At 35.0% G+C, this 71,206-nt stretch overlaps 8 protein-coding genes across 12 annotated transcripts; 4 read left to right on the top strand and 4 right to left on the bottom strand.

The window, feature by feature from the left end:
- Positions 1-12,636: 12,636 nt before the first annotated feature.
- LOC120778345 (pupal cuticle protein Edg-78E-like) lies at positions 12,637-13,220 on the bottom strand. The gene is made up of 2 exons (XM_040110135.1): positions 13,209-13,220; positions 12,637-12,993 (listed from the first exon to the last, which is right to left on the bottom strand). Exons 1-2 carry the CDS (start codon positions 13,218-13,220, stop codon positions 12,637-12,639), a joined length of 369 nt encoding a protein of 122 aa, XP_039966069.1.
- A 19,730-nt stretch (positions 13,221-32,950) lies between these two features.
- Positions 32,951-35,553, top strand: LOC120777865 (pupal cuticle protein Edg-78E-like). Its single transcript, XM_040109417.1, has 2 exons — positions 32,951-33,069; positions 35,012-35,553. The coding sequence occupies exons 1-2, from the start codon at positions 33,058-33,060 to the stop codon at positions 35,348-35,350; spliced, it is 351 nt and encodes a 116-aa protein (XP_039965351.1). The 5' UTR covers positions 32,951-33,057; the 3' UTR covers positions 35,351-35,553.
- A 9,719-nt stretch (positions 35,554-45,272) lies between these two features.
- On the bottom strand, positions 45,273-46,779 carry LOC120778344 (probable serine hydrolase). The gene is made up of 3 exons (XM_040110134.1): positions 46,750-46,779; positions 46,356-46,535; positions 45,273-46,294 (listed from the first exon to the last, which is right to left on the bottom strand). Exons 1-3 carry the CDS (start codon positions 46,777-46,779, stop codon positions 45,377-45,379), a joined length of 1,128 nt encoding a protein of 375 aa, XP_039966068.1. The 3' UTR covers positions 45,273-45,376.
- A 4,961-nt stretch (positions 46,780-51,740) lies between these two features.
- Positions 51,741-53,459, bottom strand: LOC120778692 (probable serine hydrolase). Of its 2 annotated transcripts, XM_040110646.1 has the most exons (4): positions 53,328-53,459; positions 53,024-53,086; positions 52,868-52,956; positions 51,741-52,806 (listed from the first exon to the last, which is right to left on the bottom strand). In XM_040110646.1, the coding sequence occupies exons 3-4, from the start codon at positions 52,940-52,942 to the stop codon at positions 51,889-51,891; spliced, it is 993 nt and encodes a 330-aa protein (XP_039966580.1). In that variant the 5' UTR covers positions 52,943-52,956; positions 53,024-53,086; positions 53,328-53,459; the 3' UTR covers positions 51,741-51,888. The 2 variants fall into 2 exon arrangements, with proteins under 2 accessions (XP_039966580.1, XP_039966581.1); XM_040110647.1 differs by lacking the exon at positions 53,024-53,086.
- A 385-nt stretch (positions 53,460-53,844) lies between these two features.
- Positions 53,845-58,501, top strand: LOC120777449 (1-acyl-sn-glycerol-3-phosphate acyltransferase gamma-like). Of its 3 annotated transcripts, none has more exons than XM_040108766.1 (5): positions 53,845-53,945; positions 56,337-56,564; positions 56,639-57,174; positions 57,255-57,612; positions 57,681-58,501. In XM_040108766.1, exons 2-5 carry the CDS (start codon positions 56,372-56,374, stop codon positions 57,764-57,766), a joined length of 1,173 nt encoding a protein of 390 aa, XP_039964700.1. In that variant the 5' UTR covers positions 53,845-53,945; positions 56,337-56,371; the 3' UTR covers positions 57,767-58,501. The 3 variants fall into 3 exon arrangements, with proteins under 3 accessions (XP_039964700.1, XP_039964702.1, XP_039964701.1); XM_040108768.1 differs by lacking the exon at positions 53,845-53,945 and adding an exon at positions 55,107-55,125; XM_040108767.1 differs by lacking the exon at positions 53,845-53,945 and adding an exon at positions 56,130-56,214.
- A 2,983-nt stretch (positions 58,502-61,484) lies between these two features.
- Positions 61,485-64,957, top strand: LOC120776692 (1-acyl-sn-glycerol-3-phosphate acyltransferase gamma-like). 2 transcript variants are annotated; one of them, XM_040107576.1, is made up of 5 exons: positions 61,485-61,589; positions 62,523-62,726; positions 62,792-63,327; positions 63,820-64,177; positions 64,238-64,957. In XM_040107576.1, the coding sequence occupies exons 2-5, from the start codon at positions 62,546-62,548 to the stop codon at positions 64,330-64,332; spliced, it is 1,170 nt and encodes a 389-aa protein (XP_039963510.1). In that variant the 5' UTR covers positions 61,485-61,589; positions 62,523-62,545; the 3' UTR covers positions 64,333-64,957. The 2 variants fall into 2 exon arrangements, with proteins under 2 accessions (XP_039963510.1, XP_039963509.1); XM_040107575.1 differs by lacking the exon at positions 61,485-61,589 and adding an exon at positions 62,052-62,276.
- Positions 64,958-66,831: 1,874 nt separating this feature from the next.
- On the top strand, positions 66,832-69,012 carry LOC120776691 (esterase-5B). Its single transcript, XM_040107574.1, has 3 exons — positions 66,832-68,610; positions 68,682-68,805; positions 68,863-69,012. The coding sequence occupies exons 1-3, from the start codon at positions 67,212-67,214 to the stop codon at positions 68,984-68,986; spliced, it is 1,647 nt and encodes a 548-aa protein (XP_039963508.1). The 5' UTR covers positions 66,832-67,211; the 3' UTR covers positions 68,987-69,012.
- LOC120776693 (THO complex subunit 6) lies at positions 68,902-70,159 on the bottom strand. Its single transcript, XM_040107578.1, has 2 exons — positions 69,964-70,159; positions 68,902-69,899 (listed from the first exon to the last, which is right to left on the bottom strand). Exons 1-2 carry the CDS (start codon positions 70,074-70,076, stop codon positions 69,026-69,028), a joined length of 987 nt encoding a protein of 328 aa, XP_039963512.1. The 5' UTR covers positions 70,077-70,159; the 3' UTR covers positions 68,902-69,025.
- Positions 70,160-71,206: the final 1,047 nt, after the last annotated feature.

The raw sequence follows: 71,206 nt of genomic DNA, 5'->3' as shown, positions 1-71,206 counted from the left end.
CACCACAATACGTGCGGGATGGGATAAATACCGAGAGTTGAAGGGGGAAGCGATACGCATTTGCAGACAAAAAGGAGAGAGATCGGAATTGGTGTGTTCGAAGAGCTTGACAACCTGGCCGACAGGGGTGATGCTTGAAAATTTTACGAAAAGATGCGGTTACTAACGGAAGATTTCAAGACCGGAGCATACTCTTGTAAACCCCTCAGAGGTGATCTAGTGACTGAAACAAACAAACTGTTGTCACTCTGGTGGCTCCCACGTCACTGTTGACTGTCATAACTTCGAAGTTGGAGATAATTTCGTTTATCTTAGAACCTGTATTAACACCAACAACAATGTTAGCCTCGAAATCTAACGCAGAATAACTCTTGCCAACAGGTGCTACTTCGGACAGAGTAGGCAGTTGAAGAGTAAAGTTCCCTCTTGACGAACAAAGACCAAACTCTATAAGTCACTGCTATATGGTGTAGAGGCATGGACGATGACAACAGCTGATAGTCAATGTTACGAGTTGTCGAGAAAAAGGTTCTGAGGAAGATTTATGGTCATTTGCGCATTGGCAACGGCGATGAGCTGTGCGAGTTATACTTAGTTATTGGTATCGCGAATTGGCGCCAAATTATGAAAAGAAGAAACGACAGCCGCAAAGTTGTTATTTTGGCTATACCCGTCTAGCGGTGTCTACGCCAGTAAAGAAGAAGAATATTAATGTTGCTTGTCAACCATTTACAAAAGATTTATACAAATATTAGCTAATAAGCAAACTTAAAATATATTTCTTTAGTTACTCAGTATTTAAACATTTGAGTTAAGACAGAACAATGTTGATTGTATTTGCTACTGGCCGATATTATGGGGTTCTTCACTAAGTAATTTTGTTTTTTTGTGCAATTTAAACAATATGTTTGACTGTGGAAAACATTTAATCAATATACATATATATTATCGATTTTGATACAATATATTCTACCACATTGAACGTGATTAAGCCATATGTACTATATGTCAAGTTTCGAAGTTAATCCTAAACGTTTCATGAACTTGAGAAAGATTCGCATTAAACAAATTCAATTTGTCAGCAATCTCTGCAGTTCACAATGGTTTTGAGAGTCTTTCGAGAACGAGAACGTTTCGAGAATCCTCAAGAAATTTTGCAAACCAATTTGGCATTGGCGTTGGGTCAACAAATCTTCTCCGTACACATTACATAACTTTCGACTTGCTTCAACTGCATTTTTACCCTTTTGCCAGTAAAATGTGCCGAAAATGTGGTTTATAACCTTCCATCTTCGATAGAGCATTAAGCCTTTTAGACAATTTAATCCCTACAAAATACTAAGGGGCACATCTAGTATGATAGCCTGAAAAACGTAGATTTTTGGAGCTAACATACAAAAAAAAGTACTGGATCGGTTGTTTTAAAATTTTTAGGGTATATTAAGACATTCTTAAAAATTCAATGGAGCATCTTTTGAAAAAAAAAAAATATTTTATAAGAGATCTCCGACGGCCCAAAAAAAAGGTCCTCAGCTGCTGTTGTGATTCCGGCTTTCTCCGCGGATGAAACTTAAAACTCCTCGTTAAACTAGAAGATATTATCATGACATTGGTAAATTTTACCTCAAATTTTGGTAATTTTTTGCCTGCAAAAAAAAAAAAATGATTTTCATAGTGATCGAACCACTTGTTTTCGAGTTATCACCAAAAAAGTTTGAGATATCAAAATTGTGAAATATTTTGAAAAATTTGAACAGTCTTGTGGAGAATAGGACAATTTTCATTGTTGTTAAGTTACTTTTTGCTACATTTAAGCATTTTTGACTAGAGAATTCAATTATATTGCATAATGCAAAGATAAAAGAGGCAGTCGGCTTAGTTTAATCAACCAATTATCTGAATAAATATAATATATTAAAACAATAATAAAAAGAAAATACACGTTTCTATTAGAATGCCCTCCAATTTGTGATGCTCTTGACAGTTACCTTCGATTTCAAATTAGAATCTTACAATATAGTAAAGAAAGAAGAAGAATAGCACTATAAAAAATTTGAAATAAGTATACTCATAATCTTTTGAAGCTAACAATATTCTTAATACAATGAACATAGAATTGTATAAGCATTCTAATTTGGTAATTTGGTGTGTGGAAACTCGATACACTTGTCAAAGTTATGAATATGAAAATACCACACTATAAATATAGATTATTTATTTGTATATGGATTTATAAGAATATGAAGTGGGTTCAAATCATTTGCTTAATTAAAGTTTATTTGGGCATTAAAATCTATGCTGAAGTGGAAGACAACCGAAAGTGTTAAGAAATATTTACGCAAGTGTGTACATGTCCGTGTGTGTCTCTGAAAATGCTAATCGCACGATTTGATTTCCATATTTTACACATTGAACTGAACATAAAAAACTAAATTACTATTTGCATTAAGAAAAATGTGATGAATGCAGTGAGTAAGCCGAAAGAAGCCAACGAATGCCGTTAAAAGTGATTTTGATTTCTTCAAAATTTGTCTGCAAATTTATACAAAAATATTCTAATTTGCGCGTGGTTCATTGTGTTAATGATCACTATGGGCGGTTTAGAGCGGAAGTGTTGTGTATTATCGGATATTGATAAACAAAATTCCAAAAATAAAATAATAATAAATATGATAACACTGCACGGTTGCGGCACAGTGGAATATTTTATAAATATGTTTATATGTGTATGTGTTTCTGTATATTTGTATATGAATGATGGCTTGAAATTGCGTTAACTAATAGTTCAATCACTGCAGTTCAAGCGTATGATTCGTGTATTTCACTAATTCATCATAATTCACATAAAATACATATGCCCTTTAAAAAAGAAATAATAATAAAACAACAAAAATTTTTAACTTCGGCTTGTAATAATACCCTACCCGGGCGCAATTAATATCGCATAAAAGGGTGAAAAATATGTTTAACTTGTTTTTGATCGTTCAAATTGTATGACAACTATATGCTATAGTGGTCTAATCTGAAGAATATGTTCGGATATTGTAGTGTTGGCTTGAATAATAATCTGTATGAAATTTTGTGAAGAAATCTTTTAAAATAAAAAAGTTTTTCATACAAGAACTTGATTTGGATCGGTCAGTTTGTAGGGAAGCCATATGCTATAGTGATCCCGAACTCAACGATTGCAACAAATGAGCAGTTTCTTGGGTTGAAAAAGATGTGTGCAAAATTTTAGATCGATCAAATCAAAAAACTGAGACACTAGAATACAGACAGACATACGGACAAGGCTAAATCGACTCAGCTCGCCATGCTGATCATTTAGTTATATCTACATTTTATATGGTTTCCGATGTTTCTTTTGGGTTTTGCAAAATTCGTAACAAACTTATTATACCCTGTTCAGGCTATAAAAAGAGGACAAAAAAAAAAAAAAAAAAAAAAAAAGTTCGTTGCTTAAGTCTTTTGTTCCAAGCAACGCACTGTTGCACAGCAGGCAAATACTAATGATCATTTAACACTCAAACGTATGGATGTTCACTGCAATTCGTACAATAAATCATTGCTTCAAAACGTGTTAAATAGAAGAGTAAAGAAACAATTTTAGAAACATAAATTTCTTGTTTCAATGCAAATCTTGGCTCAATGATAATTTCTGAACAACTTCTGGGTGGGTGTTTACCTACATATTTGTACATGCGTGTGTGTGTTATGAAAACTAGTTTGCGCTAATTTTTAAATCGCAATTCAAGTAAAACATATAAAAAGAATTTTCTCATTTATATGCCTACGATTTTGTAGCCACGTCGAATATTTTACGCCTTTTAAAAATTAGAAGTTTCCAACCAACTGGACTTGACTTAATTAGCGTGAAATCTTCAAATGCTTTTGTTGTTGCAAGTAGTTTTTTGCCAAAATATATCCAAAGTCAGAATGCGGTTTTATGCTCAGATAGCTTCATTATCGTGCTTCTTTGAATTTGATTAATTCTTAGGTATATCTGTTATACATATGTAAGTTTTGGTTTTTTGTCATTCTAATCTCCGGCTGTTTTTAGCACTTGAACTTGATTACCGCTTTATATAACCCAAAAATGTGATTTGTATAAGGTTTATATAAATAAAATGTTTAAATTTTGCACTGCTTGCCAATTTAGGGGGTTAATGACACTAGTTTTCTAATTTGAAATTGAAATAATTAGTTCTATCGTTGAGTCATTTATTTAAAATAGTAAGCTTTTCAAGCTAACCATCACGGAAATCAAATAATTTACAAAGTTTAAGTACTTTCAAGCAAGAATAAATATTTTATGTATAAATATTAAAAAAAAAAAATAAATGATGTAGTAAAAATAAAGCAATGATTATTTTATGCTTTCTATATATTCCCTTCTATTTTGGAGGATGGACTCATGAAAAGACTCAGCTACGCTGGGTAGGTCATCTTGTTCGAATGGACGAAAACACTCCAGCTCTTAAAATATGCGACGCAGTACCCGCCGGGGCAAGCAGAGGAAGAGGAAGAACTCCACTCCGTTGGAAGGACCAGGTAGAGAAGGACCTGGCTTCGCTTGGAATATCCGATTAGCGCCACGTAGTGAAAAAAATAAACGACTGGCGCGCTGTTGTTAACTCAGCTATAATCGCGTAAGCAGTGTCCACGCCAGTAAAGAAGAGAAGATATATTCCTTTTTGTTGAAAATTTTAGGATATGTGTCATTTGACTTCGTCCAAACGTTTGGATTCAATTTAGGCCTCTATAGTTGTCTAAACTCATAGAAAAATTTAAAATTTGTTGTTTTCGTGATTTAGGGAGGGCATTGTCAGGCTGCCAAATTAAAAATTGTCCATTGAAAATACAGGACAATCGTGATTTTTTATCTTTAAATTTCTACAGCTCAGAGGCATTTTATATTGCTTTGACTTTAGACACATATTCCGCAGAATTAGAATTGAACAATCTACAGAAGTGCCCATTGCGAGAAAGTCTAAACTCACACCGGCGAGGTAATACGGGGCTCTAAACCCGACTTTTTCACGAAATTCGCATTTTTTTGTATATATCTAGTAAATGACAAGAGCTATAGAAGTAAGGAAGGGCTAAGTTCGGGTGTCACCGAACATTTTATACTCTCGCATGATAAAGTGATAATCGAGATTTCATTATCCGTCATTTACATATTTTTCAAATACCGTATTTGTGTAAAGTTTTATTCCGCTATCATGATTGGTTTTTAATGTATGTATATATTATACAGAGAAGGCATTAGATGAAATTCAAAATAGCGTTATATTGAAAGAAGGCGTGGTTGTCAACTGATTTCACCCATATTTCGTGCATGCCATCAGGGTGTTAAGAAAATATTACATACCGAATTTCATTGAAATCGGTCTAGTAGTTCCTGAGATATGGTTTTTGGTCCATAAGTGGGCGACGCCCATTTTCAATTAAAAAAAAGCCTGGATGCAGCTTCCTTCTGCCATTTCTTCCGTAAAGTTTAGTGTTTCTGACGTTTTTTGCTAGTCGGTTAACGCACTTTTAGTGATTTTCAACGTAACCTTTGTATGGGAGGTGGGCGTGTTTAATATCTGATTTCTTCCATTTTTGAACTGTATATGGAAATTACTGAAAGAAACGACTCTATAGAGTTTGGTTGACATAACTATAGAAGTTACCGAGATATGTACAAAAAACTTAGTAGGGGGCGGGACTACGCCCACTTTTCCAAAAAAATTCCGTCTGAATATGCCCCTCCCTAATGCGATCCTTTGTGCCAAATTTCACTTTAATATCTTTATTTATGGCTTAGTTATGACACTTTATAGGTTTTCGGTTTTCGCCATTTTGTGGGCGTGGCAGTGGGCCGATTTTGCCCATCTTCGAACTTATCCTTCTTATGGAGCCAAGAAATACGTGTACCAAGTTTCATCATGATATCTCAATTTTTACTCAAGTTACAGCTTGTACGGACGGACGGACGGACAGATTGACGGACAGACAGACATCCGGATTTCAACTCTACTCGTCACCCTGATCACTTTGGTATATATAACCCTATATCTGACCCTTTTAGGTTTAGGATTTACAAACAACCGTTATGTGAACAAAACTATAATACTCTCCTTAGCAACTTTGTTGCGAGAGTATAAAAATGTACATGACAAACTTGTAGGAAGTTTTATTTGCTACAAAAAAGATCTGAAGTCAAAACCGCTATCATTAATACATTTCGAGATATTCAGCTTTTTAAGTAAGGCTGTATGGAATTTTCATAGATGGTATGTAAAAAAAATCTATGAAAATCATTCATCGTTATTAGGCATTTATTTTTTGAAGATTATCTCTTTCAAATGTTGGCCGCGGCTCTGTCTCAGATGGTCCAACCATTGAGTCCAATTTTCGATGACTCGTTCAAGTATTTTGTCTGGTAACTGGCAAACGACACGCTTGATGTTTTGCTCCAAGGCCTGAATCGAAGCGGGATTGTCCGCCAAGACCTTAGGCTTTGGGTATATATCTCCACAAGTAAAAGTCTAACGGCGTGATATGACACAATCTTGTTGGCCAATCAACTGTTACCGAAGTATTCTCTCAATAAAACCTTTGAATGATGCAAAGTGTGGGAAGTGGCGCCAACTTGTTGAAACTAAATGTCACCGAGATCACGAGATTCGTCTTTCATGGTCTACGTGTACCTCCACAGCGTGCTGGACGTGGTCTATTTGGTCGAATGTTATTAAATAATGAATGCTGCTGAGGCTGTTGCGAATGGTTGATAAACAATATTGAATAAAAAAAACATAAAAACGGCTCACACGTGATCTGTCAAAAAACAGTTATTGAAAGAGGTACCTCTACTTGGATCACCCGTTATGTACAGATCACACAGAATTTAATATTGATCGGATTATTTCTTTCCGAGCAGTCAGTCAAACATATGTGGCTCCGAGAAAAACCCGTTTAAAGATAAACGGGTGATGAGTGGCTACAAAAATTACTTGAGATATCGATTAGAAAATACTTTAAGTCAAATTCGAAGCTTTTCCAGTCATTGTGTTTAAAAAAAAATATTTTATTCATTTCAATTCCTTCATTTTGGGTTAAAAATAATGAAAATTTAATTTTTGATTACAATATCGGGCATAAACACGATTTTTGGCAATACATCGACTCTGTCGTCATTTATCGATATTATTACTCCTATACTCTTCTCTAAGGTAAAGTGCAAGGAACATAAAGAGAAGTAAAAATTTATTTGTTAAAAAAAATAATACAAGTTTAAGTAATTTAAAATTTCATTCTTTTAATTTATTGCAGTTTATTCGATTTGAGTAGAATTTGTGGTAACTATACATACATATATAACATATTAACACACAGACCTATATTCACCACAAGTAGCGGCAACTTCTGCAAACATAACGAAAGAGTATAGAATGAAAATGTGTTTATAATTTATTTGTTCACTATTATTTTTCCCAATGCTATAAAGTTATTTAAAACCCACTAATGGCCAACAAAATGCTATGACATAATATGCTTGGGTCTTAAAAATGCAAACCAAACAAACCTAAAAAAATGTCACATAGGAGTATAAAAGATGAAGAAAAATTAAACCTGTTGAAACCTTTCTTATTCAAATTTCTGCTGAAACATACTCGTAGTTATGCTGGCTTGTTTGTATGTATGTTTGTTTACACAGGTTTGGTTTTGATTGTCCGCTTTTGGGGATTGCGACACAGATAAGCGAATTAATGAGTATCGTGTCGAAATGGACGAGCAATCAATGGGGAACTCTGACATCTGATTAAGTGACTGATTCACGTGAGTCGCATGAATGGTGGGAACTACTAACCAGAAAGAGAATTTAAAATTTCAATTTTAATATTCATAATAGTCTACATAACTAGTTTTCAGAGAGTAGTCAAATTGATTTTTCAAGTTTACTAATTTCTTTTCTTGAACACCTGATGAATGCTGATGGACAATCTTAATTAATAATTTGCATATTCTTCATAGAATGGTGCTTTTTAACTGTCAACGAATTTCTTTCAAGAACGTTGTTGAGTCGATGAGTTTGCTTAGCGTAAAATGAAAACAATTGTTAAGTGATAAAAAAAATTGAATTTTTCATAAAAGTATCATTGCTTGTTTAATATATTAAATTGAGATTTTGAGAAAGTTAAATTCTTATAAATTTCATTCATTATGCATGTACGTATACAAGTAATAATTGTAGGTATGTATCTTAATGTGTCTCACTTTGCCATGCTTTTGCAAAGAATTGATACAAAGAATTCAAGTAAGGGGTAGGGACAGAACTCACAATTTTTTCCGAGATCGCGAACAAATTTGGGCACCTGATATGCTTTTGACTTTACTCTACAAAACTTCTGAAACCTTTTGACAATCTAAAATTCCCGCAATACGCCCCGATGGGGAAAAAATCCGGCTTTTGATGAGTAATAAGTAACATTAAAAGAACTTTTCCAAACTAAAAACTGAACGGTTTCGAAACCGACGTAATTCGAATTTTTAAATGAACTAGAAGCGATTGTAATGTCTGACGTTGTCGAGCAAATATTCCACTCGATTATGATTTTACTTTAGGAAGTTACTATATCAAACGAGAAGTTACTTTTGTTAACAAGAGTAACTCTTGGTAAATTTGAGATATGAAAATGGCGTAGAGATAAGGCGCGACCAACAAATTGCGCTGAATAAGATGCATAACTAGTAAAGAAGAGCTAAGTTCGGATGCAACCGAATATTTTATACTCTTGTAACTTGCAAGAATCAAAGCCAGGGAAGTACTTTAAGGTGTAAAAGGTCAACAAGAGAATTGAAATACAAGCAATTTTTAGGTATATAACTATTTATATATAACTCATACACAGACCGACGTAAATCATTTTATGTATGTTCTATGTATTTGTACTATTAACATGCCACATACTAAAAAACCAATTATATAGAGTCAGCCGGATGTTCGAATGTCGAAAATCCTGGCAATAGTTATGTATACGAGCTATGGCAAGTTTTTGCCCAATTTTATCTATTTTTGGCAAAAAGATAAACTGTTATGAGTAAAACCCGCCCTCTTATTTTCATGGAGATAACTCTCATATTGGCCGATGTATGCGGTGCAAAGTCACCCGGAAGTTCAAAAATCTTTTTACTAGGTATATGGCGACTAAAGGAAGTATTGGTCCGATTCAAACTATTTTTAACATACCATTATAAGAGAAGGATTATCCCTCAATTTCAGTTACACATATCACACATTGACCGACATTTTAGACAAAAGTCAGGTAACGGGGTCGAAAGTCAAAGGTAGGCAAAGGGGTCTAAATATTCGGCACTTAGGGGCTTGAACAATTTTTATTGGACTTAAACAATTTTCGATCATAAGATGGCACACACTAAAGACATTATTTGAGCAAAGCTTTATCCCGTTGTATTAATTGCTTCTTGGTTTGTGTACTGGAAACTGAACGAATCAAGTGGAATTTAAAATTGTGCTATATGGGAAGTATATAGTTGTGGTTGTTGTCGGTCCATTTTTATACTGTGACATAAGAATGTAAGAAGAATACCACGCACTAAATTTTGTCGAATCGGTCGTGCCCCAAGATATAGGGATTTCACCGGCTCCCATAAAACCTTATTATACTATTTCGGTGGTGAAATTTAATGTCTCTGGCGTATTTTGTTATTGATTTATCGCGCTTTTAGTAGTTTTAACGGTACTGGTTATATGGGGAATGAGCGGGGTTATCCTCCGATTTCATTGTCGGTAGAAGATCTTATAAGCTTGGTACTCAGCAAATTTGGTTGTTGTAGCTTAAGCGATTTAGGAGATATAAACATTAAACATATTAGCGGAGGGGCCACGCTCACTGTTTCAAAATTTTTTATCCACAGGTGCCCCTTGCTACTGCGACCCCATGTGCCAAATTACATTCTCTTATTTTATTTATAGATTTTTGGTTAAAGGCGTTTGTGGGTCTGGCAGTGGTCCGATGACGCCCATCTATGATCGATTTTTTTTGTACTAAGGAACCTGTACACCAAGTTTCATCAAGATATCTCAATCTTTACTCAAGTTACATCTTGCACATTTATATGTATATATGTATATAACCCAATATCTATCTCGATTAGTTTTACTTGTAGGTATACGTACAACCGTTAGGTGAACAAAACTACATATAATACTCTATAGCAACTGGTTGCAGGAGTATAAAAATGTAGTATTATTCCGGACTCTTTCAAACTTTTTTAACAAAGATAAATTGGTATTATTGATTTATATTTATATTCTGGCAGTTTGCCAAGGGATGGCGTGACTTGATTATTATCATGTTTTCCCAATATTCCGAACATGTGCTGGAAGGCTACTTGTTCGTCTACGGCTTGAAGAGAAAACAATAATAATTTTTTTACAAAAATGTTGAATTATGTGTCTGAAAAAGTGTTTTCGCGGGGAGTTCTTTATTGTTAAATTATTATGAAGCATATGTCGAAGGCCATCGTACTTTGATGGAAGTTTATGGGCTTAGCTGAACGAACTTGCCAAAAGTGGTTTGCACGATTTAAAGTAGGGAGTTTTGCTGGAAAGGCGAAAAACGTCCTGGGCGACCAAAAAAATCGAAGATGAGGACTGATGGAGATTTTCGCAAAGCTTTCAAAATCTTTGGCAGTCACTCAAGCAGCTATTTCAAAACGTTGGAAAGGAGCCGATGTTGAATTGTGATTGGTGATGAAAAATGTATCCATTACGACAACCCTATTCGCAAAAATCATATGTGAAACCCAGCCAGCAAGCTAAATAAGGGTAAAACTGAATTTCCATGAATACAGCCAAGGTAATGAGGCAATATTTTCTTTCAGAACTAAATATTTGGAAATAAAATCTATGTGGAAAACCGCGGCGGGAAAGTCTTTCCTCACCTTCTTTATATCTAAGAGCTTACTACTTCTGCCCACCATTTCCTTCGTTCACATGAGAATCAAAAATTACTTTCATTCATTTTCGGCCGTCAAGTCAGCGCAGTTATCTAGGATAGAATCCACAAAGTAGTAAGACTTTATTTATAATTTTAAAATTGTTAATTTATTTTTCAATACCTTTTTCGTTCCCCATTAACTAATCTCCCTTGACCCCAATACACTTTTGCTAACGTTTTTCCAATCCTCGAAACAGTTGTTAAAGTTAATTTTCGTAATAGTGCTCAATGTGCGTAGAGATTCACGGTTAGTGTCTTGAATTGACTTAAAACAGTTTCCCTGGAGCGGCACGATGTTGGTTGAAAATTTGTCGAAAAGCTCACGAAGATTCAATGCAGTATGTGACATTGTTTTGTCGTGGTGAAAAAACCACGAGCCCATAATTCTGACCTCTTTTTAAGAGTATCTTCGTTTAGTGACATCCTGGCAGTTGGAAAACATTGTTTCATAGACGTTAACGCGACACTGTTTTTCGAAAAAATTTAGTGGTTTTGGAAGCAATCGTGCTTTTACCTTTCTTTGGCCCAAATGATCTTTCAAAATGGTTTTCACTCATCCTTCTGATACTAAGGTCTCTGATTGTTAATCGTCGATTCTCAAGCTTTAATTCCTTTATTTTGTTGACGTGTTGTTCATCAGTTGATGTTTATGGCAGTCCTGGACGTGGTTCGTAAAAAGTCTTACTATTTTTTGTCCACATATTTCTTAAATAAATATTTAATTCTGATATGGCATTTGGCACAGATGTCACTGACAGTTACATATACCTACCTAGAAAAAACAAATAATCTCAATGAAGCGGATTTCGCGCGAAATTTAAATTAAAAATGTATACTTTTCTTAAATAAATGTTCAAATTTAAAAACAGTGCTCACGAATGTAGTTATAGACCCAAAAAAATACAATAAAAACATTGAGACAAAATAAAGAGAGAAAGCGCAAGTCTCTCTTTCATAATGACAATATCACAATGTCTTTTTCAAAATCATTACTTTTTATAGCACAGTGTTCTTAACAGAAATTTCAGAACTTTTAACGCTACTATTTAGTTTTTCCACAGCATTTAAACGAAAATCTTTGTAGAAGGTTTTCACAAATTATTGAACGTGCAATTTGTTTGTAAACTAGTGTATTTTTGACCTACACTCATTTGTTGCTCCACTTTAGCCAACTAAAGATTTATCTGATGACTTTGGTGTCACGAACAATTGAAATAGTAATATATTTGGAAAACAAACAAATTTGTAGATATGAGCACCCACCGGTTTGCCAAACCCAAATATAGCTAAAATACAAATCTTACTCAGGTGTTTGTCTTTTAATTTTTATACACTTCATTTATTAAACAAAAACTATTAATTACAAATAATGACTATGCGCTCGCTTATACCGCCAACTGCGCGCGCGAAAAAGCATATGATGCATAAGCAAATTAGCCGAAGGGAAGAATATGTGTAGAAAACATATGAAAAATCAATGTGAAGACATAAAACAATACAAAAATTTATAAGCGGCAATTAACACGTCGCGTCACTTGGACATGTCCGCTGGGCATTTGACCTATAGTGCTATCATAAACCGGTGATTCTTGGCTTATACACACACAGACTTCCATGTATGCATTTATTGCTCCTCCTTCAGTTGTGGTGGATGTGCGCGTATATATTCGAGGGCACGCAAGACATACGCTGGCACCGGCGGTGGCGTCGGCAGGTGATCACCGGTCGGATGAAAACCTTCCTCGTCGGCGGTGTAGCTCAAGGAGATGCGCTCACCTTCGGGCGATACGTAATTCAGTGAGCCGCGCACACCGGCCAAACTGCCGGCCTCCTGACGTTGAATGCCATTGCTGGTCTCATAGGAGAACTGGTAGTTGCCCTCGGCATCGGAAGCGTCACTTTGAAAGCTGCGTATTTCGGCATTTTTGTCAATGTTGTCGGCACAGACGAAGGTCAACAAGCACAGCGCAACACAGATGAGCTGGAAGTGAAAGATTACAAAAAAGCCAATAAAACAAAAAATATATGTAAATATATCATGAAGACATTAAACTGGAATTGAGGTATAATGCAATATTTAATGAAGTCGATTTACAATTTCAATGCTTTGATGAATGAATAAAACAATGAGTGACTAATACATATATACATATTATTAACATATTTTTTGCTTGCCTGGTTTATTGACATACTTACATGTCTAAGCATATTGACTTTTTTTGTGGTTACTCGATTGGTGGTGAAGAAGACGCGACAGGACTCGTTGCTTGATATCCAGAAACTGTGCGATGAACCAAAAAATTTCGGGCTTTTTATAGTAAACGTCTGTATTTACAAGGGTTGCTGTGCCAAGTAACTAGATATGCTTATGAACAAGTTCTGTTATGCCTTTTAGAGCGTGAACAAATCGAAAAAAGTTGTAAAAATAAAATATTAAAGAAAAAATCCCAAAATTGTTCAATATTGTGCGAAAACCATTGTAACAATTTCAGTATTCCTTGCCATAAGCTCACAAATCGTTTTTGCAAAGCGATTGCAATTCATATACGCTTGAACATTGCGGCAAACAAAAGACTTAAGACACAAACTTTTACCTTTGTAATTTCTTACGGCTGTTTGAAGCACACATATATGGATTGGTGCGTCTAACGTTTATCGCCAACATAGCTTTTCTTAAAACACGTTTAATTAGTTGCACACTTTTAGGCACTGCGAATAAATTCAAAGCATCTATCAAAATCTGTGCCTTTGTTGCTTTTTGGCTTTTTGGCTTTGTTGTATTGTTTTATGCTTTTGCTTTGCTCTTTTCTTGTTTTCAAACGTTTCTGTTTAGCTATAGTTTTTTTTGTTGTTGCTGGTCAAACAATAGTAGCGTTGTGTTGGAAAGCCACGTGCTGGCTTTTATATGTTATTAAATGATGAGGATAATTTTGGAATCAATTACTTTCAATAATGATAGTTAATTGCCAGCGCAATTCGTCAGACATTACACTCGAACGGTATTTATGGTCGAGTTCCGCGGAAGAAACCTTTCAAATCAAATATCAATAACATCAAAAATATTTAACTTTGATATTTTTGGAATACTGTGTTTTTTAGCGACGAAAGCAAATTTAAGGTACTTGGAATGAAGAATCAACGAAAATTTTGAGTGAGAAGGAACCAAGCATTTGTCGAAAAGAACGTAATATCAGCCGTGCAGAACGATAGGGGTTTGGTGATACTGAAGGAATGCATGGCTGCAGATGGAGTTGGTGATATGACTTTCATAGAAAGCATAATGAATAAGATAGACTACCTGATTGTTTTGAAGAATATTTTGAATTCCTGCGTCGAAAAACTGAGTTTGGATCACTCTTGGGTATTTTAAGGGGGTATACTGGTCTAGGATTTGGAAAAAATCGATTTGTTTTGCATATTTTGAAAAATTTTGATTTGAAGTGTTTTTAAAAAATTCGAAAAGGTCGAAAAAATCGGGTCAAAAAAAATTTTTTTTTCAAGTCGACGCCATTTCGTAATTTTTTTTTTTTTTTTGAAAATGGGCAACCCGATAACGACATCCTTACTAATGAAGAATCTTCTTGTGTTTTGTGTTTTAGATCTCTACAAGGGTTGCAATGACGTCAACCAGGACGCCCCCTTTTTTTTTGAAGTCACACTCCTCCGCACACTGGTCGATTTCATAGGCCAAAAATAAAAAAATAAAAGTTTGAAATTTACCACTGTTTGTATCAAGGCTATTTCTTAAAATACCAATAAAACTAACGGTAAATACATTTTTGGTCTATCCCATTCATAGGGGCTACGTAAAGCAAGAGAAGTGAGACAATAGAAACACACGGACTGTGCAGTGAAAATAGCTTAAAAATTAGCTCTTATAATAAATTAAATTGCAATATAAAATCGTGTTTAATCCCCATAAATGGAAATGATAATTGATAACAAAGGTATATGTTATATAAAAAAGTGTTTTTTATGTAATAATATGTATGTTGTTTTATTATTTTAAAACTATTGTTTTATAAGTGCCCTTTTGAGTGATGTTTTTCCTTATACATCGATTTAAGGTATACAAAAAGTTTCGATCCCTGTCTCGCCCTCAAATGAATCAAGTTTGTTTATATTAGTTAATGTTTTCTAAGTCTATGCTTTTGATTTCAGCTGCGACTTTTTGCAACTTTCTTTGTGACTCATGTTAATCTACCAGGCATGCGATTTTTTGCGTGTTATTTTTAATAATTTTTGTATTTACATGTACGTATATCCGTGCATATTTTATAATTTTTTATGTTTTTTTTTTCATCATATACTACATCTACTGTGCCCAAAAAATAAGGAAATAAACATTTGAATTTAAACTGCGCGCGTCGAAGGATTTGGAGAATTATTTATTTTTTTAGGTTGGAAGTACTGTCAGTCACATTTATGTCAAATTTCATGTCAAAATATTCGTTAGTGTTTGAGATACGTGTCGTTTTGTGAGCTGCTAAAAGCGAGTTTTTCGTTTTTTGCGATGTCGAAATTTGTTGAGCAAAGAATTTGCATTAAAATTTGTTTACGGAATCAATTTTCTGCTGCGGATACGTTGAGGATGGTGCAGAAAGCCTTTGGTGATGAGGCTATGTCTAAAAAAAATGTTGACAGGTGGTATAGTGAGTTCCAAGCCGGCGTGAACGTGTCGAAGACGAAGAGCGTCCAGGGCGACCATCAACCTCAACCGACGAAGCTCACGTTCAACAAATAAAAGATTTGGTGTTGAAACACCGTCGATTAACAATTAGAGACCTTGCTGATGAAGTTGGCATATCGAAAGCCTCAGCTAATACCATTTTGAAGGATGTTTTGGGCCTCAAGCGCGTCAAATCTCGACTGGTACCGAAAACATTGAATTTTTTGAAAAAAAGGCGTCGCGTTGAAGTGTGTGAAACGATGCTTTCCGACTACCAGGGTGTCATGAAACGCATTATAACTGGCGATGAGACTTGGACCTATGCTTACGACCACGAAACAACCGATCAATCGAGGTGTTGTGCATTATGAATTCCTTCCAACCGGTCAAACAGTCAACAAGGAATATTATTTGAACGTTATGCGTCGTTTGCGTAACGCTGTCCGCCTAAAAAGGCCGGAATTGTGGAAAGACAATTCTTGATTTTTACACCACGATAATGCACCATCCCATACTGCCCACGTAATTCGTGATCATTTCGCCAAAAACTCAACCCATATCGTTCCGCAATCACCGTATTCACTTGATCTGGCGCCGTGCGACTTCTGGCTGTTCCCGAAGCTCAAAAGACCACTCCGGGGACACCGTTTTTATACGATAGAGGAGATTCAAGACGCAGCGAAGGCGGAACTGAAGGCCATCCCGGAAAGTGACTACAACCAGTATTTCGAAGATTGGAAAATCCGTTGGCATAAGTGCATTGCATCGGGAGGGGATTACTTTGAAGGGGATAAAATTGATTTGGAAGAATAAATAAAGAATTTTCAAAATAAATACAGTGTCATTATTTTTTGGGCACAGCAGTATATAGGCACATATTTGAGCTTTGGTTTTAATTTTATAATTTTCTCACTTTTATCAAATTTTTGTTTTATACGTACTTTTATTTAGGCACATCATATGGGTGTAAACTTTCAAGCCTATATACATATAATATTTTATTTTTAAATTTTGGTGTTTAGAAAATTTGTGAAGTAATATCACTTATCACCGAAGCAAATTTAATAAAGCATCAGTATCTACTTATTAGAAGCTTCGCCAGCAAAAAACTTGATATTAACTTTTTACCCTGCTGTGATGCCATTTTAAAGGAAAAACGGTTATCCTGAGCAAATAAAAGGTCTCAGAATCTGATCTTGAAACTGAGATAAAAAAATTATTGAGCCACATTGCGTCACAAATGTAATTAATGAACGGAATGAGTCCTCTAATTACCTATTATCAATAGGAATATGTGGCTTTGATGGCAATTCTGGTCAGAGCGAATATAATCAGAAATATGAAAATAATAATTTGGAAGACAATAATTTATTTGTCACGGCATTTGTTCCTGTATAACTGATAATAAAATCGCAAAATGATGAAGAGCACAAACAAATTTGGAAAAACTGCAGACCAACCTTCGTCCACCCGCTATTGCCGTCCTGTTCAAATTCAATTTCAAAAGGAATTCGTTTAATAACCCTAAATTCACTATATTTGCGCTAGATCCTACAAAGGAGTTAACTTAAAAATATTTCTGGTATTATCTTCTTTCGCCAGTCCGTAAAATTTTAATTCACGCTCCTGATGTTATTCACTATTCACCAGCTTAAATTGTAGAGCTCTCTGAGAATCTGCTGAGTCAAGCAATAAGGACGTTAAGATCTATCGACTCCATCATACATGAAAGAACTAACGGATCGCTTCAAATCAGGATTGCTTTTGAGCTTAGATCCTTTCATCACCAGTCAAAGAAACTATCATGCAAAAGTAAATCAATTTTATTAAAATCAGTTTTTGATTTAGTTGAATAATATTCAAAAAATTCCTTTTTTCGTTTATCAAATTTTTTAATTCAATATAATTAATTAAAGTTTGTTACCATCGGGAGTGGCTGAGTGGGAAACGGGAGGGGGAAATTTTAAAAAGCTTTGGCAAAAGTTTCACTTTTATATATGTAGTGGAAGTTTTTTTGGCCGCTGATTCCATACAAGACCGACCACTGTGCACCGGCCCGTATCTCGACGAATTTTGGGTTTTTTTCTTGCAATTTTTTTTTATAATATTAAAATGTCAATAAAAACATATAAAAAATGGATAGTAAAAATGTTTTTAATTTTTTTTATCTTAGTTTAAAAAATGCCTAAAATTCATGAGTCTAGACCAGAATACCCCCTTAACAGAACAATGATCTTGAACACACTGCGAAAATTGTTTAAGAATGGATGCTTTATCACGTACCCAAGAAGTTGGATCACCCCCACAATCACCGGGGTTTAACCTCATCGATTATTATACATTAGAATAAAGACAATTCGCAGGAAGGGCATGCTCAAGGATGATATTGCAGAAGAATGACAAAATTTTTACCGGAAGTAACGGAAAATCTTCTTAATTCAATGCTGCGTCGTTTACAAGTCATAATTGGAGCAAATGGAATTCATACAAAGTACTAAAAATATGTTTCCCTCGCTTATTGTTCCTTTATACACTTTCTTTTTACACCAGAAATATGAATTTTTTTGTTTTTGTTTTCCCATAAACTTGAAGAGCATTAAATACCATTTTAAAAAAACCATTATGAAACTGCTTCATGAAACTCTGTAGGTATGTTATTTGGAATCATAAAAAACCTCATCGATATTTTAACAAGCTTTCATTTTCAGTTGATTAAAATGTTTTTCTATATAGAACGTGGAAATTCACCTGGATTTATTTCTGTAAATCTTTATTTGATCAATCATGCCTACTTGAGTTAAGTAGGAATGCTATTAGATGCCCAGATATGAAGGGAACAAACACTACTTTCAACATGAATAAACAATATTTTACCAAACGAAATTATATCCAAAGATTGGCATTGATGCTAAAATGGAAATTTGTCCATTAAGAGGGTAACGTGGTTTACAAATTCAAAAAAAAAAATTATTTGTTTTTGCATATTTTTATAGTATAACCTTCAAGAAAATGTTTTTTCGGTTTTCAAAATTTTTTTCGAAATTCAAATTATTTTATTTTAGTTCTCAAACTTTAAACTCGTTTTTCTCATAACTACTTTTCTAGAAAGGGTGTGCATGATATCTCAAGTTCTACTCAACCGATTCACATGAAATTTTACATAGAGCTTTATTATACATTATAGTATCGCATTGCGAAGAGCTTTCGAAAGAATTTTTTTTAACTTTTACGAAACTTTGTTTTCAAACCTCCACCATTTTGTAAAAAAAAAAATTATTTTTCAAAAACGTTTCGTAGTGCGATAACTACACTTTTACTCTTCAAGGATTTTGCATAGATTTACATTTTAGGTCACGGAAAGGATTTATATCCTGCACACCAGGACAAGCCATTGTTTCAGCAGTCTCTGCTTCCCCGACCTGCAGTTTTTTTAATTTAATTTTTTTTCTTATATTATTTATGTTTTATATTCTTAGAATATCAATAAAAAGCATGTAAAAAAATGGATAACCAAAATAATTTTTGATTTTTTCTTATCGCGTCAAAAAAAATACTTAAAATTCGGGCTTCTGAACTAGAATACCCCCTTGAATATATTAACGGCATTTGAAGTATAAGATTTGTACCATATAAATATATTATAGATTACTTTACCATTTAATTGATTCAGTTAGCCTTAAGATCGAAATGATAAGTCTAAGGGATGTAGCCTTTGCAGTCGGCGAGTTTCTTCACTGTTGTTCAGTAGGTTAATGGCGTGTATGTTAAGGTGGCAGCTTAGGCGATTGAGATATCTTGAATTAAATTTCTAAATGTCGCAATTCATCATATTTATTTCATAGTCTTTGTTATTACACAATATTTCGAAAGGAACTACAGCTAATCTCCGGGAGCTCCTCTCAAAACGTGGAGCGGTGACCACTATATCTCTGAACTGTACTCTCTGAAAAAAAAACCAAACCGATTTTGTTTGATAAGTGATCAAAGGAATGGCCAAACTAAAAATTTTTGACAAAATGGCGGTTTTTTCGAAAAAAAATGGATTTTGACCAAAATTCCAGCCTTAGAAAACACCATTTTGAGAAAAACGCGTTTAAAGTCCAAGCGCTCTGAAACGCTGTTTCAAATTCGCGAGTAACTTCGAAAATATTTTCTTGAATCGATATAACATTTTCTGTGTGTATTCTTAAATATATGAACATTTAAAAATAAAAAACAAGAAAAAACGTTAATTTCGGCTGCACCGAAGCTAATATACCCTTCACAGGTGCATTTCATTTAGTAACTATGTATTCAGTTTGTATGGAAGCTATATGCTATAGTCAACCGATCTGAACAATTTTTTCGGAGATTACATTGTTGCCTTAGAAAATAATCTGTACCAAACTTGGTGAAGCTACATTGTCAAATGTGAAAGTTTTCCATACACGAACTTGATTCCAATCGTTCAGTTTTTATGACAGCTACATGCCATAGTTAATCCGATCTGAACAATTTCTTCGGAGATTACCATTGTTGCCTTAGAAAATAATCTATACCAAAATTTGGTGAAGATACATTGTCAAATGTGAAAGTTTTCCATACAAGAACTTGATTCCGATCGTTCAGTTTGCGGCGGCAGCTATATGTTATAGTGATCTCGATATCAGCCGTTCCGACAAATGAGCAGCTTCTTGAAGAGAAAATGACGTTTTGCAAAATTTCAAAACGATATCTTAAAAACTGAGGGACTAGTTCGTATATATACAGACAGACAGACAGACAGACGGACATGGCTAAATTGACACAGCTCAACATACTGATCATTTATATATATACTTTATAGGGTCTCCGACGCTTCTTTCTGGGTGTTACAAACATCGTGACAAACTTAATATACCCTGTTCAGGATATAATGAAAATTCTATGTGTATATAACCCTTTAAATAGACAGATTTTGGGGACATAAGTTGTCAACTTAAGAATTTTCTGTTTATGACAATGAACCAATTTTCATCACATTCGTACGAAAGAATAAGAAATTACACATTTAAAGTACGAGATGCATAAGATAACTCTATTATTTCCATATTCATGCACTCAATTATAACACCATAATTTAGTGTATTAAAACTGCGAAGAAGAGACAAAAGCAAACAATAAACAATTACTACTTGTCAATTTCTAAGGCAGGTGGAGTGTAGGCTGAGCTCACTACTGCATCGTAAATTATAACGCGTCTCATGCATATATGCTTTGGCAAAGATTAATGAGTACGATTTGAAATTCGTTTCGGACATAACACTTAACCAAACTAAATTTATTGACTGTAGCGCTTTTTAATTGTTCGCAAGGTCACTCAAAGCCAAAGTGTGATTTATTTGTATTATCACTAAGAGTGTGTGTGGGTGTGTGTTTGTTAATCGATTGGCGTTTGCAATCAAATAGTAATTGAAGATTGGTAAACACTCGCTTCGAGGGTTTGGCATTATCTACTCTCGCAGCCATTCACTTTTACTCAGTAATTCAGTTTCTTCAAAGTGAATTTGATAACAATGCCTTTATATATACCTTTGCCAAACTAATTTTGTTTGTATGAGTGAGTGTATCAGTTGTTTGATTTAATTACTTTTGTCAAGAAACGTCTATTAAAACAATCAGCAAGGTAATATCTACAGATTTGTGTAAAAGTTTCGCCTGCTGAGGGTCACCCACTGCGAGAAAATTACTTTTTCCAAATTTTTATATTACAATAAAATTGTGTGCACAGTTGGCTGATAGCATTACACATCAATCTGCATATTTGTAAGTGCCATTCGATAAATCTGCAATCAACAAAGCTACAATGAGTTTGTATCTTAAGTCTTTCGTTTAGCAGCTCTTTATTTGAGTTTATTTGTGTTTTACGCCATTTGTTTTTATTTTTTGCATTCGCTTCAACGTAATTTGGGAATAATGACCAGTGGTCACGCGTGTGGCGGCAGATTTTAATTCGCATTTTTTATTCATTTTTAATTTTGTTAATTTACGGCTGCAGGTAAGCGGTTATATGGGTGACCGTAATAGATGATTTGTGCAAGGTTAGTGTTTCGAGTGCGTGTTTTGATGAAAGATTCGATTAAAGAGCACGCGAAAAGTAACTTATTTTAGTTTTATACTCTTGGTTTTATTTTATTTTTAGTTCGTTAAATTATGTTTACTAATTATGAATGGGCGTATGCGTGAAGATGTCCAAAAATCTGAAAGAAAAACGCAGCTAAGAGGTGTGACGCATATTCAGATTTGATTTTTTTATTTATTCAGTTCTTTAGTATATATATATATATATAATTTGAAGATTTGTATTGACCTTTTAAAAGATTTTTGCAATTCCTATATATGTTCTTTGTGGTTCATTCTTAGTCGCTGCATAAATTATAGGCGTTCAAGTTCACGTACGATGTTTATGCAAAATATCTGAATAATGTCAAATAAAAGCCTTATTTCTAAATGTATATATAGTACATTATGCAAAATTATAAGAATTCTTTGAAATTGAATTGCTTATCTTGGCAATTTCAAATTCAAGTTCATGCAGATTAATGACAGATTTTATTTATGGTGACGATTTAAGTTAAAAATTATACTGGTTATACTGAGATTATCAAAAATATAGTATCCCAAACTCAGGATATAATCAAAGACTGTAAGGAGGAAATATTTTCTTCTCTACGCCCAATTCAAATAATTATAAATAGCAACAATAAATGTAAAGTATTTTTTCATAATTATATATGATTTCTCATGGGCATTCTTAGTTCCTAAAATATATAAATTTTGGGCATGATAGCTTTGAAGTCATCGAGCTTTTTTACTCACATCTAGTAGACATACTGTAACTATATTACTGTGACCTCTAAAGGAAAGCTTAAAGTTTAGTTATTTATTACTCAGTTTACTTGCTTCATCTTTCAGAGAGCGATTTGAAGATCTTTATGCACATTTTCATTTTATTTGTTAATAATCCTAGCGTATTTAGAATTATTTTTAGTGCCTTTGACTGGTAGAGTTGCAGAATTTCTATATTTAATTTTGAAGCCAACTTTATATTTTACACAAACTCGCTTGTTTATTGTCAAGACTGAATACCGACTTCATATCAAGAAACCAATACATTTTGTCTGTCTTAATCTTACTAAATTGCAGCTGCTTTGCTTTGATTTGTCCTTCTACGTGAGTCGCGGATCGATGTACTTTCTAAGTATCTAAGTAAATAAGTTTTGTGTGGAATCCGAGCACCATTTATATACATATACAATAGGTCAATCTGCTCTTCCGTTAAAATAATGTAATAAATCTCCCACCAATGGTTTTAGAAATGTCAAAGACGATTAATTGCAAAATTAACCTCACAGAAGGCAACGAGCTGGGTACATTTTGACATGGCCATTTCTCTGTTCATCAATCTGTAAATATGCGAACAAGTCTAAAATTAAATCAAAAACATATCTTCTATGCACAACTCTTTTTATTTATTGGGACCCGTCTGAATTAGCAGGTATTCTAGAGGTTCAGGCAGCCTGTCACGGAACCGGCAATTAGCGTAAGAAGCTAGGCTGCGACAATTAGTCTGAGCTTGTCCCTAGTGAGATTGATTACATATTTAAATCTTCTGTGGTTGGGGTTACAACCACAACTTGAGATAGTGCATGCTTTGGAGTTGCTGCCAGTACCTCTCTTTGTGCATTCCTTATTCCTTGCGGAGTATCTCCTTTATGGTATGAGGACCCATCGCGATGACGGATTCAGTCAGTTGGTTATGCTCCGATAGACTATTCATCCGCTCTCTACACTAATGCACCAATCTCGTAGCGATTTGATCTCGTAGGCAGAGATTGTTTTAAGTGCTGCGTGAAGTATGGTTATATGTTTTTTTTTTTTTTTTTATAGTAGGGGGAAGTATCGAAAGACGAAGCGCGGAACTTTAATCCGCATGGTTTAATGGTTATATGTTTGTTAAGATAGTTTCGTTGGAGATTTAGCTCTACGTACCGACTTATGGCAAAAACTTCTGCTTGTAAAATGCTTGGAAAACTTTCCATGGGCATGGAGAGTTTGATGAGTGGTCCTGCGACTCCTTTCCTACGACGTTTTTGAGCCGTCGGGGTAGCACTTGATTGTACTATCCCTAAGTAGTAGCCCGAGAGTGGAATAATTCCATTCTGCCATAGGTACGTGCGCATGGCACCCGGCATGAAGATGCATAGATGCAGATAATACAATCCGACTATTCAAAATTATGCTCTAGCCAATAAGCTGAGCTCATAAGGTACTCGTTACAGTGCTCAGTTTCCTTGATAGAACTCCTTAGAAGACTTCGAAAAGTCTCTTAGGCGGAAGTACTCGTATATCCAAGCCAATTTAATTAACGTCTGATAACACAACTCTATACCCAAATATGTATTAGCAACATGGTATTAGAATTTATAAGTACATACTGAAAATACAATATTGATTAAATATTAATTAAATATTTAAAATAATTTTCTAATTGGTTGGGCTATTTAGCTAATCGCAAATAGTATAGTAATACAATAAATATTGTGTTAATTTCTCAGCGCCATTTAAGAGTGAAACGTGCTATTTGTCGTTAGCTAAAAAAATTCCCAAATATGCACGCACGCATAAATAATTTTGTTGTTGGCCACAGCGAGCGATATGCTTCAACTGTTCTAGATGTGCTAATAAAATAACGAAGAAACGCAAAAAATCGCTTAATTATTTAAATTCTTTGGAAATCTTGTTTAGCAAGTTCATAAAAAATTGGCATTATCTTGTAGGCCGACAGGTATTCTCGCTATTTGGTTGAAGATTTTAGCCAAATCTATAATTATATGTATACATACATACCTATGGATAATTAACAGTAAACTAATAAAATTAATTAAAATGACGAGGTTAAGCTGAAAAACCATCACTCTTGCTTAAGTTACGAATCATTTTGTAGCTTACAATGTCATGGCTTAAATCACTTTAAACACCAGCAATTTAGAAATGTTTCAATAAAACTAAATAAGTAATAAGTATGTATACTCTAGAGGGCGCTCGAAGAGGAAACAATTGCTATGAAGCTTGAACGTGTCCAAAGAGGGGCTTTCATCGACATCTGCGATGCACTATGGATTACACCAACAGCACCACTTAAAGTCATTCTGTATTATCGCAAGCAGGTGCTTTGCTGCGAAGGTCGCTTTAAGGCTCAGAGAAGCTGGATATATAAAAGCGTCCAAGCAGAGTCACGCTAGAATTCTCTCCTCCTTCAAATGCACTCTTGAAAAAATGTACCACTGCGTCGTAGAGGCTACTCCTGTTGGCTGATTCTCCGCTCACATTCCAATGACGGATATGTGGACGGGGAAAGTCGCTGGAGAAAATACGTTTTTTCATAGATTAGTCGAAGCTGGGAAAGAAAGTTGGAGGGAAATCTTCTGTAAGTAGCTCAAGCTTAACTAAGGACGGAAATTTGGAGGGGAATATCTGATACGTGTTCTCTTAGCTTAGCTTGGATAGAAATTTGGAAGGGAAACTTCTGTAATTAGCCTTCCGTCAAGCCTAGCTTTAGACTACCGGACTACTAAAGTGGTTTCTAGAAAGAAGTGGATGCTATTAAGGTAGACTTACTGTTCCTAAGTGCAGCTCTTTCAGGGGGTTGAGCATTCACGCTGATCGCGGTTTTCGCTCTATACTAGCGTTGAGCTCTATACCAGCATTGAGCTCAAGTCAAATAGTCAAGGATTTTTTCAGACTCGTTTGGGTGCCTGGTCATAGCGAAAACTTTGGAAACTGCAAAGCCAATGAGCAAGGAAGAAGACCGAGTTGGATCTCCATTGGCAGCTTTCGTTTTAGCACTGAACCATGGACTTCACATGTGCTTAGCAGGCATTGGTCGACGTCCGGTCTCTGCCTGACTGCGATATACATACTTTTAGCATGGGCTAAAATATAGTAAATATCATATTGCATCGTCAGAATTTTTACAGGACATTGCCTTGTACGGATTCATGCTGTAAGACTAAAAATCCAGTCGGCCGCAAATTGTCAAATTCGAATGCAAGAAAGTGACATGGAAAATACAGAGACTTTCTCGTAAATTGTTGGCAGTCATACCTTCGGCCAGCCAATATAAGTACATTATTTTCATGAAAGCAGTCGAAATAATACTTGTGGATAGTGCTTGTCTGGACAATAATAAAACCACTAAAAAACTATTGACCACGTTGAACCCTTAGAATAACACTTTTTGCGTCTTTGGAAGTTTCTACGTAGACTTTCTCGTTTTGCTTATTTAAAACTTTTCAACTTTTCAAATGAGGAGTCAGTAGTAAAGAGTTTTTCATCTGTAAAAAGGAAAATTAATGGACGTTGACAGCGTGCCACTGAAGAAGTCGTTTGAATCAATTGCGCCTAATTTACTTCCAGTGCATTGTTCGAAGATGATCAGTTGATGGATGGTATACTTTCATGTGATCCTCTCGAATGAGTGCTGACATTGATGCTATTGACATGGATTTCTACGAATGCGTTCGCAAACAGTTTTTGGCTGAATTGGTTCGAACAGCTCTATTCGTCTCAACAGTGGACGTTTATGAAATATAATAATAAAAATACATTATCGAAATATTAACTTTTTTGAGAAATTCATTTCCCCTTTTGCGCCACTTATCTAAAGCAATCACCGTAATACCATTTTCTTCAACTCCGCACTAAATTGTTTATAACCGAAAGCAAACACTGCACTGATTGTTATTAAATTGACACCACATACAATTTAAAATAATTTATTATAAATATTTTGCAGTACATTGAGTGTATAGATTAATATGAGCATATTTAATTCGAGTAACGATTTTGGAAGTGAAAAGGGGCTTTCAGCATTTATTGTTACCATTGCCGATACTATGAAGATAATCGAAAAACCGCTATAGTTAGAAAGTAGCAAACTTTAATATGAATAGCTGTGGTAGAAGAACCAGTAGCCAGGACGCAAGCTTGTTTTGTGGGATGGTGTTGAAAATAAATAAATTTTATATTGTCGCAACATGTTACTACAGAGTATTATAGTTTTGTTCACCTAACGGTTGTTTGCATCAAAAACTAATTGAAATAGATATGTATGGTATATAAATGATCAGATTGATGAGTGAGTTAAAATTCGGGTGACTGTCTGTATGTCCACCGAACTGTTTGTTGGTTCGTGCAAATTGTAACTTGAGTAAAAATTAACATACCTCTTTGAAACTTGGTGTACGTGTTCCTTAGCGTCATAAAAAGATATGTAGTTTAGATGGTATATATTTCCATGCAAATAAAGTTACAAAACAATAGTTTGGTACAACCAATTTTATTGGGGAAGAGTGAAAAGAATATAATATATAATAATATAATAAATAAAGACTTTTTTAACCAAATTTGCACAAGACCAATTCGTTGAGCACCTTCTATGACAGCACGAAAATAGGTGAAATCGGATGATAAGCTCATCCACTCCCCACATAACAGTTTTGTTTCAGACAAATTAAATCCAAAGATGGCACAAGTAGGCTTTATAGAAATCAATATCAAAATTGGACAACTGGCTTGGTCTCTCCATCGTTAGGTAAGAACATATGTTTCAGGAACTAATAGATGAATTTCTACCGAATTCAGTGACATTAGTAGTTACATTAAGAAAAAGTGTGAAATCAGAAAACAAATGCGCTTACTTCCCAAGGTTCACAATTTTAAATTCTACATGATCCTTTTACTTTGCATTATAGAAATCAAGTACCGAGAAAGATATGTGAAGGAGAGTCTCTAAAAACAGTGTCTATGGAGTATGGCATCTTATGTCTAAAAATTGTTGCAATCGGACTATAACTTTTCAAACCCTCAATATGGTATATGTCGACTTCAGTGTAATTAATTGATATTTAATTTGAAATTTATGTAAATTTCTTTAAAATCTTTCTTGTGACCTTATGCTAAAAAGGGTAAAATTGGGTCGAAGCTCCCCTTGCCTGCATATACCGCTTAAAAAGATTTTCGAACTCCAGGTTGACCTTATACCCTATACATATATCGATCAATATGTGGTTTGTGTTAAGGGGTTATCTTATTAAATTCTACAACACTTCTAGAATATTTGTTTAACTTTTCAAGTTGATTCGAGTAATAGTTTCGGAGATACAGCCTTGAGAATTTGGGCGCGCTTTTCTCGAAACTGTGTTTTTGAAGTTGGTTGGCAAAATTTCTCGAGCACTACTCAACCGGTCTTCATGAAATTTTACACAGGTCTTTGAAATATAAGTCTTTACGACTTGGTCGAAGTATTCTTTTTCGATTACAACTATTTGAAAAAGAAATGTTACGAAATTTTCACTAAAACATAAATTTTTTTAAAAATGTCCAGCAAAAATCTAATTTTCAGTTTTTTTCTTTCGTCCAAGTTCTAAGGTTAGGCTTTAGCTAAAACACGTATTTTTTCGCTTTAGATGATCCTGTAAAGTGTTATTCTGCCTGCGCGGGCGCATCTTTTTTCCGAGGGCTCTCCGGAAATGGCGTCTCTTTCTAATAATAGTATATCCTTTGGCCATCAAAAGGGGTGAATACATACTTCTCCTAGCCTCCATATACCTATTATAAGGATTTTTATATTGTACATTCGATGGCAGTATCTCATTGCAATGATGTTAATATAATATCTCGGAGAAGAGGCAAAGTGAAGTAATTAATATATCATCTCTACTACTTTAAATACTTTCGAAATATTTTTTATTTAATTTAAAGTTTAGTCAACACCTGAGAATATAACACCGCCTTTGGGCCACGTAAATTGCGAGAGTAAAAAATTTTTAGCTACACCCTAACTTATCTCTTCCTTATTTGTTTAAATATGGATTAGAAATTTCAAACTAGTTTCATACATAATTTTGCTAATTATTAGTATTATGGACATTATTAGACGCCAGAAAATAAATTGCGCAATGTCCAATGCTCACAAGAAACAATGCAATTCAGAATAAAACACAGCACGACTTAGAAATATGCAATAAATTATGATAAAGTGAATAAGTTACGAGTCCCACATTGACGTTCCCGTTCATGCTATTATCTTTAATAGTTGCACACAAGAGTCTCAACTGTACAAAAGCTGCTCTATAAATTTGACAATTTTGTTCAATAATAAAATGGGTTATTGCATAAATTCACATGCATAAAATATATGTATGTGCATTTGTGTCGCAGCAAGTAAATCAGATGATCCAGTTTCTTCTGGAATGAGTGAAATACTTAATTACTTATTTTGAAAATAATTACCATCAACTGAGACGATTTATGGATTTACTTTCATTTTCAACTCGTAAAACTCCTGGTTTTTTGTCTTACAACTTTTTATTTAAATATGAGAGTGTATTAAAATGTATACGCTTTGCGCAAGTCTTTTTGTTTGTTGTGAATACATATATCTTTAGTAAATGATCAACAGTGAGATTTATAAAGCAGATTTGCACGTTCAAGAATTTCAGTTACTTTGCACAACAAATTGATGTTATTCCATAGCAGAGCTAACTTACTTAACAAACACAAGCACATACTATACATATATAGGCAATACAGTAATGTTCAAAATAAAGGCAATTAATGTAGATTCAATTTATGATCTCTGAATGAGATCAATTAGTTGGTTGACCCATTTGCTTAAAATACATGCTAACGCAAAGCGTATATGGTTATTTGGGAAAAATACATTTTAAAATACAAGTATAGCTAAATATGAGGAGAGGAGTACGGTATGGGTTGTATCCTTACTACTATATGAAGAAAATAGTAATACTTTGCTCATTTTTTTAAATTTATTCTTCAAAATATATGTCGTTAAAGTAATCTCTCTTCGCACTTGTGCTAACGTTTTGCCAATTCTCGACAGAGATTTTAAAGTAATTTCAGGAATAGCCTTCAATGTGCGTAGCAATTCACATATAATGACTTCAATTGACTCAAACTGGTTTCCCCGGAGGGGCCCACAACTCCGGCCTCTTTTTACGAATAGTTTCACGCTAACGACACATAACACTCAAATAATATTTCTTGTTGACAGTTTGGCTTGTCGGAAGGAATTCGACAACTCGATAATCGTACAAAACTGTCAAAATAACCCTGATTTTTGACTTGCTGTGGCTTCGGCTCAATAAAAATTCGATATTTGGCCCATTGATCGTCTGTTCCAGGCCGTAAGCATAAATCCAAAACTCATCAACAGTAATAATACGTTTCATGATATCCTGGTAGACGGAAAGCATTATTTCACAGACGTTGACGAGCCGCGACTTTTTCGTAAAAATTTAGTGATTTTGGAACCAATCGGGCTTTCACTTTTCTTAGGCCCAAATGATCTTTCAAAATGGTTTTCACTGATCCTTCCGATATTCCAACGATGCCAGCCAAATCTCTGACTGTTATTCGTCGATTGTCAAGCACCAATTTCTTTATTTTATTGACGTGTCATCAACGTGTTCTCGACCCTCTTTGAATAATTTATACCAATCAAAAACACTTTCTTGCGACAAACAATTTTACTTTTTGAAAATGAGATTTCTTTTAATTAGATTTCTTTTCGTCAGATTATTTAAAATTATTGGTTTATAGATAAATAACCCTTTCATAAATAACCCTATCCTATGTACTTATGATACTATAAAAAATACATTCAAATGACCAAAAACTTTTTAACTAACTTGCGTTAATTTTGGGAAACTCTTTAGTATTTGAGTTTAAAGCTGTTTTCTGAATGAGGGTTGCAAAAGAAGAATCATTTTGCTGAATCTGGTACACCTTCATAACCAGCGATTAATATGTGTACTTAACCTTCCTGATTATCATCGCTTTCTATAGGGAAGAAATAGCCTGATATAACCTGCCATAAAATGTGACATTTCATCTGTCAGTTAGTCCGACATCTATAACGAGATCTAGTAAGAAATCGTATTGACCTTGAGCCTGAGCACAGGTATTTAACGCATTAAGATAGTTAAATACAATGTTGACTTAATATAAATATAATAAAATTTAATGGAACAAGTTTTTATCACGTACTGCTATTAGGCTGGATTAGGTAACTATTCTCTTCTTCTGTACTGGCGTAGACACCGCTTACGCGATTATAGCTGACTTAACATCAGCGCGCCAGTCGTTTCTTCTTTTCGCAATGTAGCGGCAATAGGAGATTCCAAGCGAAGCCAGGTCCTTCCTGGTCTTTCCAACCGAGTGGAGGTCTCCTCTTCCTCTGCTTTCCCCGAAGGGTACTGCGTTTTATAGAGTTTGGTTTTTGTTCGTTGAGAGAGGACTTTACTTCTCACTTGCCTACTCAGTCCAAAGTAGCACCTGTTAGCAAAAGTTATTCTGCGTTGAATTTCGAGGCTGACGTTGTTGTTGGTGTTGATACTGGTTCCAAGATAGACGAAATTATCTACGACTTCAAAGTTATGACTGTCAACATTGAGGTCTAGTCACGAGGGCGATGACTGACGACATTTTGTCTTGCCCTCGTTCACTGCCAACTATTCCATTTACTATCTATTTACAGAAAAAAATGTTTTTTAAGAAAGAAATATAAAATTTTGATGGTTGTAACTAATAATATAAATAATAAATGAACAGTGTAGATTTGTTGAACAATTGGCTAATTAAAACGCCTACACTTAGGCTTAAGCAGCAAAATTAACTTTTCATGTCAATGTATGCTAGTATTGGCTGCTGCATGAACAATTTATTTAATATAATGGCAAAGGAGCCTGTAGTATAAAAACAGATTATGGTTTTTCGTCATTCATTTAATTATGGTATTTTGATTTTGCGCTCTTCTTGCACTTCTCCCGTTTAGAACCGCTAACATGGTTGCGTGGGTCATTTACCATCCATTTATTGTCAATTAAACGCTAATTGGCCTATTAGTTTTGGATTTGGAGTTTGTTAAATGTTCGATTGCTTGGCAAATTGAGGACCATTGGAAGTTAACTTCATGATATTGGGAGAGTTTTTAGAATGTTATGTTAATGTGTGCGATTTTCAATTTTATAAAAAATATCGATTTACAAAAATGAGTTTACAAACAATCAAAATTCTCAATGCTATGTTTTCAGTTCGTTATAACTCATAACTTTATGAGCCTATATGAAACCTCTAACCATATAAGTTGAAGTATATAGTATAATATATAAACAGTTTTATTTCTCTAAGTTTCTGTTTGGAAATTTACAGCACTACTGTACATAGTAATCTTAATGCTAGCTTAGCGCAAACACTTGTTTGCGAACTCTTAACCATCATCTGTGTGATATATACGTACACACACCTACCTATAAATAAGCTAATCATAAATTAATCATAATAACGCTTGCCACCGCAATAAATTGATAACCATCAAATGTCAGTTGCTAAGAAGCAGCCCCACTAATCTTTATTAGTTAATGCTCTGAAATTTATTAAATTTTTTTATATTTATACAAGTTGTACTTTTAATTTTTGAAACCAAAATGTCATAGAATTGTCTGTTAGCTTTACATGTGATATGCGAGTTGTTGAAATGTTGCTTGAGCTGCGCATGCGTAAGTCCAAAGACGCGTCGGTGTACATCTGAGCCGGGATTAAGGTCTCTTGAATGCCTTTGAAACTGAAAATCGAACAATTAATTTTTCTTAAAAGTATCTACGGACATATTTATATAGTACATATATAAGCTTATTTTTCTTAGCTCACTCGCTTTTAGGCCTTTCATGAAATTTTTTTCCAATGGAATTTTCATGTGAAGAAGTTGTTGATTGAATATTGCAGCGTAACTCGTCACCGGTAAATCCGCTGTCTATGTATGCAAACAATATCACGTACTTTTACATATATACATAAGTATAATCAGGCATACGTACACACATATGCGCACAGCATCTTCGGTTAAGGCGTTAAATTCGATATTAAAAGCTTGAGAGCGACTTTTAATGAGTTCAGTTTTCAGCGACTTTTAATTCGTAAATTTTTCATAGCAATTGTTTTTGCTTTTTTGCTTGTTTTTAATAATTTCCAACTATTTCAAAAACAAACACATACATTCGCATTCATATTTATTTGGTTTTGTTATTTATTTTTTGACGTCAGCTTCATCTAGCGCGCTTTTGCCAATCGCCTGCTAGTGAGGAAGCTATGTACAGCGTTGGGTGCATTGTTGTTGTAGCTTTTTGTTAGTACTTTGGCGCTGCTTAAGTTGGGCCATGCTCTTCGCCTAACATATTGGGGCTAAGACATTAGCTTGTTTAGCTAGTTTCATATAAAAAGCATTGGCTGCAGTGAATCCGTCAACAGTTAGCAAACGCTTTACAATACTTCAACATGTTCAAGATTGTGAGTAAATATTTGGTTTCGCTAGAAAAGAATTAGCCAAGTTTGAATTAACTTGCATTATTTCTGAAATAAAAAATGTGATTTTACGCCTGTGCAAGTGTTCGTAGCCAATAAAACGAGTGAAAATTAATTGATAGTGAAGTTGGAATTATCCTGTTTATACTGTGGAGATAAATATTCTCTTTTGTGAAAAAAAATATTGGAAATAAGAAATTATAAAGTAAAAATATTATCAAAAATTCCATAAATAGTTTTTGTTAAATAAAAATGTAAAAAAATTAAAATCTTGAATAGCAAAAAAATAATTTAATATTTTAAGAAAAAATAATAATTTTCTTACTGATAAATATATTTAAAATTTATAAATTTTTTCAAATTATTAAAAATTTTGTATTATTATTTATTTTGTTCTTCAAGAAATTGTTGTAAGAAAGTCTGATATTTCAAAAAAGGGAACATAATTTTATAAAAAGATTTTTTATTAATTAAATTAAAACTGAATTTGTTTTTAGAGAACTGAAATTTTTTTGAATTTTTTTAATTATGTTTAATTTTAATGTGTTAAACATATTTAATGAAATGTACAGCAACAAATAATAGTTTTAGTTGTTTCATAATCAAAAAATATTTGAATTTATAATTTTGTGCGAATTTTAGTTATATCATATTGGAATGTTTTCACTTTCTTATTCAAATTAGCAGTTTTAACGAACATTCTAACTCTTGTCTGATACTACACTGAGGAAAATCAAGTTGAAATAAAAAAAATCAAATAATTCCAAATTATACTACCTCATCACATATTTTCTGCTAACGGAAATTGGCACTTCTAATTTTATTAAAGCGTTTAAACATTCGGATATTCCTAAAAAACTAATTTAATAGAAAATTTCTTCAGAATACTCTATAATAACTTCAAATAAAAACAAAAAACTTCAGCTGTTAATTTACAGTTTAAGAAAAACAGAAAACGGGATTCGAATTAAAAAAATATATTCAATGAACTCATAAGTTTCCTCAGTGTAAAAAACAAGTTCAGTATAAATTTTGAAAGTTGTATTTGCTATTGAAACTCTATAAATCAGCAGAGTCGGAGTTAAAGCATTAAATAATTCGACTTCTATTGTTAATGAAATAAGAATTAATCATGTGACACTTGGACCGATTTCCGGTCATCTTTAATGACAATATTCGTAGATGAAATATAATAGACAGATGTGCATGTATTTGAAACAATTTTCAAAATACATTTCTCATTATAAGAAGAATAAGCCCGCAAAATGAGCTTTTCTTTGGACTGCTGCAGCTCGTTACCTTTTTATTAGGATCATTAGGATTTTAGATTGGCAAACTCTATTTCGACTATTACGATTGATTTTTCTATTATTTTCAAATCTTTAGTTTTATTCCAAGAGAATGACAAATGATGAGTCAAGTGATGGGAAAGATTTTTTGTTAGAGAAATGATTGCAGGCAGTAGCTTGAGCAACCTCCCAGTATTTTAGAGTTCAAAAATATAACGATTGTTCTACCTACACACTAAAATAACTGCTATTTTGCACATAGTGTTAGGTTAGGAACCAATGAGCCTCAAAAAAACATTACTGCTCTATTCGTCAGTTTCAATTTACCACCCTTCTTTTTGCTTTTGCTGCAAATAATGGTTTTTAATTAAAACTTTGCAAATATATCTAAAATAAATTCAGTATAGCATTCATTGATCCTATCATTATCAGTATTCTTCATTTATTCCACTTTGACAGAGAGCTCTTTTAATTTGGGAACGAGTTCTGTTATCTGCAAAATAAAACTTTTGCTCACAGTAAAATTCAAAAATAATAAAAATTACTATTATTCACTTTAATTAAACCCAATTTATTTTTTTAAGCATAATTTCTACCGCTCACTTTGTTAACACGCTTAAACACTCTTTCACTTGCAGCTGCTCCTTACCGCACTCGTAGCCTACGCTTGCGCCGATAACATCGACAAAGATGCGCAAGTGCTGAGCTTCAAGAACGACGTCGCCGATCCGGAAGGTAACTACGCGTACGCCTTCGAAACCAGCAATGGCATACAGCAACAGGAAGCTGGCAACACAGTCGGTGTAGCCGGTCAATACGAATATGTGTCACCGGAAGGCGAGAAAATCTCCATTAGCTACACAGCCGATGAGAATGGTTTCCAACCCAGCGGCGCACATCTGCCCACACCACCACCAATTCCAGAAGCTATCGTGCGCGCTTTGGAATACATTGCAGCGCATCCCGCCGCCCCATAAGCCGGCTGGTGGAAGTTAGTGTGTGAGAGAGAGAGAGAGAGCGAGTGGCGCTATAAATACACTACACGAAATGTGCGAACTGCCGTTAATCAAATGCAGTGTTGTAAAGTGAAGTGAAGTTTAGATTAGTATGTAGATATGGCCAAGTTGGAAGCTAAATTGCAATGCTGAATTATTTAATAAATCTAAATAATAGTTACCTAGTCAATCTAGTTTTCTGAAGCGCAGCAATTGGATGCGCTTTCCGAGCTGCGCCGTTGCTACACTACTACCTTTTTACATACTCTATCTAGTGTGGTTCTGTATATATGTACATATATATGCACACACACACGTCTGTCTGTATTTGTATGTAGGTGAAGAGCCATTATTTCATAACAGTAAATTTCAATATTCATATGTACTATTAATTAAATAGCAAAGAGACATTGACGAAGCGCTAAAACGTGTTTAATTTAAGCGAGTTTCACATACCAACATATATATACACACACACGCATACATACATACATAAATACATACGTACATATGCATACACAAATAAATATAAAAACATATCTCTATTGTATTAAAGACATCATATCTAGAATAAAATTGCAACAAAGTTTTCCTCACAGAAAATGGAAATATAAAAACTTAAACTCAATGTGTACTTTATTAGAATGGATATATGTGTATACACATATAAACATTAGGGTGTCAATTATTTACGAAGTTGATTTTGTGCTGCAAACGCAACTTGAAGCTTCAGTTTTTGGCTTAAAAAAAAGATTTCAACGTAAACCAAGCTCTTGATTTTCAATTTATATGGCATGTGATTTTTTGATAAAAAAAATTTAGTTTGTCAAAAAAAAAATAAATCTTCAACTTAGAAATAATGATATAACTGCTTCGTTCTAAAAAAAGGTCTTAATGACCTTTAAGTGTCTTATACGGGTTGATTCTGTGTTGCTCATACGCCATGGTACTGTATGAATTCTCAGCGCATTTATTGCATAACTTTAACTGTGTATAACTTTTAAGGAACTGTTATGATGATTATGTGTTTTTATGAAAAAAAAAGATTAATATTGATGTTAATAAAGGAACTCATGTTTAAGCGTAGGAAAAATATGATTTGGGCCCCTTTAAAACGAAAAAAAAAATTTACTTAAAGTTGCGTTTGCAAAACCAAAAATTAATTTATGAAATAGCGGCCACCCTAATATACATAAACATAACCATACATATATAGTAGCATCACTAATATTATGTGCCTGGGAAGCGTGTAGTGCGCTATGGCGCTTGTGAACACGAATGAACTTTCAGCTTTGTCGCGATGAGCTCTGAGAACAGGTGAACACTGGCGACATAACCATATATTTTAGTAACGGTAAGTGAAAATCACACAATGGCGACAAATGGCGAACTCTTCGCAACCATAAAATTGTGAAACAGCTAGACATAGAATAAGTTTAATATGCAAATGGCATTCAAGCGAGTTGTGCAAAGTCACATAAAAAATGTTCAGCAGAACATAGAAGAGCGCTAAATATTGAAAGGCACGCATTTCATGCGAATTGATAGCACTGAAATCAGAAAATAAATTGAATAAACTAAAAAAGCAAATAACAGGCTTAATTTGTTTGAAATACCAAAGAATTTTTAAACGCTAATATTATGAACAAAAGGAATAATGACAACATACATATGTATGAAGATGAAATGTGCTGGAGATGCTAAAGCCGCGCTCCGATCTACAAGATAGTTTATGTTATACTGTACAACAAAACTTGAAAAAACGGTAAATTCATTTGCATTCTAGCTATAATACCGTTCACAAATACAATTCCCTACAAAAACATGATTCCGATAGTTAAGTTTGTATGGCTGCTATATGTTATAGTCGTTCGATATCAGTGCTTTCGACAAATGAACAGCTTTTTGGGGAGAAAAGGTCGTGTGCAAAATTTCAGATCCAAGGGACTAGTTCGCGTATATACAGACAGACAGAAGGACATGTTTACAACGACTCAGCTCGATATGCCGATCATTTGTATAAACTTATTTTCTCTGTGCTTCTACTTCGACTTCCTGTCTCCAGGTGTTGGCTGGTCTCCCGCTTCTTCGGCTTTCTTGCGGATTCCAATCTAGCGCTGTTCTGCTAATGTTGTCGTGAGGCAGAGTGTGGCCGATCCATTTCCATTTACAACGTCGAATTTCGATATGGATCGGTAGCTGTTTGGTTACGGTCCAGAGGTTAGCATTGCTAATAACGTTAGGCCAGAATATCCGCAAAATTTTTCGAAGACATCAATTATAAAAGGATTGCAGCGATTGTAAAACATTCGCTGCAATATTGCACGTCTCGCAGCCATATAATACAACAGATTTCACGCTTGAGTTGAATATTTTTTGCTTTTGGATATACGGTTTCGTATATCGGCTGCTGATCCACCGTTTTTAGATATGACGCTACCTAAATAGTAGAACTCGTCGACTTCTTCGAGACATGTTCCAGCGATCTGTAGGTTTGGCGTTTTGGTTGTGTTGATGCGCATGAATTTTGTCTTCGCTATATTAATTTTAAGTCCAGTTTGTGCGGCGAGATCACTAACAGCTTCAAGTTTCTAGGAAATGTGCGAATATTTACGGGACAACAGACAGATATCATCCGTATAGGCCAAATCTTCTTCTCTACTGGCGTAGAAACCGCTTACGTGGTTATAGCCTAGTTAACAAAAGCGCGCCAGTTGTTTCTTCTTTTCGCAAGGTGGCGCCAATTGGAGATTCCAAGCGTAGCCAAGTCCTTCTCCACCTGGTTCCAACGGAGTGGAGGTCTTCCTCTTCCTCTGCTTCCCCCGACGGCTACTGCGTTGAATACTTTCAGAACTTGAGTGTTTTCGTCCATTCGGACGGCCTGACCTAGCCAGCGTAGCCGCTGTCTTTTAATTCGCTGAACTATGTCAATGTCGTCGTATATCTCATACAGCTCATCGTTCCATCGAATGTGATATTCGCCGTGGTCAACGCACAAAGGACCATAAATCTTCGGAAGAACCTTTCCCTCGAAAACTCGACTCATCAGGTGTTGTCATCGGCCATGCCTCTGCACTTATAGAGTTTGGTTTTTGCCTACTCAGTCCAACGTAACACCTGTTGAGCACCTATTGGCAAAAGTTTTTCTCCGTTGGATTTCGAGGCTAACATTGTTGTTGCTGTTAATGCTGGTTCAAAGATGCACGAAATTATAATTACAACTTCGAAGTTATGACTGTCAACAGTGACGTGGGAGCCCAGTCGCGAGTGCGACGACTGTTTGTTTGATGACATGAGATGTTTCGTCTTGCCCTCGTTCACAGCTAGACCCTTTTGATTTACTTCCTTATCTAGTTTGCAGAAAGCAGAACTAACGTCGCGGATGTTGAGGCCAATGATCTCAATATCATCGGCATATGCCAGCAGCTGTACAGCCTTATAGAAGATTAAGTTCTGCAGCTCGAACTATTGTCTCCAGAAGCAGATTGAAGGAGTCGCACGATAGGGAGTCGCCTTGTCTGAAACCTCGTTTGGCATCGAACGGCTCGAAAAGGTCCTTCCTGATCCTGATGGAGCTTTTTGTATTGTTCAGCGTCAGTTCACATAGCCGTATTAGTTTTGCGTGGATACCGAATTCAGAAATCGCGGCATAAAGGCAGTTCCTTTTCGTGCTGTCAAAAGTAGTTTTGAAATCGACGAAGAGGTGGTGTGCGTCGATTTTCTTCTCCCGGGTCTTTTCCAAGATTTACCGCTTGGTGAATATTTGGTTGGTCAGGCCAAAAGACACACTGATAAGGTCCGATCAGTTTGTTAACAGTGGGCTTTAATCTTTCACACAATATGTTCGATAGAACCTTATATGCGATGTTTGGGAGACTTATCCCACGGTAGTTGGCGCAGATTGTGGGGTCTCCCTTTTTGTGGATTGGGCAGAGCACACTTAAATTCTAATCGTTGGGCATGCTTTCATCCGAACATATTTTACAAAGAAGCTGATGCATGCTCCTTATCAGTTCTTCGCCGGCAATAGATCGGCCCGCCGCTTTGTTGTTCTTCAGACGGATAATTGTTATTCAAACTGTTCAGGGTATAATAAAAATAAGCAAGAAAGGCGGATAAAAGTTCGTGCTTAGCAGATTATTACATAATAACGCCATTTGCAAGGCTTAAATCACGGAAAATATTTTTATATATTGGTGAATTAACCATAAGGATGGAAATAATTATAATGGATATAAAGATGTTGATTGAACAAACCGTTATACCATGTATCTAATATAATATTATCACTTACTGTCATTAAAATATCGTGTACAGCAACCAATATATTCGGCAATATTATAGAAAAGAGAGAAGAAAATCATAATATTAGATGTATGGATGTTAAATCAGAGCCTGGGCTGATTGTAAGGCACGGGCGGATTCCATACATTTTCGCCACAAAACCATGGTATGTCGATGAAAATTTTTCCACTAAAGTCAACTGGAAGTTCAAAAATCATTCCATTCAGTAGATTGAGTAAGGCATGGATTAAACCAATATCGTCCTTTTATAAAATGAACTCACACTCATGTTAGGAAAAAATTCTAGTTCGGGCGTTCATTCGCCTATCTGCAGCACCAACCTCCCATAGTGCCAACCAACACGAGTACCATGTATCAAAATTTACTTAAGGTACCGGCAAAACGAACGGACAAACAGACATCCGCAATGCAAAACGTCTAGTCATTCTGATTGCTTTGATATTTGTACAATTTTGTAATTGTCTTGATAACTATTGGACTCTGGTGAACATGTTGCGCGAGTACAAAAAATATAAATATGCATGTTCGCATATTAAAAGATCAAATAAATTATAGCCGAGAATATGTAGATGAAGAATATGTAAATGACATGAAAATTTAAGTTGAAAAGAAGAAAACATGGTGTTGGTTACAGCAAGCACATTGCTGAAATTTTCGACTCTTTTAAATATATGTATATGTTGTTGTTGTACTCTTTTTTAAGCCGACTGAAACAATTAAGGATGAAGCAGAAACCCACTTACGCGTTTGCCTGCCGGCACAGGCACCGCACGCAGCATATACGTTGGCATTCTTGATGAAGGTCCATTCAGTGACGCATTCTTCAGCACTACCATCGTCATTACCGTAACCTACCTCATATCCCTCATTCGTTTTCGCTTTCGCAACGACAAGTTCAACCGCAAACACAACTCCTTTATTGGCGTCGTTTAAACGCTCAACGCGAAGGCAATCCAGCTTCCAGCCACCGACTGCTCTATACAAACAGTCATACATATGTACATCGCGTTTTTTGCATTCCCCGCTGCACTCGGCCATCTACTTACATACAATATACACACATATGTACATACATATGGTAATGCAAAGGCAGCCGTCAATTGACTTTTTGGCATATGAATGTAGGTCAGTGTTGTGTGTAAAAGCGTGTGAATGTGAGCGTGCGTGTTGCTGGTTTGTGGCTAAATTTAAGCTTCTTTATTTTTCGGTAATCTGGTTTTTAATAGCTCTCTTATTTTTAGCAAATTATGTAGACATTCAGGCACATACATATTACAAAGAAGCGCATCAGTCGCGCCGCAACACCAGCTCCAGTCCCAGCACCAGCTCCAGCAGCGGCTTATTAACAAGTTATCGTCATATCGATATCGGAGTATTTACAAATTTTATGGCTTTACTCTTTTATTTATCATTGCTTATTTATTTATCAAGTGACGCATAAAAATTCAATAAATAAAATGTAATAAATAAAATATGAAAAAGCAAACAAAAAAGCGAAAACTGACCCCAAGACCATTGGGAAATCGCAACTAATTTTAACTGTTTTGAAATATCTGAAATAATAGGATAACCGAAAACAGTCACCAAATACTTATCTAGTATTGAAGGTATTAAAATATTCATTCAGATATACGCGGTTATATCCGAGTTTACAGCAGCGCGCAAGTCGTTTTTTCTTTTCGCCGTTTAGCGCCAATTGGCGATTCCAAGTTTTGCCAGGGCCTTCTCTATCTGATCTTTCCAAAGGAGTGAAGGTGTTCTTCTTCCTCTGCTTGCCCCGGGGGATACTGCAGTAAAGCTTTCAGAGCTGGAGTTTATTCGGACGACATGACCTAGCCAGTGTAGCCGCTGTCTTTTAATTTGCTAAACTATGCCAATGTCGTCGCGAAATTGTTCCATCGAGTGCGGTATAACGCCGTTGCCAAAGTGCAAAAGATCATTCATCTTCCACAGAACTTTTCTCTCGAAAACTTGTAACGTCGACTCATCAGATGTTGTCATCATCCAAGCCTCTGCATCATATAGCAGGACGGGGATTATGAGCGTCCTGAAGAGTTTGTTCTTTGTTCGTCTCGAGAGAACTTTACTTCTCAATTACCTACTCAGTCCGAAGTAGCACCTATTGGCAAGAGTTATTCTGCGTTAGGTTTCGAGGCTGACATTGTTGTTGGTGTTAATATTGATTCCAAGTTAGGCGAAATTATCTACGACTTCGAAGTTATGACTGTCAACAATTACTTGGGAGCCAAGTCCCGAGTTCGAAGACTGTGTGCTTGATGACAGGAGATATTTCGTCTTTGCCTCGTTTATTACCCATTTGCTTTGCTCCCTTATCCGTCTGGAGAAAGCAGAACTAAAGGCGCGGTTGTTAAGGCAAATGATATCAACATCATCGGCATACGCCAGCAACTGTGCACTCTTATAGAAGATTGTATCATCTCGGTTTAGTTCTGCAGCTCGAATTATTTTCTCCAGAAGTAGGTTGAAGAAGTCGAACGATAGGTAGTCGCCTTGTCTGAAACCTCGTTTGGTATCGAACGGCTCGGAGAAGTCCTTCCCGATCCTAAAGGAGCTTTTGATGTTGCTCAAAGTCAGCTTACACAGCCGTATTAGCTTTGTATTTGTTGACGGTGGGCTTTAATCTTTCACACAATACGCTCGATAGAACCTTATATGCGATGTTGAGGAGGCTTATCCCATGGGAGTTGGCGCAGATTGTGGGGTCTCCCTTTTTGTTCATATTTTTAATGTGCTCTGGGCATCGGTTACTAGATCATCCCCTTGGGTTCTACAAGGGTATGCTCCGGTCTTGAAACCTTCTGTTATTTCGTAGAATTTTAGAGCATTACTTCTGTCGGCCAGCTTGTCAATACTCACGCATTTCGGCCTATCTCTTTTTCTGTCTGCAAATACGTCTCGCTTTCCTCTTCAACTCTCGGTATTTATCCCATCCCGCACGTGTTGTGGTCGTTTGTAGCATTGCGAGGTAGGCAGTCAGTTTTCACATCGTCCTGCTCTTCCGTCGGGGCGTGGGCGCAAATCAGCGATATGTTGAAGAGCCTCGCTTTGATGCGGATTGTGGCTAGATGTGTGTTTCACGAGAACATCAACCAGCTGGGCAGCGGCGCCTTCCCAATTAAGGGACCGGACATTCCAGGTGCATTCCCCCAAATCGTAGCCATGGTCGTCTTCAAAAGGGAGGTCTCTCATCTGAGGCATTTGGTACTCTTTCGTTGGGGGCGATCTTTACGTGGCGGGTCCCAAACCCAGCGCACAACCCTGTGTAGGGGATGTTTCGCTTTCTCACTTTAGCTCGCCTTCAAACTGATTGATGTTCTTAGGCTACCCAAAAGATACTTGGCCAAAGACCGGAAGTCGTGAGCTGCTTGAGCCATATGTAAATGAATCGTTTCTGGCCACTCCCAAGAGAATGGCGTTCAGAGAACTTTCCTCACTTGCGTGAACTTCTACACATGATTCCATACTCCATAGAAAAATTGCGTTACCTAAGAAATAAAGAATCTCCAAAATTACTGCAATTTCTGTGAACATAAAATTGTTTTCAGAACATGTAGATATATTTCACATATATGTACAAATAATAATAATTTTGTTTGGGTCTTCCATTTATCATGACTAAACATGCCACTTATCAGTTTAAAGTCGCTTTGTCGATCGAGCATGTCACATCATCAATACTTCTCTTAATGGTAATCAGCTTCACATAAAAACTATAAAATGCATTTCCGGTAGTTTCTGCGGAGGCTGCGACTTGCTATATGTGTGGAAATCAATGTTAACCGGCATTCGTTGTTGATTAGAGGTAAACAAAACTTGATGTTTATTCTTCTCCATATTTGTCGCATTCAAATAAGGCAATATAAACACATAAACAAACATACATATGTATGTAATTAACAGCATAAAAAATCAATCGTTGGCACACAGTATTGTTTATAATTAATGACAGCTTGAATTAACCATCCGAGTTTGGGTTATGATCGATACCAATGAGCTCTTTAATCACGTCTGGGCTAGGGTGCGCTGCTGGCTTTCAAATGTCAAGATTAGCGGTAAATCTAATTTATTCAAATCAACGTTCTTGCGTTATAAATGTATGTGTATATGTATATAAGTGTGAAGCACAAGTTCATCTCCAGTGAGCGGCGGAACAGAACGGAAAACCACATTCCTACAGTTATTTGAACAGTTTTCCTTTTTTTGTTAATAATCCATTGGTTACACTTGTTTGAATAAATTTATTCATTGGCGGTGACCTTGACTTTATGCTGCTTTAAAACTAAGAAGATTTGTATTTTTTAAAGAAATGTTTGCGATATATTTCCGTAGCACCCATTTCGACCGGTTCTTTACAAATTGATCAATATCATGGTGATTTATTGCTGAACCACGTCATAAATCGTAGAATATTGCAAATTGTAATATACATAAGTATGATGTAAGGCAAATATAATTTTAGACATATTTTCGAAGAGCAAAAGTCAATAGTACATATTATGCACCGTGGCTGCTCAGACCTCCTATATTACTAACTGAACCTAACCTAACTAACCTTAACTGAATAGAGTCGGTTAAAATTATGGAAGAAATACTAATGGTCTAAAACTCTTGATGTCAGTCTTACTGTCTCTTTGCAACTGTTGCAGTGTATTTTTGTAAAAGAAAAAAGAAAAGGTTCTGTTGTAATAAGCCCAACACCAGCAACTGTATGGTTATCATTTCAGTATGCAAATCAAAAAGAAACTTTTCCCGAATAGTGCGCTTAAAGTAAACCACCTTATGACCAAAAATTTTAAATATCGGACTACAATTGATCAGGCCCCCAGATACCGAATACATGGAGATACGTTAATGAAATTCAAAGCAAATTCCTTCCTGATAACAGTATGCCCGTATATCAAAAGTGGGTTGATTCGGATAAAGGCTTTTGATAGCCGGAATATACCTAATACAAAGATTTTCATTCCCATAACAGCAAGTTCTGCGCACCGGAATTGACCCGGATTTCATCCGGCCAAGGGGGGAAAAAAATAAAAAAAACGATTTTCGAACTTCCGTTCCGCATATATCGTGAAATATATGCGTTAGCCCGCATATATGTAACTAATATCAGGATTTTCGAACACCCAGCTGACTTTACTCCATTTCATACATATTGGATATTGGTGATGGTAAGAGCGAAACTCAGGCGAAAATTGATAAAACCGGGTCAATACATCCTTATTCCCATAAACTTAATTTACAATTTTCAAACTTCCGGTTGGCCTTATATCAAATATACCAAACCAAAAAGTACATGACCTTCAAAATAAGTTAGCAAGTTATCAAATTTGATTTCGTTAAATAATTAATGTTGAATCTTAAATAATTAATGTTGAACCTTTTGCCACATTTTCTATGTAAAATTTTGAAAACACGTTCGTATACATAAGAATTTCGCCGACTTTGCTACATGTAAGTTCGAGGGTATATAATATTTAGCTACACCCGAAATTAGTCCTTCCTTAGTTGTTTATACATACATATATGCATTATTTATGTATTCAAACTTAACAAAGTTTATTTCAAAATGTAATACAAAGTACAAGCAACTATTTACAAATACTACTATAATGTTGGAATAAGTAGGTGTGTATATTTGCTAGGGTAAAAACTCTGCAATACCTGACACTTACGAAAATTTTACGATTTGCTAGAACTTCGCTTAGCCAGAGGACCATTACGATTAATGAAATCGTTGATTGGTCCAATAATGCGCTCTGGATGATTCATGTGCACATGGTGTGAGCCGTCAACTTCTAAATATTCGAAATTTTTTTTCGTTTGCAATATTGCTAATACCTCATCATAATACTTTTTATCTTCGAAATAACTAGATTGTTGTGCTTTAATAAACAAGTAGGGGCACTGAATACGTTTTGCCATTTCTACGCAAATTTCCTGTGTACCAACCATATAATTGTAGAACTTCAAACGACGATCCCGACAAAAGAAATATTTGTCTGGAAATTTTTCCGATTTTTGTATGCTTCGCGCTAACATATGTTTACAGAGATCTTTGTTGATGGAATGGAATGTTCCGATAAACATGCGTTCAATAAGTTCGCCGTATGAGTAGCTTGGTGGTTCCTCATTCGATTGATTCCGTTCATCCTCTTTTAAAAAACCATCCATTCGCGTTTTCATGCTACGTACAACACTGGCGGGTAGACGTTGATGTGGTTTCAGTGCATCCAAACCTATAACCATGTCGACTTTATCGTGGAAAACAGCAGCAAATACAAAAGCAATAATGGAGCTCATAGAATGTCCGATTATGGATATCGTTTTCCATTTGTACTGTTTCATTATGTATAGTATAACATACAAATTGTCAATAGTGTTGTAGTAACATCCATCTGGAAGGCGCGATGAGTGTCCATGTCCGGGCAGGTCTATGGAGAGGAATGGAACATCTGGCGGCAAAAGTGGTACCAGTAAATCATAGGTGCCAGCGTTATCTTGCCAACCATGAAGCCCTAGTATAGGCTGAACATCTTGGGGACCATACCATTTACCGGATATATGGCCCCAAGGCACGGGGATAGTAACCTCGGCAAACTGGAGTGAATTTACACAATTACTGGTTATATTTCCGAAAATGTTTAACAAAACTATTTACCTCACGAGTAGGTGGTTCATCTGTTAAATCACCTGCATGACGATAACGCCGGTTTCCGCCTTTTTCTAACTCCATACCTTTTCCAGTCTCTGTTTTGGAATAAATGTAAAAATGTAAAATAAATGATGTATTTGTCAATGCAGTAAAGTAACTTACGTGGTGTTTGCAATATAATATAATCTATATAACCATAAAGTAATTAACTGTGATAGTGTGATTTATCTGTAAATATAGGGGTTTAGATATATGTTAATATTTGAACTTTGATTTGATTTTTTTTACGACTACAGGTGTCCGAGCAGAAAGTGTAAAAAAAAATAAAGTTATATACGAAAACAATTTCTTTCGGTGAAGGACTTAGTGACCGGAAATATAACGGAAACTAGTTAATTACTTCGTCCTTTTTAAATGAATATAAATACATTTTGAACTATTTTATTAATAGTTTAACAAGTTTCGCAATTTAGCTTTCCATTTATAAATATTGGCAACACTACGTGTAAAATGACTGCCGGTTCTGCGACAGAGAGCCTCAAACACCTGAACAACTGCTAATCGACTGCACAGCAGTCTGTAGACGCTCTTGGATCCATGTTACCGCATAGGGATCGCATCGCCTCACAAGCACCCAGCCAAATATTGGACTTTATCAATATGCTGGAACTGTGTGAGTCCTTGTGATTTAGGAGAGGGCACAATAGCTCCAGGTGCATTCCTCGTTTAATAATCTAATCTAATCTAACTGAACAGAGTCGTTTAAAATTATGAAAGAAATTCTATTGGTCTATAACTCTTGATGTCACTCTCGCTGTTATATTGTAATAGGAAAAAGGAAAGCCTACAACAGCAACTGTGTGGTTATCAATCCTTAATGTCAAAATTGATTCTGGAATATGTTGATACAAAACCACATTCATAATATGGCAATACATACATATGTACATTGCGCATCGTGTGTAAAGCGTGTTCGACGGCAGCACTTGAAGTTATGCTGAAGCTCACACCGCCCCACCTAATAATAAATCAAACATCTAAACGTACAATGCTTCAATTGACAGCAGAAGAAATGAAAGGCAGAGGGAAGGTAGTTCGTCCCAGCAAATGAAAGATAAAACTTCTCAAAAACGTTTTAGGTTGTCCTCGGCAGGAAAGCTGAATGGAGTAACTCCACGATAGAAATACTATTAAGGCATTGGTGCAGGATCGTGTACCAAACTTTCCATATCTATGGGTCGTTTTTCGAGCATTTTTAAAGCAAAAGTCCTTGCTATAAGTAGGTATGTAGAGACTATCGCAATGAAAGTCATGCGAGTGCAGCATACGAGATTACATTGATTTTGGTTCAGGAGTGGTTAAAAGTGTGGAATAGCCGGGAATGACTGACTAAGGGGATGTGCAGATATTTCAGGATGTCGGGTCCAAAACCTTGCATTACGTTGGTCTCCATAACATAAAGGAGCTGCTTCGCAAGGCAGAGAAAGAAGGGACATGGAAAAGTATTGGCAAAACCTTGCAGGTATGCGCCAGGCGAAGTTGATAATTTGAGATTACAACTTGATTAAATTTAAAAGCGTAATCAATTTTCCGAGAGACGAACTCCGGCTACTTGTGGCATTTTACACTTGGCACTGTAGGCTTAAGAAGCATCTTTTAACATGGGTACAGCCTTTTGTGCAAATTACAGGTTCGGCGGCATGGAGCCGAGAACGCTGCACGGCAGTCTGTAGACATAAGGTCAAGGCCTTTGGATCAATGTTTCCGAATAAGGATCATTAGCACCGATCAGGATGTTAGAATTTATCAATGCCAGAAGAGAGGGCATAATAGATTTTATTTCGCATCTCTTGAACGTTATAGTGTTCGAGTTTCAAGGTGTGTAATCTCCCGATAGGTTTTATAAAAAATATTTCGTTCAGTATTTCAAGTTCAAGTTGACATATTTTCTTAACCACAGTATGGTTCATCGTTAAATAGAGACATATTGCTACAGATTTATATTAGTCTTGAGTTACATAGATATAGGGTTACATATAGATAAATTATCACGATGACGATACGAGTTCATTTTCGAATGACTATCTGTCTGTCCGCATATCGTTGCAAGCAGAGACATAAAATTTTACATCCGTGATGGTACAAGAGAGTTTTATCGGAACCGGGGTCAAAATTATCTTGATTTTTATATTACAGTCAGAAGTGAGCGGAACCGGACTACATTCAGGATTACTTCCCATATAGAACAATTTTAAATTCTACATGATTCGTTTACTTTACAGTATGAAAATCAAAGAGAAACTTTTCCCGAATAGTGCGCTTAAAGTAGACCACCTTATGACCAAAAATTGTAAATATCGGATTACAATTGATCAGGCCCGCAGATACAGAATACATGGAGATACGTTAATGAAATTCAAAGCAAATCCTTTCCTGATAACAGTAAGCCTGTATATCAAAAATGGGTTGATTCGGATGAAGGCTTTTGTTAGCCGGAATATACCTAATACAAAGATTTTCATTCCCATAACACCCAGTTCTACGCACCGGAATTGACCCGGATTTCATCCGGCCAAGGAGGGAAAAAAATAAAAAAAAATTTTCGAACTTCCGTTCCGCATATCTTCTTCATCTTAATTGGCGTAGACACCGCTAACGCGATTATAGCCGAATTAACAACAGCGCGCCAGTCGTTTCTTCTTTTCGCTACATGGGACCAATTGGATATTCCAAGCGTAGTCAGGTCCTTCTCCACCTGCTCCTTCCAACGGAGTGGAGGTCTTCCTCTTCCTCTGCTTCCCCCGGCGGCTACGGCGTCGAATACTTTCGGAGCTAGAGTGTTTTCGTCCATCCGGACAACATGACATAGCCAGCGAAGCTGCTGTCTTTTAATTCGCTGAACTATGTCAATGTCGTCATATTTCTCATACAGCTCATCGTTCCATCGAATGCGATATTCGCCGTGGCCAATGCGCAAAGGACCGTAAATCTTCCGCAAAACTTTTCTCTCGAAAACTCGCAAAGTCAACTCATCAGTTGTTTTCATCTTCCAAACCTCTGCACCATATAGCAGGACGGGAATTATGAGTGACTTATAGAGTTTGGTTTTTGTTCGTCGAGAGAGGACTTTATTTCTCAATTGCCTACTCAGTCCGAAGTAGCACCTATTGGCAAGAGTTATCCTACGTTGGATTTCCAGGTTGACATTGTTGGAGGTGTTTACACTGTTTCCCAAATATACGAAATTATCTACAACTACAATGTTATGACTGTCAACAGTGACTCCCCCCGCGGGTAGGGGGGACCCCCTTGGGTTCGGGGGGGAAACAGAATATACCCGTGGTAAGGCATGCCTGTCGTAAGAGGCGACTAATATCCTGGCTACCAGTCCACTATGGAAGCCCCTAGCCCATTCAGGTAACTCCAATCTGCTCATTGGGTTTGGCCCTTTGTGGAGATTCGTGGTGGTTGTGGTTTTAACCCAAATCGCGGGAAGAACTGACCTTGTCAGTTGAATGTGGAGTTGCATTGCAACCGGGTGCCGGACCCAAAGTACGGCAGAGGTTTAAAGATGGGCCTTGAACACTACCAAGGTGGTTAGTGTGTACATGCCACACTGCCAATTGGTACTGAAAATGCTTAGCATTCTCAGGGCGCTGATCAACGCATTGTTTTGATCTGTTGTGCTTTTGAACGCCGTGAAGTAATGCTGTCATCAGCAGATACCCACGTAAAACACACCGGATGTTGTCAACAGTGACGTGAGTGCCAAGTGGCGAGTGCGACGACTGTTTGTTTGATGTCAGGAAATATTTCATCTTGCCCTCGTTCACTGCCAGACCCATTTGCTTTGCCTCCTTGTCCAGTCTGGAGAAAGCAGAACTAACGGCGCGGGTGTTGAGGCCGATGATATCAATATTTTTCTCTCCGCTGCAACACAGCACTCCTCGTCGTACCAGCTTTCTTTTGCATTTTCCGAAAACCAATGGTTTCGATTGCAGCTGTACGTAAGGAGCTTGAAATGCCGTCCCACAGTTCCCTTATACCGAGTTGCTGACGAGTGCTCTCAGAGAGCAGGAGTGCAATTCGATTAGAAAATCGTTCGGCTATCTGTTGTGATTGCAGCTTCTCGGCGTCGAACCTTCCTTGTGTTTGTTGACTTGCGTTTTTTGATGCACAGAGGCGGGAGCGAATCTTGGCTGCAACAAGATAGTGGTTCGAGTCGGTGTTAGGACCTCGAACACTGGAGACGTGTCTTCCGTCTATCACAACATAATCGATCTGGTTTTTGGTTTTTCGATCCGGACACAGCCAGGTGGCTTCATGAATCTTCTTATGCTGGAAGCTAGTATTACAGGTAACCATTTTTCGGGCTCGGCGAAGTCGATCAGCCTCAACCCATTTGGGGATGTTTCCTCGTGGAGGCTGAATTTACCGACCGTCTTGCCAAAGATACTTTCTTTGCCCACCCTGGCGTCAAAGTCGCCAAAAGCACGATTTTGACATCGTGGTGGGGGCAGCGCTCTTAAGTGTGCTCCAAGTGCTCATAGAGGCATCTTTAATCACATCGTTCTTCTCTTCCGTCGGGGCGTGGGCGCAAATCAGAGATATGTTGAAAAACCTCGCTTTGATGCGGATTGTGGCTAGACGTTCATTCACCGGAGTGAATGATAGTACTCGGCGACGGAGTCTCTCTCTCACACCAAACTTGTCCTCCTTTATATGGCCACTGTAGTAAATACCACAAGGACCTACTCGTCTCAGTCCTTGTCCCGTCCATCGCATTTCTTGGACGACGGTGATGTCAGCCTTCACTCTAACGAGGATATCAACCAGCTGGGCAGCGGCACCTTCCCAATTAAGAGACCGGACATTCCAGGTGCATGCCCTCAATTCGTAGTCCTTATTTGGTTTCCCATTGTCGTCATCAAAAGGGGGGTCACTCCTCCGAGGCTTGTTGCTTCTTTTCACTGGGGGTGTTTTTTACGTGGCGGGTCCCAAACCCAGCGCACAACCATATGCAGGGAATGTTTCGCCTTCTCACTTTATCTCGCCTTCAAACGGATGTTCTTAGGCTACCCGGAGGATACTTGGTCAAAGGCCGGAAGTCGTGAGCTGCATAAGCCATATGGAAAAGAATCGTTTCTGGCCACTCCCAAGTGAATGGCGATCAGAAAACTTTCCTCACTTGCGTGAACTTCTACACATGATCCCATCCTCCCTGTTCCGCATATATCGTGAAACATATGCGTTAGCCCGCATATATGTAACTAATATCAGGATTTTCGAACACCCAGCTGACTTTACTCCATATACATATGGATATTGGTGATGGTAAGAGCGAAACTCATGCGAAAATTGATAAAACCGGGTCCATAAATATATGCATTATTTATGTATTCAAACTTAACAAACTTTATTTCAAAATGTAATACAAAGTACAAGCAACTATTTACAAATACTACTATAATATTGGAATAAGTAGATGTGTATATTTGCTAGGGTAAAAACTCTGCAATACCTGACACTTACGAAAATTTTACAATTTGCTAGAACTTCGCTTAGCCAGAGGACCATTACGATTAATGAAATCGTTGATTGGTCCAATAATGCGCTCTGGATGATTCATGTGCACATGGTGTGAGCCGTCAACTTCTAAATATTCGAAATTTTTTTTCGTTTGCAATATAGCTAATACCTCATCATAATACTTTTTATCTTCGAAATAACTAGATTGTTGTGCTTTAATAAACAAGTAGGGGCACTGAATACGTTTTGCCATTTCTACGCAAATTTCCTGTGTACCAACCATATAATTGTAGAACTTCAAACGACGATCCCGACAAAAGAAATATTTGTCTGGATATTTTTCCGATTTTTGTATGCTTCGCGCTAACATATGTTTACAGAGATCTTTGTTGATGGAATGGAATGTTCCGATAAACATGCGTTCAATAAGTTCGTCGTATGAGTAGCTTGGTGGTTCCTCATTCGATTGATTTCGTTCATCCTCTTTTAAAAAACCATCCATTCGCGTTTCCATGCTACGTACAACACTGGCGGGTAGACGTTGATGTGGTTTCAGTGCATCCAGACCTATAACCATGTCGACTTTATCGTGGAAAACAGCAGCAAATACAAAAGCAATAATGGAGCTCATAGAATGTCCGATTATGGATATCGTTTTCCATTTGTATTGTTTCATTATATATAGTATAACATACAAATTGTCAATAGTGTTGTAGTAGCATCCATCCGGAAGGCGCGATGAGAGTCCATGTCCGGGCAGGTCTATGGAGAGGAATGGAACATCTGGCCGCAAAAGTGGTACCAGTAAATCATAGGTGCCAGCGTTATCTTGCCAACCATGAAGCCCTAGTATAGGCTGAACATCTTGGGGACCATACCATTTACCGGATATATGGCCCCAAGGCACGGGGATAGTAACCTCGGCAAACTAGAGTGAATTTACACAATTACTAGTTATATTTCCGAAAATGTTTAATAAAACTATTTACCTCACGAGTAGGTGGTTCATCTGTTAAATCACCTGCATGACGATAACGCCGGTTTCCGCCTTTTTCTAACTCCATACCTTTTCCAGTCTCTATTTTGGAATAAATATAAAAATGTAAAATAAATGATGTATTTGTCAATGCAGTAAAGTAACTTACGTGGTATTTGCAATATAATATCTATATTACTATAAAGTAATTAACTGTGATAGTATGATTTATCTGTAAATATAGGGGTGTAGATATATGTAAATATTTGAACTTTGATTTGATTTTTTTACGACTACAGGTGTCCGAGCAGAAAGTGTAAAAAAAAAAGTTATATACGAAAACAATTTCTTTGGGTGAAGGACTTAGTGACCGGAAATATAACGGAAACTAGTTAATTACTTCGTCCTTTTTAAATGAATATAATTAAATTTTGAGATATTTTATGAATAGTTTAACAAGTTTAGCAATTTACCTTCGACCTTTGACACTAGAAATAAGCGTCCTATTCGCTCGATAATTATATTCAATTCACACGTTCAATCCTATATGAGTTAATATTTAGTTAGACTAGTTATGAATGAACTTCTACCACGATAAGAAACTCATAGAACCTTTGTTAGTATTTTGATACGATGTCAAAATTTATTTCCATTTATTAATATTGGCAACACTACGTGGCCGAGTTCTAATGTAAAATGACGCCGTCAAATAGTTTTCAAAATTTTGCATTCAATATAACAACAAACTATATCAATATCGCAATATTTCCTCTTCAAAAGGGTAGATATGTGATATATATAATATAATTTATAATAATGTATATAATTTTGATATCACTAAACTTTGTTTAGATATAGTATCATCCCAGTGAAAATTCATTAGGATTTCTAAAGGTTAAGTTAGAGAACCATGTAAGCTGGCAGCACCACGAATTGAATCATATGAAAATTGACGTTTTAAGTCAACAACAAAATTATGTTTATTCTAAAATTTGGATAATAGAAGACAGAAGTGGATTTTTAATTTGCCAAGTATTTTTTTAATATTTTTATACTAAATAAAAAAAGGTATTTCAAAGTTGTAAATGAAAGTAAGTTGTAACGTTATTAAGTTTTCAAATATTAAATGTGCACGAAATTATGTATTAGTTTGTAATCTTGTGCTACTTGTTACATAGGTTATTACAAGTTTATTTTTTTATATGTTATTCAACACGTATAAATAAAAGATTAGTTATTTAAGTGTTTGTAACATTTATACAGGTTACTTATTTACATTGCGAGTTTTTCCTTGACATTTTTTTTGTGCTGGGCCGCATATGCCGAATTAATATCTTTTGATATTAAAAGTGATGAACGTTAAGTAATATTTAACTACAACGCATTAGAAATTGTAAGAAATAGGGAAAAACCCATGCGTCATCATTAGTTTTTGCCTGATACATACTTACTTTACAATATATAAGTACGCTTTTCTGCAATCATGAAGCCTACAGGTAGCAGTTTTACATTGCAAAAATGCAGAAGCGGTATAAATAGACAGGTATATTCCTTATCAATTGTAAATGCATACATATTCTTTTACCCTGCCAAGAGGCCTAGAGGTTGCAGTTGTGCATAGCAAATAGAGTTATAAATAGATAGGTGTAATCTCGATCAATTATAGTTGTAATTTGTGGTGTACAAAATCTTATGCGAAGAATATACTACCAATGTAACCAGCAAAATTACAAAAAATTTTCTAACAAAAAAAAATGAGTCAGTCACAAATATCCCAGGTCAAATGTCGTATAAAGACCTCATTTCAATGCAAACGTTAACACTGATTATACAAATAATCACAAATACGAAATAAATAGTATATTCTCAGATTAAAAACATACAATTACTTATTACAGGCGACAACAAAGAATTTTCATTCTACATTTAATACATTCGCAATTTAATATAGTATGTATGTATATAAATAGTTGCCGGCATTATGATATTTGCATTATTGTCGACAAAGCGCAAAATGTATGTGATAATAGTTGCGTTGAAATGCAATTAACTAGTTGCTGACTCTCGTCACCTACAAAAAAACATTAATTTATTGCTTGTTTTATTTTGTAAACACCTTTTATTTAATGTGTTTTTTAGCGATTACCTTTGCACAGTGTGTAAATGTATTTGACGCAACAAGTGAGCCGTTTATAATAGTGTGTGTTTGAATTTAAGTGATTGGACGGACATCTATCTTTAAGCATTGAACTTTGTGATATTTAAAATAACGTACGTAAATGCATGATGTTTGTTCGTTTGTTCGTTTGTTTTATTCCTTTCCTCTTGTGAAAAATAATATTTCGTTATTTTCCATTTTAAGTGACGAACTTTTCTAAAAGTGGTTTGATTACCTCAAATTGTTTTAAAATTTGCGAAAGTAAAAAAAAAATGATTGAACTGTCTTGTAAATAACGCAGAAATTGTGAATAATAATAATAAACAAGCGTTCACACTTTACATAGTGAAACTGTAGGTACAAATAATAAGTTGATAAGTTGATATTAATCTTGGGCCCTCTAAAATTGTCTAACTTTAGAAATTTATTGTGAGAGTAAAGAAAAAATATTAAATTTCTTCATAAAGGCTTTAACCACGTATTTACATAAAAAATATTGTAAATTTTGCATTTTGATATAAAATAGCGACTATCTTTTTTAAGGCTGCCACTATTGGCGACAATGATTTTTAGGAAATCGAAATGAGCTGCAAAAATTGTAAAAAATGTAGTTTCGAGAAAAACGACACTATTCAGGCACATGCATAATAAGCTTACCCTAATTAAGAGATCGTTGTTGTGTTTGTAACCATATACATATACTTAGGAGTTTGGCAAGTACTGCTTGGTTACAGCTTACTTAAAGGCCGGTCATATTTGTTCTGCGGAGAGGGTTTTTCTTGAAGTTAGACTTTGCTTAGCAATAATAATAGTGGTATCGTAATTTTTAATGTGTGATTATTTATTTGTGTGAGAAGTTTTGCGGCGTCATCACAGGGCGCTAATTATACGATAATCGATTTTAGCTACATTATGAGGTTCACATACATATGTATATAAATGCATATAATGAGTATATTTAATCTGTGTTTGATAAGTGTTTTTAATGCTTTTACTACTGCAGTATTTCAAACTTTGTATTCACGAGATGTATTATGGTTTCTCACGAATTTTACTTTTTCATTTCGTATTCGTTTTTATGAAGGAAATTAGTATGTAGCGGAATTTTTCGCTTCAACTAATTTAGTAAAAGTACAAAGTTTATACTGTTGAATTTAGTACTTCTTGTTAAAGAGTTGCGTTTGGTTGTGGATAGACCAATAGTTAGTTTTATTGTAGTTAAGCAGTTAATTTCGTATAATTCTAAGTTAATTTTACATTGAACATTTATTAACATAATTTAAATCATAACAAATTATAAGTTTGTTCTTTTACAATTTTGCAGCAAAATAAAAATCGAATTAAGACAGCGAACAGTAAATGAGTCCAATCATGACTTTTCTTACGGAGATTAAAAAGTTAAGACTGATACACTTATGTATTGCGATCACTTTTTTCATATCGGGTCTGGTGATAAATTTGGTGCAGCTAACTCTTCACTTGACATTAAAGCCCTTCAATGTTGTGCTCTTTAGACGCATCATGTTTTATCTCTGCTATTCGCTAAACTCACGTAAGTAATATCTGCAATAGCTCTGCATATTAAACCAATTTGAATAAATTACTAACATATGAAACCTCCTTCAGAGCTACTATTTGTTGCCGAGTGGTACTCGAATAGCACACTACATGTTTATATCGATCCAGACGACTTGGAGAAATTCTGTGGCAAGGAACATGTTTTATTAATGATGAATCATACATATGAAATTGACTGGCTAGCCGGCTGGATGTTTACGGAGAAAAATCACGTTTTGGGTAATTGCAAAGCGTATGCCAAGAAAGCTATATCATATGTACCCGCAATCGGTTGGGCATGGTATTTCGCTGAATTTGTATTCTTAGAGCGTTCCTACGATAAGGATAAAGAAATAATTGCGCGTCAATTGAAGGAGGTGTTTGCGTATCCAGATCCCGTCTGGTTGCTGTTAAATGCCGAAGGTACACGCTTCACACCGAAAAAGCACGAGGCCTCCGTTAAATTCGCTCAAGAGCGTGGTATGACCGTACTGAAACATCATTTAATACCGCGCACCAAAGGTTTCACTGCTAGCTTACCCACGCTACGTGGCCGCTGTCCAGCCATTTACGACGTAAATTTGGCCTTCAGAAAGGACGCAAAGGTTTGTTAACTACCTAATGTTTTTTTGCATACTTTGTCTTTCAAAGCATGATTAACGGTTTATTTAAACAAATTTCTTAGCACCCACCGACTATTTCTACGATATTAAATGGCTACCCCATAGAGGGTTACATGTTTGTCCGTCGCATCCCACTCGAGAATGTACCTGAAGAGGAGACAGCAGCTGCGGAGTGGCTGCAAAATTTGTTCCGCGAAAAGGATCGCATCATCGACAGCTTCCACACAACAGGCAGTTTCTTTGAAACATCAGGATTTAAGGCAGTGCCCGTAAAACAATTTAAATATCGGCCATATAATCTACTCAATTTTGCACTCTGGTCATTATTTTCCATATCATTAATACTATACTATCTAGTGTCTTCATTTTTGGCACAAAATTGGATTGGTCTTTCGATTGCTGTCGGCATACTGTTAGCAAGTAAGTTAATTGCACTTCATTTTCTTAAATAAATATCTTATACGTTTTACTTTCTTATATCTTTTTAGTCTACGTAATGATGGTGAAGTCAATAAATATGTCAAAAATCAGTAAAGCTTCCTCATATGGCTCCGAAACATCGAAGTCGAAGTAATACAAGTGTCAGGCATACTATTGTATGAGATTTGCGGGCGACCATCCATAACAAATTTTATCGATACGCACAAGCGTAGACCATAAAACAAGTGTACAAACGACGAAATTGTAGCATAAATAGTATGTAATTCAACTGTTATGTTCGTTAGAAGAACGGCAATCATTTAGTTTATATTTCATCAAACAAAGTATCAGCGATCAATTTATGTATATTTGTGATACACTTGCGAAAATATATTTACAACAAAATATAGGCACAAATTTACATATGAATGTATATAAGGCAAAGTGAGTGAAGAACACATTGTAATTATAATCAATTAATATATTTGTATTGGGCTACAGTAAAATAGCGCTGCCTGTGGAATGTGTTAGACCAACAGTAGTCGAATTAAAATGAATTGTATGTGTAATTTTACAGTTACCTAGCATTCCAATGTCAGTAATATGATTTAGTTTTGAATGAGAAATTATAGTCTTCTTGAAAATGTTTCCACATAATCATAAAGCACAATTAAACCACCTATAAATTGTAATAATAAGAAATTTTATCTATTGTAAAACAGCCCTAGAGTATGAGTTTTAAGAAAAAACTTCCTTTAGTCTTAATTGTAAACCAAAGGAGAAGTTTAAATGGAGATTATTATTGTAACCTGAAATAAGACGAACAAAAGTTTTACGAACTTGGAGTAAATATGCAAATAAAATCAGTTGAAAAAATATAATTTTTAAATGCTGCATATATGTTTTACAATTATTATTTTCTTAATCATAAACAGCTCTAACCTATTTGTTTTACTTTAAACCCATTAACCCTATACTAACTGTTTTTAATATATTTTTTTTATTTTCTTTATTTTATTGTATTTTTTGCTGTATTTTTTACTTTATTTTTTTGTTTTATTTTTTTTCTTTATTTTTGGTCCAATATTGCGCAATCACCGATTACAAATGTTATCAAAACGCTAACGCGAAGCTAATATAATCGCACAATCGATAAGATTATAAGATACTAATAATTTTATTATTTATACTACAAGAAGTACAATCAATATTTTTATGATTTAACCGAAGTTTAAATAGCAGTCAAAGTTCAAGTTTCATACATGTCAATATTAATTGCTTTATTTACTTTATTACCAATGGAAGCGGAAGAATGTATCGTTAATGTTTTTCTCATATTACCGTGGTTTTATTTAAAACGGTATGGTAATCAGATAAGTGTCTGAAATAATAGCTGTGAAAATGCACTAATTTTTTATTTAATTTTAATTAAATCAACTAGCCTTCCATGTTTAGTACGTAAAATAAATGCAAAGTGAATGTCGCAAAGTTGTTTATTAGTACAATTGAATGAACCATAGCAAACTATGTGAATTAAGATTGCAAACATGGTATTTATGTACACCATTTCATTGGTTTAAAAATTTGAATTCATAAGTAGGTAATTAGTACGAACTATTTAAATAGGCCCACCGTAAATGCAAATATATGGAATGAATTTTTCAAACACAATGTTTTACAAATTAATGTCTAAAAATTAATATATTATAATATATTGGAAATTTTGTATATGTTTAGGTGAACACTTGTATATCCCGAGTTTATTAACAAATCAATTAATTTATACATATTTAATTTTGCTTATTAATTACATTAAACCTCGTTCAGCACCTGTCTACAAATTATGACAATACTGCTTAAATAATACATTTTATGAACTACTGAAGTTTACCTACATATATTATCAATTTATGATTTTTTATCTAAATCATGTCTATATTCATTAATTTCGATATAAAAGGTACTAAAGTTCGAAAAAAAAACAGACAAATTGCGTATATCCCCGACCTGTGTGGAAATTGAGCGATTATGGCGCTACGTTTGTTTTTCAATATCTAGTAGTTTGGTAGCAAAAAGTTACAGCTTTTGATGGGTAGAGTACACTATTGTTTGTAACAAGATTTAAAACTATTTTTACTAACAATTTTTGGATATGCTTCTGACTGAAGGTAAACAAAAAAATAAAATAAAATAACGAAACTATTTTTTATCTGTTATACAGAAATAAATGATTTTTGATGGTATTGTTATCAGAAGCATGTCGTTAGAGGTTAAGCTAAAATATTAAATTAAAAATAGACTTTATGTGTAAAATTTTATGTACGTATGAAATTTTATAGTAATATAGAATAATACACGAAAAAAGTTAATTCTTTATTATATGATTGTCTAAAAAAAATATTATTAAAATTGTATTAAAATACTTGTTTTACAAACTGAATTACCGTTTTATTCAAAAAGAGTGAGCAAAGGGGTTTCGTGAAAAAAAAGGTCTTCGTGCTTTTCAAAAAATCAAATTTACAGTTATAGAACAAATTTTTGTGTAGATATAGGAGAAAACATTTTTGGAAATTTGTTATCTCATGTAAATGAGAATATATACGTATGTACGTCTAATGTTAAATTTCGTGAAGCATTTAAGCCAAATATATTTAAATAGGATAGTAGAGAGTTAAATAAATAGGTACAAATTTTTGTATTGAACAATAAGCGAATACCCGGGGTCACTGAAGTACTATCGCATAGTACTCCTTTCTGCGTTAAAATAAAAAAAATATATTGAGTTTCGTTATAAAGTGGTTATATTTTTTGGTTATCTTGCACTAATGTTCAAACAAACTTTGAGTTTTCATTACAAAATGGTTAAATATTATTATATAATATTATTATATAATATTAGTATATTATATTACATATTTGTTTATTAAATTTAATTAAAGAACATATCCATATGAATGGATAGAGGAATTTTTGGGAAAAAAGGCATTTCAGCGAATTTCCTTATTATCACATGGCAGCGCTCCATTTCGTCGTAATTTTAGCACACACATGATGTTCACTACGAGTGTAAAATGTAATTTTTAAAATAAAGATTTCTTTGGTAAAAAAACTGTTAAAAGTGTAAAATGTGGATTTATTTAAAAGTTTATAGTTTAAATTAATTAATTTGAAGTGAAAAATGTGAGTAAAGTGTGTTTAATGCGGTAAAATAGCTTGTTGAAATGCTCGAATTTTGGGAATTTTTGATCTTTAAGGTCGAATATCTCGTAAACTAAGCGTTTGCGGGACCTATAACCCTATATATTTTTTAATCAGGAGGACTTCCTCTTTTCAACGGTACCTTCAAATCGCGGCGCCAAAGAAATCGGAATTGTGCCACAAAAACTATAGAAGAAATAAATATAATTGAACCACACTGCATAAACAGAGCACACATGGTTTTTCCTTTCTTTGATGGGCAAATTCTATTTATAAATTTAAAGTATACATATACATATTTGCAAATATTTACACACATTTATACACTGAGCTATTCAATTAATTAACGCACAATTGACTAAGGTCAGTGGGAAAAGCATTTCATGAATTTAAAAGTAACCAACGAGTTGAAAGAGTTGGATATTTGCGAAAGCAACAAAACAGCTGTTTGCACTGAATTCTTTCATTGCCACATTGGAGTTTTTACTAATTCGAATAAATGTATTAGTTACTTTCACTTCTTATTTTAATTTAATATGCACATGAATATCATACACATTACAAATGGACGACAGGAAATACAACCATTACTAAATACCATTTGATTTCTATTTCCATAAATCTTGTCAAACTCTATTACCATTTTGACAGGAAGAGAAGTCAATTGCCAAAAATCAGCTGTGATACAAGTAGACGGACGATTAAATGTTCGTGAATTTATACAACGCCAGCATATAATTGTTATCGCTTTCTTTAACAAATTCGTTTTCAACATTTAGGTAGCTTATCACATTGTGTTAAACAAACATATTTATATTATTGATTAACTATATTACTCGTTTATAGATTGCCGCGTTACTTTAGGTACTGCTGTTGTTTAGAAACATTATTAAATTTCTTGGCGTTTTAGCCAATCGATATCTTTGACTTTTTGTACACACGCATATAATCATAATTGTATGCGTATTTATAAAACAACAATTTATTAAAAAAGTTATAAGCCAATGATGTTATCTTATACAGTTAAAAAATGAATGTTTTAATGATTAGTAAATTGTGATAAAGAGAGTGTTAACCTGAAACTTGAAAAGAACAATTCATCCATTCGAAGTTATCTGGCACTTATTGCACAACCCTCATCTATTGTCCAGATCGTTTTTTTTATTATTTTGTATATTGCTGTATCATAGTTACATACAAATAATTTAAAGTGACGTTTGGAAGCAAATTTTTGAAGATTGTACGAGTACTGGTATTACACCAAAGTGATCTGTTCAGCCACACTTTTATACCAAGCCAAGTTACTACCAGGTTTCAATTAATTCAAATGATACGAAAGCTTTTGCTATCAGTTGCAATTACGCCTGATACCTGCTTGGAGAGATTTTTCAGTCTTTCTTCAGCGATTGTTGTGATCAGTGGTGTACTGATCGCCAAGCAGCGTAAATCTATTTAAAATATAAACAGTAAATATATATTTTTTAATAATAATCAAATAAATGTATATATATATATTGTGAAAGTGAAAATACATTATACATAGACATTTATTGGTGGATCACTATTTGTTTTCTTTTGCTAATGAGTTGGAAAAATAACAACGCAAAAATTTGCTTACACATATGCAAATATATCACTTTAGTATAAAAAAAATAAATTTTTGGAATAAACCACAGTCATCCATAATATCTCTTTTTTTAATTTTTGATTAGCTTTTTAGCACAACACGTTAATCATGATTTCGTTGGCGGAGTTGAAAAAACTCACAATTGTGCATTTAGGCATAGCCGTAACCTTCTTTATATCGGGTTTGGTGATAAATTTGGTGCAGCTAATATTGTATATCTTTTTGAAACCCTTCAACGTCGTGCTCTTCAGACACATCATGTACTATCTCTGTTATTCATTGTACTCTCGTAAGTTGAAATGCAATATGAATTAAATTTATCATTACTTATTAACGTTTTCTTTGTCATTTTAGAGTTGATATTCATTGCCGAATGGTACTCAAATAGTACACTACATTTATACATCGATCCAGAGGAATTAGAAAAATTCTGTGGCGAGGAGCATGCTATGATTATTCAGAATCATTCATATGAAATTGATTGGCTATGCGGTTGGATGTTCGCCGACAAAGTACATTGTTTGGGCAATTGCAAAGCATATGCAAAGAAAGCTATTTCTTATGCGCCTGTAATGGGTTGGGCATGGAAATTCGCTGAATTTGTATTTTTGGAACGTTCGTATGACAAGGACATTGAAATAATTTCACGTCAATTAAAAGAGGTATTTGCTTATCCTGATCCCATATGGCTGCTGCTCAATGCTGAGGGTACACGTTTCACACCAAAGAAACATGAAGCTTCCGTTAAATTCGCGGAGGAGCGTGGTTTACCTGTATTGAAACACCATTTGATACCACGTACAAAAGGTTTTACGACAAGCCTACCAAGCATGCGTGGTCGCTGTCCCGCCATTTATTGCACTACTTTGGCCTTCAGAAAGGAAGCCAAGGTACGTAATACATACATATATTTAAACCTTTCTTATGTTTACTCATAATACTTTAAATCTATCAATATATACCTACATATATATTGTTATACTCTTGCAACAAGCGGATGAGTTCGTAGATGGGTGGACCCAACCGACACTGTAAAAATGAATGAAATCTTGTGTTAACCCCGCCCAATCTCCACATAACGAACGGTCCCGTTAAAAACTACGACAAGTTAAATAAATACTACTGACTCTTATTTTTTCACTTTCCAAAATGGAAATCAAGCATCAGTGAATGCATCGTTTTTGTCCAAATTGTCCGCTTAAATAAGTCATTTTATGACAACAAATTGTACAAACGGACCAAAACTATTCATCCAAACTTTCCCTAGATTCCATATAAATTACCTGAAAATAGTTCCCCTACTTTGATCCTGACAAGCTGCAACAGTATGAAATCTGGGGTCACATCCGAATTTAACACTTCCTTAATTGTTATATATGCAGAATGCACCGACTATTTCCACACTGCTCAACGGATACTCTGTCGAAGGTCATTTGCATGCACGTCGTATTCCAGTTGACAGTGTGCCGGAAAATGAAAAGGAGGCGGCTGAGTGGTTACATAATTTGTATCGCGAGAAGGATCGTTTGGTCGAGAGCTTCCACACAACTGGCAATTTCTTTGATGCCTCTGGCTTTAAGGAGGTGCCCGTTACTGTTTTAAAATATCGCCCATGCAGTTTAATCAATTTTGCTCTCTGGGCTGTATTCTCGATATCGCTTGTACTCTATTATTTGATATCTTCACTTTTATCACAAAATTGGATCGGTCTTTCGATTGCTGTGGGCATACTTGTGGCATGTAAGTGCAAACCGTTTTAATTAAATTTTCTCATAGTAATCTTTTTTTCGAATTTTTCAGTCTACATACTAATGGTTAAGTCAATCAATATGTCGAAAATCAGCAAAGCTTCATCCTACGGTTCCGAATCGAAAGCGGACGCAAAGACGAAGTAATTGCGTTGAGCTTGCATGCTTATACATACACATGTAGGTGTGCATCTCTGCGAGCGATTACCAATTACAAGTTTTACAAACATGATAACGTATGTATATAGCCATAAATTTACTTTCGTAATACGAGTATGAGCAGTGTGTTTGTTTCTAAAATTTGATGAGTAAAAGGGGACAAAGTACAACAAAATTTTTAATTCGTGTTTCCCATTACCTGCACTACATGTAAAAGTGTCCATACTTACATGTACTTACTAGTAATGTTAGTGGACAGCCAATCACAATTATTTAACATCGTGATTATAATATTGTGATCATAAATAATTACTGCTGACCGATAAACAGCATATATTTGTTGTTTGTGGGCTTTAAGCCATTGGCAAATGACCGTCAATATCACAATTTATACTGTGGTTGCCGAAAATAGTGTTAAAAGATCTTAACATTTATATAGCTTTAGAAATCGACCAAAACTGTGTAATTGACTAAGTTTCCATTTGCGAATACTTTTACATTTATATATAAACGGACTAATTAGAAAAGCACATACGAGCACTTGTTCATTTTTTAGACTGCTGAATGATATTGAAATAAAGCGCAAGGATACGTGTTTTAACCTTAAACCTAATTGTGATCAATTTTGGGTTTTATTTGATTTAGGAGAAAATATAAAAATACATATTATAAGTATGTATATTATATTTGCAAATTTATAATTTGCTCAAATTTTGTGCCAATTGTGCGGGTTCTACGTTCAATAAAAATTGGAGATGGCATTAATTAATAATTTCATAAAATGCTAATTTACTTTGCATGCTTTCTCTAATTATTAAGTAAAATAGTATGCTTTTAAAAAAAGCTTTTTAAATATATTACACATTTAAAACTTAAAATGTTGGCTTATAGAAAAGTGACCGTATAACAACAGTTTGCATTTTAAGTCTGGCTTGTACAGAATCTTCCAAAAATGTTGTGCCAGTTATACAGGCAATTTAATTTTACTCATTTATCGACAATTTACTTTTTGATTTTTCACTGAATACTTGTAATTGATATACATATTAGATTCTTAGAAATGTAACAACTCAAACAAATATTATGAACTTATAAATATTGTACTTCTTACAACCATTAATGATATTCACAATAAAATTATATTGAAATTTCAGTTTTAAAAATACATTTTATTATTGTTTCAATGTATGTTTTACATGCCGTTATATATGTATATAGAAAAATTGTTATAGAATGTCTGGCAGTCAATTGCGGTTAATCACTTCCGCTTGGCGTAATTGTTCCGCTGCTAATGAGGTGCCTTGGTCTAAAAAACAAACGCAATATTGTATTAAAAAAACTGTAATAATTTCAAAGTTTTATGGATGAAATGACCCAGAAATTTAACAGTAAAAGTTCAAAGAGTACGTGTGCATACATACCTATGTACATATATACATATATATGCTATATATACATATATTGATTTTGTTAAACAAATTAGTGATATCGTGCCTTTTTATCATCTGGCTAACGTTATGCAAGGTAGCCTATAAAGTTCATAACTGCTTATCAACCTTTGTTAACTTGATTTAGTTGGCTTTTTCAAAAAGTTAAAAATATATAATTAATCGGTTGTTGGACTATAAAATACACACGATTTATTGTTAAAGCATGAAGAACTAATCTTTGAAGTAGGTATGGACTCTCCTTTTGTACAGACGCAGATAAATCAAAGACGTTACGTCATAAGACAAGATTAGTCAAATCAAGTACAGATAACTAAATTAAGTACAAGTATGCCTGCATGTGTAAAGTAGCGCTAAGATTAGGCTGCTACATTGTTCAATTTTAATATGCAAACATACTTACATACATACATATTTATGCTGATTTAGTATGTGCACACAAGACACACTTTCGTTTAATGTTTGAGAAAATCAAATTAGATGCTACAATATTTGCGAAGTTAGCAAATAAAATTAAATAAACCGCACATCAGTGTACTTACAAGACGATTTACTTGAAAACAGAGTTCAAAAGCATGCATACATATGCACATAACCACACAAAATTCGGGATTCTTATTTTTATGGCATACATTTTTGTGTATGGTAATATTGTAAAGTTTTAGGTTTCTTATTAATATTTTAGCACCAAAATAAATAATGAATATGCCGCAAATATTTTAGAAGTGAGTGTTTAGCGCCAAAGTGAAGTCTTTCGAATGTATGTATTTGTTTTTTTTTTGTATTGTATTATTTTTTAAGTATAAAGTAGCTGCTATTTTTTGTAATTTCATACAATTCTGTTATCAGCCCGTTGCCACGCTTAAATAAAGACTTTCACATAATGCTATCAGACATACATACATACATAACAAAACAGGCATGTTTCAGAAAGAAAAGTTTTCATACCCCACACAGTATTTCTTCGGATTACTGTTAGCGAAATTTTATATAAATGTAATTGTGTTTGTTTATACATACATACATACATACATATGCATATGTACTTAAATACAAATATTGTCACTAGACTACATACTGATTTTAATATATTCTTAATCAGGCTTTAGTCATTTCATTATTTGCTAATATTTTAAGACACAGCAGCAATTATTTGAATTTACAGTACACAATATTTATACTTTTGCGTGTATTAGGTATAGAAATATGTGAGTATGAATGTACGCTTATGGTGTCCAGCAGAACTACCTACTTAACTTGAGATGCAAGCATAGCTGCGAAAAAAATATTTACAAAAATATACACAAAAATATGTATAAATAATAAATGCTATTTGCACACACACATTTATGTACTGAACGAGCTGATTAATTAGCGAGCTACTGATTTTAGTCAGTCGTTAAATGACACCGCTTTAGGATGCACATTAAGTTTTTGCTTTTGTTTATAACGGTTCTGTTTGTAACTGATATAAGTGCATTTAACGATGCATTAATCGTAAATTTACCGAACGGTAGAATACGTGGCCGCGATAACAATCACTACTACAGTTATGAATCCATTCCTTATGCAGAACCACCACTTGGTCCACTACGTTTTGAATCACCGCGTCCATATACTAGAAATTGGACGGACACATTTGACGCGACACGTGAACCAATCGAATGCATGCAATGGGATCAATATAAATCTGGCGCCGATAAACTACACGGTGTCGAAGATTGTCTCACGGTAAACGTCTATAAGCCAAAGTTGCCAGCCGTTGAAATTGCAGAAAATGGTATGCCAGTGGTGGTGCTTATACACGGTGGCGCCTTTATGTTCGGTTCAGTGCGCGCTAATGGTCATGAGAATTTTATGCGTAACGGACGTGTAATTGTTGTGAAAATGGGTTATCGTTTGGGTCCTTTGGGCTTTCTTAGTACTGAAGATGCGGTTATATCGGGTAATTTCGGCATGAAGGATCAACGTTTAGCGATGCAATGGATCAAGACGAATATTGCACGTTTTGGTGGTGATCCTGAACGTATTATGGTATTGGGTTTCTCCTCAGGCGCCGTTGCCGTACATTTACATATTTTGGCACAACGAAATTTTACAGAATATGCCAAAGTGGCCGCATCCTTTAGTGGTGTCGCTTTTAATCCATGGGCGATTACACATAAGACACGGGAGCGCGCCTTTGAATTGGCAAAACACCTTAACTGTCCAGATGTCAGTAGCTCACAATTGATTAAAGAATGTCTGCAGCGCAAACCGGCAGCGGCTATTGTACGTGGTGTGCGAAATTTTCTTGTCTTCGGTTATAATCCATTCACCACTTTTGGGCCTAGCATTGAAGATGCCGCTGTTGAGGATGCATTTTTGATGCGTTCACCTCAGCAGATAGTAGAATCAGGTGATTTCGCCCAAATACCTTGGTTAGTGTCTTATGCGGCACAGGATGGCGCTTACAATGCTGCAGAATTGCTACAACGTATGCCACGTAGAGAGGAGTTGATTGAAGTATTTAACGATCGGTGGTATGATTTAGCTCCATACAATTTGTTCTACAAGGACACTATGCATACTGTAGAACAGATGGATGATTACTCGGTAGCATTGAAACGTCGCTACTTGGGAGAAAAGGAATTCTCGATTGACACCTATCCGAATGTGCAACGGATGTATACGGATGTACTGTTCCGAAATGGTGTAGAGCAAGCAATCCGTTTGCAGCGACAACACGCAACTAGTCCAATTTATGCTTATGTTTATGATAATCCAGCGGAAGAGGGTATAGGTGGAGCGTTATCACACCGCAAAGATGTAAAAATGGGTGTGTAAAAATTAAACCAATTTTTTCCCTTTATCTTTACTTTGACACATTCAAAAATTTTCCCTTCGAAGGTACTGTGCATGGAGATGACTTCTTTTTAATTTTCAATCGGATTGGAAGAACTAAAATACGCCCCGATGAACAAATAATATCGCAGAAATTCCTTAGAATGTTGGAAAATTTCGCAGCAAAGAGGTAAAACAATTTGGAAATTGTGAGTCTATACCCTTTACTTTTCATGTTCCTTTTTAGTGATGAATTAAGCTTTGGTAATTGCAAATTTGTCGACAATGTTGGAAAAGAGGAGTATCAGCTAATGTTTATTACAAATGATACATGTATTAATAAGTCAATTTTAACTCTGCCATCGTTTTAAAAATATAAAAAAAATTTTAGTTTTTATTCAAAATATTTCTTATTCCTCAGTATTTCCATATAAGTCAATTTTACTGTCTAAGAAACGGAAATCATTTAAAATATGTAACTTATTGCTATAGCCCGCAATGGACATGAATTTTATAGGCTCTAATTGCCATACAGCCGAATAAGCAGCGGTATGTTCTAACGGTATATTTGCTTGTATGTCACCATTCATGGCATAGAACTGTGCATGACTGTGCTCGCCGGCTACAAATAGGTTTTCCTCGACGAAATCGCAGACATGAACCTTTCCTGGAAACTCGAAGTCCCGCATGCACTCCATCGTTCCCAAATGCCAAATCGAAAACTTTGGTCCACCGCCACATATGAGCCAATCATCATTAGTAGCTACAGCTCCTATCCATTTACCATATTCCGGACGCATTAGTTGTGCATTTGAACTTGGTTCTAATTTTGCTGTTGCCTCTTTTTGTTGCTCACTCCAAAATCGAACTGTACCATCTTCGGAAGCTGAAAAGATACGCCCTCTATCGCTACCTGCTACACCATGTATGTAATCAGTATGACCTCGATAGTCTCGTACAATGTGTCCATCCTCTAAATTGATTTGATAAATTATATTATCGCCACACCCGGCATATAATGTGTCGGTTTCGGCGCGTAACCATAGAAAATTCACATCGGGTACTTCGACGGCATCCACGTCTAGCGGTATTTTCACTTCCCATTTACGTGTAGTGCTCAGTTCTCGCTTTTCTTCGTTCCATGATAGACCGTACACAACACCGATGGCGCCCACTATAAGAAAATCGCGATGACAACAGAGACTGTTAATCTCTGTTTGACTAGGCTGCGGGAAAACAAGTACTTTAGATCTTGGTGTGTCTGTTTTTTCTAAGTCATGCAAGCTGAAATTGAAATAAAGCAATTTATTTGATATATAGGATGGGATTAAATGTTTTAATTACTAACTCTTGGGCAAAAATATCACCAAAGCGGTTACCGGCGAACAAAAAGCGGCCAGATTCTGAAATGGCTTGTGAGATCACGTTATTGTACATAATCTTTAACTTTAAATCTTTCATTTTGTATATAAAATAATGAATATCTAGTATGAAAATACCCTATAATAAAACGCGGTACAACTTTTGCCGGTTGTTGATGAATAAACAAGTAAATAATTCCCAATAACCAGCTGTTTTGATTTTTATTTCGACAGCATTGCCATTACAAACAATTTTGAGGAAAGTGCTTTTATTACTTGTCATGCTATCGATAAAGCGATAATTTTTGTAAAAGCGGAAAGAAAAGGAGTAAAAGTTTATATCGGTCTGTCTATTTGGTATTAAATCTCTACTTGGAGTATTTAATTTATTGTATCCTAAATCTTTTTATTATTAATAAACCTTTTATTTTAATATCCATATTATGTTTTTTTATGCAGGAGAAGCAGTAGCTGTTTGTTTACATTTTTGAATTAGTCGCTTTCATATATGTACATAGGTTGGTAAAATGCGTCGGTGCTTTCAATTCAATTTAAATTTTTTTGGTGATAATGTGGCTAACAGAAATTATTAAATGATTTTGCGACTTTGCAAATGTGATATATACAAGTGATATAAATCATAAACCAAAAATTGGATAGGGATTCCTCAGCCTCGATATCAATGCTTCTGGCAAGGATTTCTTTATTTTTCCCAATTAGTAAGAATGCACTTTATTTTTACTTTTTTCAATACTTTTTGTAATACGCTGGGTGTGTATTAAGATCTTAATATTATGATCCGAATTTGAACTTCCTAACAGATCCTAAATAATATATTTCTAGCATCGGAAGGTTTTGTCGGAAGGTCGACTTCTATACATACATACATACATAGATGTATTTATGTATTTACATACAGATCACATTGATACATAAAAAATAACGTTGTTTATATTGCAGTTCTGCACAAAAAAAGTTATTTATAAAATTCTATAAATAGACATCGCCACATAAATTTTTGAATATTAATAAATTTGCTTCTTGCATTAATTAAAATATTATTATTTAACATTTCTGATTAAATATCCATAATTTAGTGAATCGCTACTACTTACTTGTTGGGAAAGAAAATGTATCTAAAATGTTTAGCTAGAAATTCCAGACATTATTCAATTCCACTGGTTCATTAGAAAGCTATTTCAGGCTTTAATAAATAAAATTGGACACAAA

This window comes from Bactrocera tryoni, chromosome 5 (assembly GCF_016617805.1).
Source record: "Bactrocera tryoni isolate S06 chromosome 5, CSIRO_BtryS06_freeze2, whole genome shotgun sequence".
In the NCBI taxonomy this organism is placed as follows: domain Eukaryota; kingdom Metazoa; phylum Arthropoda; class Insecta; order Diptera; family Tephritidae; genus Bactrocera; species Bactrocera tryoni.
Note: the sequence above shows the minus strand (reverse complement) of the source record. Positions and strands in the feature narration are given on the sequence as shown.

Bases quoted from the DNA above. Each gene is read 5' to 3' on its own strand.
- LOC120778344 (XM_040110134.1), bottom strand. From the start codon at position 46,779: ATGTATTTATATTCATTTAAAAAGGACGAA. The intron at 46,536-46,749 runs GTAATTAACTAG...ATGGTTATATAG, and splicing joins ATTCATTTAAAAAGGACGAA to ATTATATTATATTGCAAACA. The intron at 46,295-46,355 runs GTAAATAGTTTT...AATTCACTCCAG, and splicing joins ATGAACCACCTACTCGTGAG to TTTGCCGAGGTTACTATCCC.
- LOC120778692 (XM_040110646.1), bottom strand. From the start codon at position 52,942: ATGGAGTTAGAAAAAGGCGGAAACCGGCGTTATCGTCATGCAGGTGAT. The intron at 52,807-52,867 runs GTAAATAGTTTT...AATTCACTCTAG, and splicing joins ATGAACCACCTACTCGTGAG to TTTGCCGAGGTTACTATCCC.
- LOC120777449 (XM_040108766.1), top strand. From the start codon at position 56,372: ATGAGTCCAATCATGACTTTTCTTACGGAGATTAAAAAGTTAAGACTG. The intron at 57,175-57,254 runs GTTTGTTAACTA...CAAATTTCTTAG, and splicing joins CCTTCAGAAAGGACGCAAAG to CACCCACCGACTATTTCTAC. The intron at 57,613-57,680 runs GTAAGTTAATTG...ATATCTTTTTAG, and splicing joins TGTCGGCATACTGTTAGCAA to TCTACGTAATGATGGTGAAG.
- LOC120776692 (XM_040107576.1), top strand. From the start codon at position 62,546: ATGATTTCGTTGGCGGAGTTGAAAAAACTCACAATTGTGCATTTAGGC. The intron at 62,727-62,791 runs GTAAGTTGAAAT...TTGTCATTTTAG, and splicing joins CTGTTATTCATTGTACTCTC to AGTTGATATTCATTGCCGAA. The intron at 63,328-63,819 runs GTACGTAATACA...TTATATATGCAG, and splicing joins CCTTCAGAAAGGAAGCCAAG to AATGCACCGACTATTTCCAC.
- LOC120776691 (XM_040107574.1), top strand. From the start codon at position 67,212: ATGCACATTAAGTTTTTGCTTTTGTTTATAACGGTTCTGTTTGTAACT. The intron at 68,611-68,681 runs GTGTGTAAAAAT...TTCCCTTCGAAG, and splicing joins CCGCAAAGATGTAAAAATGG to GTACTGTGCATGGAGATGAC. The intron at 68,806-68,862 runs GTAAAACAATTT...GTTCCTTTTTAG, and splicing joins GAAAATTTCGCAGCAAAGAG to TGATGAATTAAGCTTTGGTA.
- LOC120776693 (XM_040107578.1), bottom strand. From the start codon at position 70,076: ATGAAAGATTTAAAGTTAAAGATTATGTACAATAACGTGATCTCACAA. The intron at 69,900-69,963 runs GTTAGTAATTAA...TTTCAATTTCAG, and splicing joins GGTGATATTTTTGCCCAAGA to CTTGCATGACTTAGAAAAAA.